At 36.3% G+C, this 72,089-nt stretch overlaps 2 protein-coding genes across 3 annotated transcripts; both read left to right on the top strand.

Moving 5' to 3' along the window:
• The first annotated feature begins 59,002 nt into the window (after positions 1-59,002).
• LOC141724534 (uncharacterized) lies at positions 59,003-63,115 on the top strand. Of its 2 annotated transcripts, XM_074526706.1 has the most exons (6): positions 59,003-59,134; positions 59,303-59,465; positions 61,420-61,572; positions 61,657-61,832; positions 62,019-62,133; positions 62,894-63,115. In XM_074526706.1, the coding sequence occupies exons 2-6, from the start codon at positions 59,328-59,330 to the stop codon at positions 62,948-62,950; spliced, it is 639 nt and encodes a 212-aa protein (XP_074382807.1). In that variant the 5' UTR covers positions 59,003-59,134; positions 59,303-59,327; the 3' UTR covers positions 62,951-63,115. The 2 variants fall into 2 exon arrangements, with proteins under 2 accessions (XP_074382807.1, XP_074382808.1); XM_074526707.1 differs by lacking the exon at positions 62,894-63,115 and having other exon boundaries at positions 61,657-61,836.
• A 551-nt stretch (positions 63,116-63,666) lies between these two features.
• Positions 63,667-64,509, top strand: LOC141724535 (uncharacterized). The gene has a single exon (XM_074526708.1). The coding sequence runs from the start codon at positions 63,709-63,711 to the stop codon at positions 64,342-64,344; it is 636 nt and encodes a 211-aa protein (XP_074382809.1). The 5' UTR covers positions 63,667-63,708; the 3' UTR covers positions 64,345-64,509.
• The last annotated feature ends 7,580 nt before the right edge of the window (positions 64,510-72,089 follow it).

Here is a 72,089-nt window from a genome sequence, read left to right as displayed (position 1 = left end):
TTGCTATTCTGTCCATCATTCTATAAACCCATGCTCTTGCTCTAGCTTATACACAATCACCCTTGAAACTCCCTCGACAACGAAAATTGAATTTTGGATTTCATTCTAGACCTCATCGTTACTAGAATCCATTTATATACCACAACCTTCTTCGTATGGGTAATACTACTCTTTATCGATAAAAAGAATTAAATATATCATAGGTAAATGTTCAGCTTAGTCAGTCTATCATTAATAACTTATACATCACCACGACCCGATTAGTTGTACTCAATCTCAACATCCATTCCAATACAACTCTCACGGTTATAATCGGCTCATTACTCGCAGAATCATTGTTGTATTACTATGGTCCACCACTGACCTACTTTCGTCATTCGTTTTCCATAAAATATTAATAGCTATCCATACGGAGTCCAAACATGTCATATAGAATTCTTCTAAGGAGGTAACATAATCACCATTCATGATTCATGAAGAACATTCCAGATCCTGACGTACATACATGACATTAAGCAGATAAAATTGCAGAAGAGTTTCAATCAAAGCAACGATAGCAGGTTAATACCATTCTTAACCATATGTCTTTATTAGGAAACATGAAGCTCAAAGGTTCATTTAGTCCTCTCGTAACATGGTCTTGGCTTATCTCAAGATAGTACCTTCTAAGATAGGTAGCCCGCTCACAGCGATAACATGAATTAAATCTTTACCAGACTGCTATTATGGTTGAGTATCGCACAATCATCAGAAGGAATGTCATTTAACCATCATTACTGTATTCCTCTAGCACGAGCGCCTATAATTTCTCTTTTACAGTTAGAGTGTCGGCCACCTCATTGGCCTTTCCTGATAGTAATAGTTCCTTGTAATCAATGTCTTTTAAACGATCTCCAACTAAATTTTCTACCTCATTCCCAATCAATGCTTGTGTGAAAATGCTCTTCCTTAAACTTTGGTGAGAAAAAAAAATCACCATTTTTCCATAAATTATTGCCTCGATCTTTAGAGGCTAACATTGTCATGACTGACTCTCGATCATACTTAGGACGTCTCTTATCTTGGGTCCTTCTTGTTTTCACCAATCTCGACCCTCATTGGATCGATCTATACTTTCTTATGGTTCAACACGTGCCCCACCTGGCATTATTATAATTACGTCATATTTCCTTTATCAAAATTTCTATGCTTGAGAACTTTGAATACTACCTTTCTCCTTGTAAAACCTCTAAGGTTATCCTTAAATCCTTCATCAGGTACACCCTAGGCACAGGGCATATCAAGATACCATTTACTACTACCAGAATCATTGTCTTTATACTTCTGAAAATTTCTCCACTGATCCTTAAAGGTTGTTGTTACCTTAATCCTTTCCAATTCATACTGTCAAAACTCATACTGTCCCTATTAAGGGTGAAATGCCAACCTTCATGCATTCCCCTATGGTTCATCTCAAGTTATCGAAGTTATATCCTTAATTCCACCTTTAAAAAGGTACTTGCATCCTTCCATGGATAAATCAAGTCATATATCCTTGATAGATTATCTTATTCAATCATTCCCACCCAGATAGTCTATACCAATTTCACAACAGCATCCTTATTCAAACTGAGGTCAACCCATATGGCCTTCAAAAGATAATAATGGTTACCCCCTTTTCTTTTCTAATTTGGTAATGACAACAAGGATGTTCTGGAAGATATTGGTCGTGTTCAACGTGAACTTCTTCTTAATAATTCCTCATTTACTTTTGTTGTCTATCTTAACAGTCATCTCAATGTTGGGATATCTTTCATACCCGGCGTCTCCCTTTCTGGGTATCATGCCACCGGTCTTACACTTCACATTCTTGAAGGTCACTTCCTTCATCCAATTTTCCTAATTTCTTACTTTCTTGTCTCCTCAGTCTATCCGCGTCTCATTATTTATCCTTCGAACTATCTCAAGGTTTCCTCGAATCCTCCCAACTTACAGGGGATAAAATATATGTATCTCTTATGCCTTCAACCATCAACTTTAACTTATGGTGAATCACCCTCATCCTGACGAATACATACTTTTCTATTTCTATTGCTACGAGTCTTTAGGGTTTCCTCATACCCAACTCCCTTATCATTCCTCAAACTCTATTGTCTTTATTTTCCTTTCCACTTCAGTTTCTTTTTATTTTCTTTTCTATTACAATCATTTCATGAACCCACTACTCATTGACTTCAAACATCACGTCGTTCTGGGATTCTTGTCATCAGAACGAATCTTGACGACTTTTACTACTTAGCTTCATAATTCATCATACTCGTCCACCTTTGTTCTGGCTCTAAAGCTTTTACACAATCTCCATAACCTTGGGAATTACTTTCCCGAAAACAATTGACTGAACTTTAATCAGTTTATTCTAACCTCTGGCTCTGTGCCTTTCTTGGTCTTTCACCAGCGGGTGGCCTCTCTTTTAGGAGGGTAAGTGACAAAAATAGTCTTTTGTGATTCTTCCATCATTTAGAATCTCAAATGATTCCTATATTTCCTTTAGCTAGGCTCTCGCCTCTACTGGGTTCGCTTGTTCCTTGGAATTCTGAGAGCTTAGCGTCTTAAAGGTCTTGAAAGAATTTCCCACCGCACTGTCTCCTCAGGGTGGTGGTTGGGGATAATAGTCTAAGTTCTTTTTAGACAGGTCCATGAATTGCCGTATAGGAGTACCGTCTCGGGTCTCCTTTCCTTACTTGACTTTCTGTTTTCCCAGTATGAAATGTTTCATCCTTCTCCCATAATCGGGGTTATCTTATACGTTAAAATCCTTGTTTTCCACTTCATTATGTTATGGGTTCCTTCTATCTTGATGGCGACCTTCCTGACTATCAAACTCAGGGTTTGCCCTAAAACTTATTCCTCAAACTATGGCTTTCATCTAAGATCTCATGTTTAAGCTCTTGAACGTTTGGAACCCAAATTCTGTAGGAATACCTCATGATTCCCTTATCATCTTTCTCGCTATTAATCTCTTCTCCAGTCATTGGATTTCTGCCTTGATTCATCACTTTTCTTGGCACCATACGATATTTTCCAGTAATTCGGGTTGCATTGCAAATCTCAATAGTTTTTCGGTACCGGCTCCGGTTACCTTCACTTCTATTTCCATTTTCTCAAAATCTTTTATCAACTCTCCCGAAGACATTATCATATTGAGTCTCTCCTTTCTACTAAGGGTGTTAGCCACCATATTGGCTTTCCCTGGATGATAAAGAATCTCATACTCGTAATCCTTGATTAGCTCTAACCACCTCCTCTAGCGCATGTTGAGCTTTTTCTGTGTGGAAATATACTTGAGCTCTTATGGTTTGTGTAAATCTCGCACTTCTCTCCATACAAGTAGTGCCTCCAATCTTTAGGGCAAAACTATTTACGTGAGCTCAAGATCATGGGTGGGGAGATCGAATTTTATATTCCCTTAATTGTCTTGACGCGTACGCGATTACCTTGCTGTGCTGTATAAGAAACACCCTAATTTCTTATGCGAAGCGTCACTACATATCACAAAATCTCCTTTTCCATCCGGCAACACCAACATAGGGGCCGTCACCAATCTTTGCTTCAGTTCTTAAAAGCTGTTCTCGCATTTATCTGTCCATTCGAACTTCTCAGTCTTACGAGTAATCCGCGTTAAAGGGGCTACTATCTTTACAAACTTGAACACACCTCCGGTAGTGACCGGCCAATCCTACCTCTGGTAGTCACCCTAACCATGATCATCAATTCCTCAGTGGTCCTTTATTCATTCTTTTCAGGATCCTCCACGGGATTCTTCTCAGCAACAATCCCTTCTAGGACAACATCCTCAACCGCTACATCCTCAATATGAACATCATCCGGTCCCGCGTTAGGATGCTCTATCCGATCCACAATCTGATCTCCAATAAGTAATAAAACATCATCGCGTTGTTGCTCCTCAACCTCAGGGTTCGGAGTCCCGCTACCATATATGATAATGAACTACGCTTCTATCACGATATTTATAAGGGTTCCCATAAGGGTTTTAACTGTCAGTACTACGTTAGGTAGTCCGACTATGAACTTGGCAAGAGTTCTTATTATCTTAGTGAACTTATTATTTTAACGTCACATCATCTCTGAGGTTTATAACGCTTGGCTCAGATACCATTTCAGTAACACCCCTAAATCCGGGGTCGGGGATCCGGGTTGTTACGAGTTCCAATTCCCTTAATGTTATTCCTAATGAACTAACAATGAGATTTACAGAAGGGGGGTTGAATGTAAATCTCAAAACTTTTTCAAGTTTTGAGCAGTTTCAAAGGCTATGTGTTTAAGATAAACAAGTGTATGAATTGCTTTAAGCTAATACAGACAAATATATATTCAAACACTAATGTAAAGAACACAACAGACCTTAAAAACTTTTCTGGCGGATTGTTGTTCCACCAGAGATGGTATTTCAGAAAATCTGTGATTCAAGAAGTTGATCACAACTGCGTCCTAGTACAAACTAGATAATTTTTCTCTCAAGATTTTTCTAAACAGTTCTGGAAAAATTCATATCTAATTACTAGCTGCTACTTGGTTTATATATCACCAAGTTTACAAGTGAAGACAAAGATAAAAAGTACAATAATAAAATAAGTTCTCCACTTGTTTCTACTCCATTTTACTCCAGTGCATTGTTGACTATTGCCTCTTTATGCTAGAGTAGAACGGCTGCTTTTTCTGATGTTCCTGAATTAGGCTACCACATCTCAATTGTCTCTGTCAACCCATGTGCCTCTGTTTGTAGGTACAACTACCACTTGTCAACTGCTATTTAACAGAACATCCGTTGAAGCCTTCATCCGTTGATGGCTTTATCCGTTGATATGTTAGCAGTTGAAGCTCTATCCGTTGATGCACTCATCCGTTGAAGGATGTTATCCGTTGAAGCTTTAGAGACATCCGTTGAAGCTTTGTTTCTCATCCGTTGAAGGTCTTTAAGTTATCCATTGACACCATTTCATTTATACAAAATTACAAGGCATGAAATATTTACAATTGGCCTTCCTATCTGCATATCCTCTAGTAGTCAACATGACTTATAATTTCCCTCAACATTTAAGAGTTATATCTTAAATTCAGAGACTGAAATGTGCTACAACACTAGACTTATTTCTAAGTAAAGCTACACCATCAACGGATAGCCAAAATGGTCTTATTCGTTGAGGCTACAAACACTAGATTTCTACTTAAGTGTTTTGTTAAACATATCATCAAACTAATGCACATATATTCCTAACAATCTCCCCCTATTTATGTCTATAAGAATTGTAGACATAAATTCAAGGTTAACTTGATGATAACAAAACACTTAACAAATATATGAACTGAAACTAAGTAGAAATTTAAAAGTGCTGCAAAAGTGTATGTACTAGAAGGTAATTGAAGATTTACAGTATTTCCAAGGGTGCTCCTCTAGCCTGAGCAAATCATCTTTTTCTTCTTTGTTCCCTGGTTTTCTTTCCTAGCCCTTTATCATTTTCCTCAATTTGGAGTTGGAGTTGTCTGAAGAATTCAGCTTCATTTTCATCACTGATATCCAACTTAGATTGCATTTCTTTGAGAGTTTCATTGCTGGCAATCTTGAGTTGGTCTTCAAGTCTGAAAAATCTTCTGACTCCTTTATCATCTCTGAATTCCATCAACCAATGAGGTGATTTGTGAATTGTAGTTCCCCTTTCTTGAATGAGTAAGGTTCTGGGCAAAGCATTGGGCTCCCTCCAAGTTTTCCTTATGTTGGCAATCTTGTTGAGAATTTCAGTCTTGGCAGTCCTGGTAAAGCCAGAATCCTTTTGTATGGCTGAAAAGACTCTGATCAAGGTAGAGTAGCCTTCATTCAGAATCCTGTAGAGAGGCCATGTTCTTTCCCCAGCTCCTTTGTATCTGAACACCAATCTCTCTGGTAGCTGTCTATAGGCAGCAATTCCCCTTACATCCTCCAGCTCATCCAGATAGAGTTCAATGTCTGAAATTTCTTTTATGTCACAGATGTGAACATAATCATCTTTAGAAATGGGTGGCTTAGGGTTAGGTTTATGTTTTTGAGTGAATTTCTTAGAGTTTAGGGGAGGTGTAGATTTGGATTTTCTTTTCTGTTTCTTTGGTAGTGGAAGAGTGGTTAAAAAGGTAGGCAAATTGATGGTGTCCCAATCAATAGGTTCCTCTTTTGGGATGATTGGTTCACCATGGATGTTTATAGTGGGATCAGCAACAAAGGGTTCAGGTATGGAAGGTACAGATTTAGTTTCTTCAGTGTTGCCTTCACTCCTTCTATGTGCCTTGGCCTTTCTTCTGTTTCCCTTCTGCCATTCCTCTTTTTCCTCCATACTTTCACCAAATATACTCCCAAAAACCTCATCTAAGTTTGCAATCTTGTCTTCACCCCTGACTTCAATTCCTTTCTCATTTTCAACTAGACTTGACTTTAGCTTTTGTTCAAGCTTTGCTTGTGCTCTTTTGTCAGCCTTGAGTTTTTCAGCTTCTTTCTTTAACCTTTTGGTTTCTTCCCTCTTGGCTATTGAGAATTTGGGATGTCCTTGCATCACACATATGCTCTTTCCCACTCTAAAGATAATAGCCATGTTTCTCCTTACTGCCTCATCCATGGTCTCCTTGTGTTTTATGATGCTAGCACCCAAAACTTTGTCTTCATCAGGCTTTGGAAGAGGAAAGTCCACTTCTTCCATTTGAGCAAAGTCTAGAGGGTTCTTTGTGGAGTCCTTGCTGGATCTAGTGTTGGGCTTGAGAACCATAGGTTTTAGATTCTTGAAAGAAGTCTCTCCAACTTTATTTCTCCTTTCTGGCTTGTGCTCCATATTGATTGGTTCAACCTTTGTGCTATGTTTCACAGATATTGATTTATCTTGTATAGAGCCAAACAACTGTTGCACCCTTTCATCAATTCTCCTCCTTTGCTCTTTCACTTGAATTTCAGCTGCTGCTAGCTTGATTAAATCAATTCCATCAGGCTTTCCTTTGATTTGAATGATTGGAGAAGTAGTGATGGCAGGAACTAGCACTTTAGATATTTGGATTTTTGTAGATGGCTCTCCTTCCCCTTCCCTTTTACTCTCCCCCTTTTTGTTATCATCAAGGAGAGGGGTCAAGCCCTGTGCTTTTGCCAGCTGCATAAGTAGATTTGTTTGAGATTGTTGGTTGTGAAGAATGGTGGCCACAGAATCTTCAATAACTTGAACTCTGTATTCCAATTTGGCCAGCCTCTTTTCAGTATGTGATTCCTTTTTCAATCTCAACAAAATGTCCTGTATTGTACCATAGGGCATGACTGAATCCAATTTTTCAGAATTGTAGGATTTCAAGTTAGCAATATCCTTTCTGAGTTCATCCACACTCAGATTCTGTCTTACTTGCTGCAACTTCATGAGATGCAGTGAGTCCAAGTGAGCTGTAAGGATAGCCTTTGTACCAGCATGAGAAGTTTTCTGAATGGCCTGTTGGATAGTATTAATTTGTTTGACTAAGGAGACATTGAATTGCCCTGTTGTAGACTCCTTTGTTAAGGCCCATTCAGGTAGATTTGGAATAAAACTAGGGCCTTCATCTCCCCCTAAGTTCATGTTTCCATCAGAAGAAACAAAGTCATCATCATTAGAATTTACTCCAAATTCTTCAGATGACTCACCAGCTGTTGAAGGCATCTTGTTAGTAGCAGCTTTGTCCCTTTGAAGAGATGTTGTTGTATGTACTAGATGTAGTGTCTTTTCTGCCTCCACATTGCCCTGTGCAACCAATAATTTATAGGCTGAAACAGGATGAGTAAAAGTGTCAGCATCCAAGGAAATGTTATCAATTACAGCTTTGTAATGTTGCTGAAATTGTCTTTCCTTTTCAGTATCATTCACAATCATTGACTCACTAGCAATGGCTGGATCCATCCTTATATCTGCTATACCTGCCTTTCTCTCATTTTCTCTATGTTCTTGCATCAGGGGCTCCCCCTGGCTCACACAACTCACTCCCTGACCTTCACCTACTAAGGTGGTACTCCTCTCACTTACTTTTGCCATGCTGGAAGAAATAGCATGCATATTTGAGCTCTCAATCTCTCCTTTTGCCTGGGAGCAACCCAGCCTCTCACTCAAATTGTCACTCCCTTCCCTCAGTCCTAGAAGTGATTGTACAGTAATCAAGTCTTCTACACTTGGAATTGTTTCAGTTGTGTGTGTAGAGACTATCAACGGATGCAGAATAGCCGTTGAAGGTGAAACTGATGGTATCAACGGATAACTGCTGTTAAGCTTATCCGTTGAAGAACAACCACTTGTCAACGGATGAGTGATATCCGTTGAAGAAGGAAAAGAAGTTGAAATTGAAAGTGATATAACTGTTGAATCTGTGTAGATTGATATGAGTTTTGGTGACACAGATCCTTCAATTACATCTGAAAGAATTTGCGGGTGATCCAACAAATCATCTAAAAGATGATGATCACCTGTATTTGAGTGGGGCTCCTCCCTGAGTTGTAAAGAGGGAGAATCAGGAATTGATGGGAATAACATATCCACATCTAGAGATGGTGAAGAAGTGTGTGGTGATTGATGTGTGTTAATTGTGAGAGAATGGGGCTGTGACTCCACATTTGTTGGAGCCATATCAAACTGAGTTTGAGAAGGCATAGATACAGATGGATGTATCTGTGCAGTGTGTGCACCCTGTGTAGAAGATTGGGTTCTGGCTCTCTTTCTTCTAATAAAGGCTTTTGTTGGTGAGTGTTTGGCTTTATTGTCCCTCCCTCGTTTGTTCTGTGTTCCTGGTTGGGAACTATTTTCAATAGTTACATCCTTTTGGGAGGATGCAGCTAGGGATATGCTAGTAACCCTTTCAACCACCACAGCTTTTTGAGAAACTGTGGCTTGGCTAGCTTGGGAAGCACTTATCTCTCCTTCCTTATCCTGGGGGTTTCTTTGATGTTCACCCCTCCCCTCACCACTCACACCCTGTTCACTCCCCTCAGGGTTAATGGTAGATGTTACAACTGTTGTCTTTTGAGAAACAACAGAGGTAGTTTTCTTTGTCTTTGATTTTGAAAGTTTAGTTTTGGTGACCTTGGTAGGAATCTGTTGGGGCATTGTCACAGATTCCATGGCCACACTAGAAGATAAAGAAATAGAGGGGTTGGAATAAGTAGGAGTTGTAGAAGCAATTACCTCACTTACCTGAGGTGCATTCATGATTGGTAAATATACCAATGGCACACTGCTGTTGAGATCCATTCTCAATAAATCTACAAGAACTCTTTTCTCTTGTGCCCAGCACTTGAGTTTATTATTCTCATTGGTTATGACCAAACCTTCAGTAACATGGTTAGCCAATAACATAAAGAATCTAGCATAATAGATGTTATTAGATCTATTAGCTTTGTTACCTAATCTAGTACCCAATTCTAGCATAACATAGTTGCTAAAATTAAAATACCTATCAGAAACAAGCATATAGAGCATATTAACAAGAGATGAAGTTATGGCATCAAAATTGCTAATTTTCCCAGAGAAAACCTTGATAAAGGCATCCCCAAGAAAACTCCATTCTTTCCTAAGGCCTTTTCTTTTAATACTCCCTAAACTAGCAGAGTTAAGAGAATAACCTATGGAATCTAACATGCTGGATACATCATTATCAGTGTATGGTGTCATGGCATTGTTCTCAGGTAATTTAAAACATGCTAGTAAATCATCACAGTTAACACAGTGATTTTTACCTTTGAGAGTGAAGGAGATAGTCATATCTATTGAGTTGAACTCAGCAGTAGTCTAAATCTCCTCAACTACTTCACAGTAAATCGTTGGGGCTTCCAGCATTGCATAGCTAAGTTTACAGTTTTTGATGAAGTCCATCATTTTGTGATAATCGGAATGGGCTTCATTCTTTTCTACCAAAGCTATGAAATTGTTCTTCTCATAGATGAATCCGGATTGAGACATAATCTTTACTACTGGTGCCATTGTTGTGAGTAGAATTTGCAGAGAATAACTTGAAGGTTTTGCAGAGAGAAAATGGTAAAAGCTTTGAAATTTCAAGAAAGCGTAAAGTAAAAAATGAAAAATCAGAAGGGCTTATATACTTTCTCAAATTAAAAAGCATAAATAAAAGATTAAACAATAAATATATGTAAGTGAATTTCAGCCGTTTAAGAATAAACTGTAAGTATTCTAAAAACTACCTTTAAAACAAATACATACAGCTGTATGTATGAGTATCAACGGTTAAGACAATACAATCAACGGCTGTGAAACACCTGAATCGACTGATGTGATATTTCAACGGATAAAGTAAACTGTCATCCGTTGAAGAGCACTTCAGTTTTATCCGTTGACGGATAAAAAAAATTCCAGAAATGTATATGTCTTTCAACGGATAATGAACATCCGTTGACAGAACAATTTTCACTTTCAACGGATAGGGAATATCCGTTGATGGAATAATCTGTGTTAAAAATCAAATTTGTTCTAGCAGCTAATACATTTCAGGCTTCAATACAGATTGCAATAAGGACATGAATTTCAAGAGTAATTAAGCATACCTAGCTCACTTACCAATCTTGTGAATTTTGATTCATCAAGTGGCTTGGTAAATATGTCTGCAATTTGTTGTTCACTTGGAACAAAATGAAGTTCCACTGTACCTTTCATCACATGTTCCCTAATGAAGTGGTACTTGATATCAATGTGCTTGGTTCTTGAGTGCTACACTGGATTTTCAGTAATGGCAATGGCACTTGTGTTGTCACAAAATATTGGAATTTTGTCAACAGTCATACCATAGTCAAATAAATGGTTCCTCATCCATAGAATTTGTGCACAACAACTACCAGCTGCAATGTACTCAGCTTCAGCTGTTGATGAGGAAACAGAATTCTGCTTCTTGTTGAACCATGATACAAGCTTGTTCCCTAGAAATTGACAGGTGCCTGTTGTGCTTTTCCTGTCTATTTTGCAACCTGCATAATCTGCATCTGAGTAGTCAATTAGATCAAAACCAGACTCTCTAGGGTACCAAATTCCTAGATTTGGAGTTCCCTTGAGATATCTGAAAATTCTTTTAATAGCCACTAAGTGAGATTCTTTAGGGTCAGCTTGAAATCTAGCACAGAGACATGTAGAAAACATTATATCAGGTCTACTAGCAGTTAAATATAAAAGTGAGCCAACCATGCCTCTATAACTTGTAATATCCACAGACTTTTCAGCCTTGTTTAATTCAAGCTTAGTGGCAGTGGCCATGGGAGTTTTTGCAGGTGAACAATCCATTAAGTCAAACTTCTTTAAAAGATCATAAATATATTTAGTTTGACTAATGAAAATTCCACCACTAACTTGTTTAACTTGTAACCCAAGAAAGTAAGTTAGCTCTCCCATCATGCTCATTTCATATTTACTTTGCATTAATTTAGCAAACTTTTTACAAAGCTTATCATCTGTAGATTCAAATATAATATCATCTACATAAATTTGTACAAGTATCTTAGAGCCATTAACATTTCTAAAGAGGAGAGTTTTGTCAACAGTACCTCTTGTGAAATGATTATCTAGAAGGAATTTTGACAAAGTCTCATACCAGGCTCTAGGTGCTTGCTTTAGTCCATAGAGTGCTTTCAACAGATAATACACATGGTCTGGAAAATTTTGATCTTCAAAACCTGGAGGTTGGCTTACATAAACTTCTTCCTCCAATTCCCCATTTAGAAATGCACTCTTGACATCCATCTGATAGACTTTGAAATTGGCATTAGCTGCATAGGCTAGAAAGATTCTGATGGCTTCAAGTCTTGCAACTGGAGCAAATGTTTCATCAAAATCTATTCCCTCTTGTTGAGAATAGCCTTTAGCAACCAATCTGGCTTTATTCCTTATGACAATGCCGTTTTCATCCATCTTGTTTCTGAATACCCATTTTGTGTCAATGGAACTCTTGTTCTTTGGCTTGGGTACCAGCTTCCAAACTTTGTTTCTCTCAAATTGGTTCAGCTCTTCCTGCATAGCTAATATCCAATCTGGATCCATTAAGGCTTCTTCCACTTTCTTAGGTTCCTCCTGAGATAGAAAACTACTATACAGACATTCATTTTGAGTAGCTTTTCTTGTTTGCACTTTAGATGATGCATCACCAATGATCAGTTCAAAGGGATGATTCTTGGTCCATTTCCTTTGAGGTGGAAGATGTGCTCTAGATGAGGTGGCCTCAGTATTGTCGTGATGTGAGACAGAGTTTTGATCAGTTGAAACTCCCCCTGAGTTGTTGGTCCTTTGCAGGGAACTTGGAGTTCTATCAACTGATGATGTAAATCGATTATCCGTTGATGAACTATGATCAACGGATGCTTTATTATATACTTCAACGGATGATGCACTATGTCTTTCAACGGATACTGCATTGCCTCTATCAACGGATGCAGAATTCTAACTTTCAACGGATGCAGTATTTTGTGCATTATCCAAGGGTATATCTTGAATCCCTTTTGAAGTGTCATTTCCATCAATCTCCTCTTCACTATCATCACAATATATCTCAATGTTGTCAAATTTGAGTCTTTCATGGTGTCCCTCATCTGTTAGTCCATCAATCTTTTTATCATCAAACACAACATGCACAGATTCCATAACAATGTTGGTTCTTAGATTGTAGACCCTATAAGATTTTCCAGCTGAGTAACCAACAAATATCCCTTCGTCAGCCTTTGCATCAAACTTCCCTTTATGGTCAGATTGATTTCTCAGTATAAAGCATTTACATCCAAAGACATGAAGAAAGTTTAGAGTTGGTTTTCTTCTCTTGAACAGCTGATAAGGAGTCATGCCTTTAGCTTGATTGATCAAAGAAATATTCTGAGTGTAGCAGGCACAATTAACAGCTTCAGCCCAGAAATATGTTGGTAACTTTGATTCTTCAAGCATTGTTCTTGCAGCCTCAATTAAAGATCTGTTCTTTCTTTCAACTACCCCATTTTGCTGAGGTGTTCTTGGAGCTGAGAACTCATGCATGATTCCATTTTCTTCACAGAACAGCCTTATTGTCAAATTCTTGAACTCAGTTCCATTGTCACTCCTGATATTCCTAACTTTCAAGTCAGGATGATTATTGACTTGCCTGATGTGATTGATAATGATTTCACTTGCTTCATCCTTTGATCCAAGAAAATAGACCCATGAAAACTTTGAGAAATCATCTACAATCACCAAGCAATATCTTTTTCTTGCAATTGACAATACATTGACTGGTCCAAACAAATCCATATGTAGCAGCTGTAATGGTTCATCAATTGTTGTTTCAAGCTTCTTTTTGAATGATGCTTTCCTTTGTTTGCCTTTCTGACAAGCATCACACAAACCATCCCTTGAGAATTCAACAAGAGGAATTCCTCTAACTAAGTCCTTTTTGACTAGATCATTCATTGTCTTGAAATTCAAATGGGATAGCTTCTTGTGCCATAGCCAACTTTCAACTGAACTTGTTGTGCTGAAGAGACAAGTAATAGATTCTGCATCTGTAGAGTTGAAGTCAGCTAAGTACACATTTCCTTTTCTAACTCCAGTTAGAACCACTTTGTTGTCTTTCTTACTGGTGACAACACAGGCTTCTAAATTGAAGGAAATTGTATTCCCTCTATCACATAGTTGACTGATGCTCAGTAAGTTGTGCTTGAGACCATCAACTAGTGCAACTTCATCAATTATGACATTCCTTGTTGAAATCAAGCCATATCCCATAGTAAACCCTTTGCTGTCATCTCCAAAGGTTATGCTAGGGCCAGCTCTCTCCTTAAACTCTGTGAGCAGGGAGAAATCTCCTGTCATGTGTCTTGAACAGCCACTGTCCAAGTACCATAGATTTCTTCTTTTTCCCTGCACACCATAAAATCAATCAAGTTGATTTTGGTACCCAAGTTTCCTTGGGTCCATTCTTGTTAGCCTTTCTCCTAGACTTCATTCCTCCTGCATCTTTAGACTTAGGTAACTTTGAGTCAACCTTGATCTTAGATGTAGTTGGTTGAGGTGTAGAGTTAGTCACAGAATCGTTTAGCACATTTAGAATTTGATAAGGCATGGATTGTGCAAGCATGTTATTCCATATTGGCATATTGTATGGCATTTGAGGCATACTAAATGCAGCAAGATAAGGATTGTTAAAATATGGCATGTTTGCAAAATGTGCATAAGGATTCTGATGAGACATAACAGGCATAGCATGCAGAGGTGATGCAGACATATTAGGCATGGAAGAGGGCACAGGTATGGGAGTTTTCTTAATAGATTTGCAATTAGCAGATAGATGATTAACACTACTACAATGCACACAGCTTTTTCTAGGAGCATACTTATCAGGTGTGTAATTGTTATGTTTGTTAACCCCTACCTTCCCATTTCTATTAGATTTTCTTTTAGTTTCCTTTTTATTCTCAACCACTTTGAGCCTATTCTTTAACTGTTCTAAGGTCATGTGTCCTATATTCACCTTACTGAAATCTTTGGATGTGCTTGCTTCTTCTTTGACAAAGTTCTTGGAAGTTGAACCAAACTTTTTGTTGAGTTTCTTTAGATTTTCACTTTTAGAAACATCTGCCTGTTTTAATTGAGGAACCTTCAACGGATGCTCCTTTTCATCCTTCAACGGATAACTTTCATCATCCGTTGATTCCACATCCGTTGACAGCCCATCAATTAATTCCAGTTTCTTTTTGTTTTTATTCCAGGCAGTCTCACAGAATGATTCAATTCCTTGGACCTTGGCAATTTGAGCACTAACATCCCTAGATGTCTTCCAGGCTTTAATCACCTCTTGCTCTCTCTCTAATTGATTAGAAAGTATTTCTACTTTCTTAACAGATTCAGCTAGTTCATTTTCAACAGATATACAATGTAGCTTAGTTTTCTCTAGGTCAATCAACTTATCTTCTAACACAGCATTTCTATCACTTAAAAACAAATTGTTCTCTTTAATCCTACTATTTTCTTTAGCAAGAGATTTAAGAGACACACGCAAATGATACAGTTCAGTAGACATGTCATTAAAAGCATCATTGCACTCTTCTTTAGTAAGCTGTGTTAAATCAGTAGTGATTACCTGGTTGCTTGATGAACTAACTTCATTTTCCTCAGAATCAGCCATGAGAGCCAAGTTGACATATTCCACATCTTCATCCTCTTCTTCTCCATCAGCTGCCCAGTCTTTTTCTTGAGTAATGAAAGCCCTCTCCTTTTGCTTGAGCAAATCAAAATATTTCTTTTTGTAATCTACTTGGTCAAATTTCTTCTTTTCAGAAGTTGGCTTTCTGAACTCACTTGCAAAGTGTCCACTTGTACCACAATTGTAACACTTGAACTTGGATTTGTCCACCATGTTCTTATGAGGTTTAGTGGCTCTAGTGTTTTTCCTAAATTTCATCTTTGCAAATCTTCTGGACAGAAATGCAAGATGCTCATCAATACCATCAGAGTCATCTTGGCTGGAGTTGTCTTCATTCTCAGCAACTTGCTCCTTACCTTTGCTTGATTCTGATTTGCTTGTGCCATCTTTGGAGTTTGATGTAGATCTCACAGTTTCTTATCTGCATTCTTTCTCATTTTCAGCTACCAAGGCAACTGAACCTCCTTTCTTTCTTCCCTTCTCCAATACCTCATCCTGTTCCAGCTCTAGTTCATAAGTCTTCAAGATTCCATATAATCTTTCAAGAGTGAAGTCCTTATAATCTTGAGAGTTTCTCAAGGAGACAGTCATGGGTTTCCATTCCTTTGGCAAGGATCTTAAAAATTTAAGATTTGAATCCTTCACCTGGTACACTCTACCATACAGCTTCAGTCCATTCAACAGCTTTTGGAATCTATTGAATGTGTCATTTAAAGATTCATTTTCTTCAAAATGAAAATACTCATACTGTTGAATGAGAAGCTGCATTTTGTTTTCTTTTACTTGTTCAGTACCTTCACACAGTAGCTGAACTGTGTCCCAAACCTCTTTGGCAGTTGTGCATTTTATCACATTATCAAACATATTCTTGTCAAGACCATTAAACAAAATGTTCATAGCCTTCTTATCCTTGTGGACTTCTTCTGTGTCTTCCATTGTCCATTCTGCTCTAGGTTTTGGAATGGATTGACCAACAGCAATTGTGGCTGTAGCAACTGTGGCTACTTTGTGGGGAATGTGAGGACCATTCTCAATGCAGTTTACATAACCTTCATCTTGGGAGAGTAGATGAAGGTGCATTTTCACCTTCCAATGGTGATAACTGTCTTTGTCAAGAACTGGGATTTTTACTCCAATATCCTTCTTACTCATCTTTGTTAGTTTCCAAGATCTTTAAACTCTTTGTGTGTCAAGAGCTTGCTCTGATACCAATTGTTATTCCTAATGAACTAACAATGAGATTTACAGAAGGGGGTTGAATGTAAATCTCAAAACTTTTTCAAGTTTTGAGCAGTTTCAAAGGCTATGTGTTTAAGATAAACAAGTGTATGAATTGCTTTAAGCTAATACAGACAGATATATATTCAAACACTAATGTAAAGAACACAACAGACCTTAAAAACTTTTCTGGTGGATTGTTGTTCCACCAGAGATGGTATTTCATAAAATCTGTGATTCAAGAAGTTGATCACAGCTGCGTCCTAGTACAAACTAGATAATTTTTCTCTCAAGATTTTTCTAAACAGTTCTGGAAAAATTCATATCTAATTACTAGCTGCTACTTGGTTTATATATCACCAAGTTTACAAGTGAAGACAAAGATAAAAAGTATAATAATAAAATAAGTTCTCCACTTGTTTCTACTCCATTTTACTCCAGTGCATTGTTGACTATTGCCTCTTTATGCTAGAGTAGAACGGCTGCTTTTTCTGATGTTCCTGAATTAGGCTACCATATCTCAGTTGTCTCTGTCAACCCATGAGCCTCTGTTTGTAGGTACAACTACCACTTGTCAACTGCTATTTAACAGAACATCCGTTGAAGCCTTCATCCGTTGATGGCTTTATCCGTTGATGTGTTAGCAGTTGAAGCTCTATCCGTTGATGCACTCATCCGTTGAAGGATGTTATCCGTTGAAGCTTTAGAGACATCCGTTGAAGCTTTGTTTCTCATCCGTTGAAGGTCTTTAAGTTATCCGTTGACACCATTTCATTTATACAAAATTACAAGGCATGAAATATTTACAATTGGCCTTCCTATCTGCATATCATCTAGTAGTCAACATGACTTATAATTTCCCTCAACATTTAAGAGTTATATCTCAAATTCAGAGACTGAAATGTGCTACAACACTAGACTTATTTCTAAGTAAAGCTACACCATCAACGGATAGCCAAAATGGTCTTATTCGTTGAGGCTACAAACACTAGATTTCTACTTAAGTGTTTTGTTAAACATATCATCAAACTAATGCACATATATTCCTAACACTTAACAACTCTTAATCTTAATAAACAACCAACCACTGCATACTGTGACCCCACAATATACACACACACACCACAAGTTATAGTCTCAGAGATGAATACCAAAAATAACACAAGTCATTTTATTCCACAATTATAAGTCATTATACCACAAAAGGGTTTCTGAATAAATTTACATTTCCTTGCCATTATTACAATTCATATAGATACATAAGTCTGGTGCATCAATAGTTGAAAGCCTAGCCTATTGGTAATTCCTACCTCAGCCACTACGGCATCAACGCCTCCAGAAAACTGCGGAATGTTTCCTAACCGCTTGCGAATTGGGAGCTTGGTCTTGTTCATCTTTTCTATCCGTTGTTGTGTGATGAAAGAAGAAAGCAAGGGTGGGCAACAAGCCCACCAAAATAATATGTATAATAATTAACAATATATGAGCATTCTCATAGTACTCATGAAAGTCTTGGTCAAGTAAAAATGAACTAAGTTTGATATCTTATCGCGACCAAGTCACAAAATATTCAGTATATATGTATATATACTTTTCAAAATCTTGGAAGTCCTCTTCTATGCATAATATACACAGAGTTCCAGTTTATAACTGTATAAAAATATCGTTGCAAGGTGATCTCATATATCTAACCTTGTCTCAACATTTTTGTGAAAATCTTTGTCATGCATAAGATAATCATTAACCAGATATAAGTTGAAAAGATGGAGTTACAAGATACTCCAACATACTTATATCTTTTCCGAATACTACTTGAACTACCACCGTTCAAGGTATAATCAGTTTCAAAAGTTCATCACATAGATGAGACTACAAGAAAAGACTTGGATAGATTCAATCTTTGAAATATCATTATAAATAATGAAGTTACGAGATACTTCATTAAGTCCCGATATATATATATACACCTATATATATACATTTCATACACTCCTTGAAAACCTCTGTTATGAAAATTATAAACAGAGTTGCAATATCCAATGAATTTGGAAAGGAGAAAACCTTGGCATAAACCTGATATCTTGCTGATCAGGCAAAGATACCAATAGGTAACCTTTTCTACTAGTAGATGGACGAATTCCCCACTGGTCATCACCCTGGCCGCATTAGGACCTATGCTGGACTGCCACTCAGCCACTGACGCATTGATGGACTCCCACTGAGCCACTTACACTTTCATGGACGCCCACTGAGCCCATGTTGCTTATGCCGACTCAAATAGATGGACTTACTTCCCGAACGTTGGGCAAGTAATCAAAATGTTTTTTCAAAACAGCAACCTTGTTGCGAATATAAAATACACCACAGAGCCGGATCCCTTAGGTTTTGAGCGAGCATTTAAATCCCCTTTGAAAGGAAGATCTTAAATATAAAAATGAGTTTTGGGATCCGCTCTAACTTTCAAAATCATTTTGAAGACTCGAAAACATTTTTAAGAATGTTTGGAGTAATGCTGATTTAATAAAATAAATCAGTCCCGATATATTAGAAAATATCTGAATATTATTATTTAAATAATATGTTCATAAAGGATAATCTCTATAAAAATAATTGAAGTAGAAGTTTTAAGACTCATACTTGAAATGAATAATAAATAACCAAAGATATACTTATACGAAATTACGATCTTTATTTGAATAATCGAAAATAAGTTTGATTATCGAAACATTATTCTTTAATAAAATAAAGAATATTATTTAATAAAAGGAGCGGAGTCATAAGCCCTCGAATGAATATTCAAAATAATATTCATTAAATAAAATAAACGGAGTCATAAGTTCTCGAATGAATATTCAAAATAATATTCATTAAATAAAATAAGCGGAGTCATAAGTTCTCGAATGAATATACAAAATAATATTCATTAAATAAAATAAGGGGAGTCATAAGTCCTCGAATGAATATTCAAAATAATATTCAATAAATAAAATAAAGTTATCGACTAAACCTTATTCGATTAATAGTTTTGAAAACTATTTATATATATATACATATACTATACTCGGGAACATCGACTCCCGGTTTAGAAAAATGTTCACCTTCGGGTCCCCTATACTAAGGGTATACGCAGCTACTGCTTATCTCTAGCATAGGTATTATACAGTTTATAAGCATTGAATCAACAATTAGATATCAAGATTACGAAACAGACATGCATATAAACCATATCAGCATGCTCCAATATATCGCAAGGTTTGCTAATAACAATCATGCATCTATCACAAGATAATGCATATACATATATTCACATCACAACAACAGTGTAACGGGTAGAAAACTTGCCTGAGTGTTCCCGGATAGACTTAAGCTTAGAGTGGGTCCGATAACCTATGAACAACAACATAAGTCGGAATTAAACCCCGGTCGCTTAAGAAACTAGACTTTAACCAATTGAACCCTAACGTTCGCTTATGGTCACTTCTACACTTAACGAATCACATAAGTCGTTCGAGTACACTCGGCTCCACCATTTTTAATAAATTAACCATTAAGAATTTTAAGGTGATTCTTTCACGAGTACTCAACCAACTGCATAATCCACTTTACATAATTGTTTCATACTCCAATTAGTCATTTAAAGGCCTTAACCAAGGTTTCAAAGTAAGGCGAGGGGTAATGGTTCGTTCGCAAAATGCCGTTACTTAAAACGGTCATTTCTCCTAAACCGTACATCGGATTCAAGCGAACCACATATCAAAACGAAGCTCGTAACATGAACTATCTAAAAATGGCAATGGTCAGAATCTAACAGTGAGTTCACGGGTCCTGAAGTTAAGAACAAAAACAGTCTAAGGTAAATCGGGCATTACGGCGGCTATGTTTATGCGATTACCAAATCTTAAACTACTCCAATCAATCTACAAATCAACCCACAATCAACATTACAAGCAAACTCCATTCATACCTCACTACAACAGCCCCAACATCTCAAGATTTCCAATTTATACTACTCTCAATTATGAACTAAAAGCTTATACTTAAGTTCATTAATCAATAATCAAGATTTACAACTCCAAACTCATTATAAATCCAACCCAACTCTAAATATACATGGTGTAACACCCCCAGATCCGGGGTCGGGGATCCGGGTCATCACGGTCTTTCTTTCCACAATAACACTTCACTTAATTAATAATAAACAACCTTATGCTGTGACCCCACACTAACACACACCACAACCCGTTATAGTCTCAGAGATGAAATTCAAATAAGTACAAGTCTTTGAATCCACAATTTAAAAGTTATTACAACCCAAAACGATTACTTGATAAATTTACAGTTAATTGCCATTATCTGCCACAAGTTATAATTATACATAATTGATTCTCAAAAGTAGATGGTCTGATCTACAATAGATCTACCTCTGCAGCTATAGCAGCTACGACATCATCGGGAAGACGAGGGACGCTTCCCACGCGCTTGCGCTGGGTCTGCTGGAGTCTGGCCATCCTTCCTAACTGTTGTTGTGTGATGAAGAAATAAAGCAAGAGTGAGCCTTACAGCTCGCAAGATAATACATAGTGATAACAATAATATAAGTATCTAAATGGATACTTACTAGAATCTTTATCGTGAGTAAGGTAATTACTTACTGGATATAAGTTTTAAAACAAGGGATGAAGTTACCAAATACTTCACTATACTTATATCATTTATAAAGCTACTTGAACTACCACTGTTCAAAGTATAATAAAATTCACGAGGTCATCCCATAGATGAGACCACAAATAAAACTTGAAAATATTTGATCTTTGAAATATTTTGAAAAGAGATGAAGTTACGAGATACTTCATTCAATGGATACACCAATAAAAATGTTTGACCCTGTCAATGCTTCGGCAACCACCTATTAGTAGCCTTTCGATCGAAATGCTACGGGTAGTGTTGCAGAATTATCCAAATGGATGATGAACTCATTACGGGAGTTTACCGCGCCAGGAAGACCACTTACGATGATCAGTCGTAGTAGTACAACCCCACCATTTTCTACATGTAGAGGAGAACCTGTCGGATTTACTTGTCAACCGAACACTGAACTCCTAAGGAATGGACCGCCTTAGCGGAACTTCCAGGCCATTTGGGCCAATATAATAAGGCTGGGCCGGCGCTACTCGACCACTTACGCCACTCCTAGTTCAGATGAAATCCATGACTCTGAAACGTAAAGCTCGTTTCCCCCTTTCCCCAAGTAGAAACTTGTTGATACGGCTCCACCAAGAAGTCGTATCTAGTTGGAAAGGAAAACTCACCGATATTTCCCAGGCGATGCCTGTTAATGGATTAACTTGTTCCAAGAATTTTACTTCCCGAATATTGGGTAAGTAATCAAAAACTCTTTTACCAAGACAGCAACCTTGTTGCGAATATAAAACACACCACCGAGCCGGATCCCCCATGTTTTGAGCGAGTATTTAAATCCCCTTTTTAAAAGGAAGATCTTAAATATAAAAATAGTTTTGGGATCCGCTCTAACTTTTGAAAATCATTTTAAAGACTCGAAAACACTTTAAAGAGTGTTTGGAGTAAAACTGATTTAATGAAGTAAATCAGTCCCCAGAATATTTAGAAAATGACTGAATATTAATATTTAAATAATATTCCCATAAAGAATAATCTTTATAAAAATAATTGAAGTAGAAGTATTAAAACTTATACTTGAAACGAGTACTAAATAATCAAAGATATACTTATATGAAAGTATTATCTTTAGTTGAATAATCGGAAATAAGTTTGATTATTGACACCTTATTCTTTAATAAAATAAAGAATATACCTCAGCAAATACTCGGAGTCATAGATCCTCAAATGAATATTCAAATAATATTCAATAAATAAAATAAGCTGAGTAATAAGCCCTCAAATGAATATTCGAAATAATATTCATTAAATAATAAGCCGAGTCATAATACCTCGAATGAATATTATAAATAATATTCATTAAATAAAATAAAGGAGTCATACATCCTCAAATGAATATCCAAGTAATATTCAATAAATAATATAAAGGAGTCATAAGTCCTCGAATGAATATTCAAGATAATATTCATTAATAAAATAAAGTTATCGAATAAACCTTATTCGATTAATAGTTTGGAAACTATAACCATATATATATATATATATATCCATATCCATATATACAAAATTACTCGGGATCCTCGACTCCCGGTTTTAGAAAATATTTTCACCTTTGGGTCCCTATACTAAGGGTATATGCAAGTTACCGCTATCCTCTAGCATAGGTATTATCAACTGAACCAACAGATATATATTCCAAGAATATGAAACAGGCATGCATATATACCATATCACATGCTACAATATATCGCATCATTTTCTAATTATCCAACATGCATCTATCGCAAGATAATGCAAATACATATATTCATCACAACAACAGTATAACGGATAGAATACTTGCCTGAGCGACTTGGGGGTGAGAAAGGCTCGGGACGAGTCTGATAACCTATAAACAACAAGTAAGTTGGAATTAAACCAAAATCACTTGTAAATCTATACTTTAACTAACTTAGACTCTAACGCTTGTTTTGCGCTCACTGATTTGCTTAAGTCACTCGGGTACCCTCGGCTCCACCATTTTTAATAATTTAACCTTTACGAGTTTTAAAGCGATTCCTTCGCGAATGTCTTACCAACTGCCTAACACACTTACCATAAATGTTTCATACATTAATTAACCCTTTTTGGTCTTTAACCTACATTTCAAAGTAAGGCGAGGGAAAAAGTTTCGTTCGCGAAACGCCGTTACTTGAAACGGTCGTTTCTCCTAAACCGTGCATCGGAATCGAACGAACTACATATCAAAACGAAGCTCGTAACATGAGCTATCTAAAAATGGCAGTGGTCATAATCTAGCAGGGGGTTCTCGGGTCCTAATGCTATGCACAAAAACAGTCCAAAGAAAATCGGACGTTACGACGGCTATGTTTACGCGATTTCCCAATTTTAACCATTCAACACCAACCACAAACCAACCTCAAATCCAACATACAACCAACATCCATCCTCATCACATCATAACAACCCCAACCAATTCAATTTAATCATTCATACTTATGCCTAAACTTAACTTTAATCATACTTAAGTTCCTTTAAATCAAAACCACAACAATTACCATTCCATTTCACTACCATTCCAAATCCCAAACTCTAAATCATAACAACAAGCTACAATATCAACCCACTAATCAAAATCATCTTATAATATATAGGAATCTAGGGTTTGGAGATGGTATACCTTCCTTGAAGTGGTGGGTGGAGCTAGGAAGCCTTAAGAAGCTTTGAGAAGTCTTAAGAATGCTTGGATCTTCAAGAAAACAAGAAAAAGTTCAAGTTAAAAACTTGAAAACACTATTCATTGTCTTCTTCTTTGATTAAATGAAGAAGATTGAGAAGGAATTAATGGCTTAAACTCATGATATAGTCCTAACTAAGCATGAAGATGATTAGGGAATTATCTTACCAATTTAGGAAGCTTGGATCTTGGATTTTGAATTTCTCTTGCCTTTTGAATAGTGAAAAGCCGTGAGCAATGAAGAACAAAGCCTTGGTTGCTTTTGATTTTTGATGAAAATGATTTTACTTGGCTTGGTTGATTGGTTTTTGTGCTTGCTTTAGTCAATTACCTTCTTGCCCTTGGATTTGTGTGGTTACAAAGCCACCACACCTCCTTCCTTCCCATGTCATGCTTATGTCATCCTCATGATGTCATCCTCACTTCCTTGTCCTCTTTCTATTGGTTGGATGACATCATTCCCACTAATCCCTTTGATTAACTTCCTAATCGTTTGCCTAATGACCGCTGATCTGTTATACGGTTCGCTTAACTTTCGTTCTCGTTTATCGTTTGAAGGATCATACCCGGGATCTTATTACTTAGGTTCCCTTAACCTTTCTCAATACATTATATTCCTTTTTATGATCCTCTATTATAATCCTTTAATTTAAATCCTTTTTATCCTGTTACCTTATACTCAATTCTCTCCGTATCTTGTGGATTTCCGGGAAAAACCAAAGTGTTCGGAATTGGATTCTGACGATCTTTACATACACTTATATACTTCATAGAGTACTAATAATATCCCATAAGATCAATAACAGAACCCCTACATAGCATGGCATGAAAAGTTTTCTCGTTCAGCAAAAACACTATTCATAAGGGTTTCAAAATTTCTCAAAAATTGGGGTTATTACAGTCTCCCCTCCTTAAAAGGATTCCGTCCCGGAATCAGATAGAAAACAAATGGGGATACTTTCTTAGCATTACACTTTCTAACTCTCGAGTCAATTTTCCCACATTGTGGTTCTACCACCAAACTCTGCCTAGTTTGATAATCCTTCTCCTAAGCACTTGTTCCTTTTTACTATATAACCCTTCCTGGTTGCTCCATATAGGTTATGTCGGGTTGCATATCTATGCGCTCATATGCCTCTATTTATCTGGCATCTGAATTACACTTCCTTAACATTGATACGTGAAACACGTTATGACCTGCTACATGTTCGGGGTTAGGGCTAGCTCATATGCTAACTTCCCAAACGTCTTAATATATCCAAGGGTCCAACGAATTGTAGACTTAGCTTTCCTTTCTTTCCGAACCTCATCAATCCTTTCCAAGGGATACCTATATCATTACTAGGTCCCCTATTTCATACTATTTATCCTTTCATGTCAAATCAACATACTTATCATGTCCATCTTGGGCTACTACCAGTCGTCCTCTGATTAGATCTATCATATCCTTGGTCCTTTGGACTACTGCGGGTCTGAGCATCTTGCGCTCTACAACTTCATCCTAACATAAGGGAGATCGACATTGTCTTCCCTCAAGGATCTCATAATGCGACATCTCGATAATGACATATGATCTATTGTCGTAAGATAACTCAATCCGCGTTATGTGATCATTCCAATTTCTTTCAAGTCTATTGCACAAACTCTCATTATAGCTTCTAGCATTATAGCTTTTGCTTCTTAATACCCATTCTTTTCCAGTTCGTTATCGCTATCACCTTCGGTTCCTAATATTATACTGGTTATACTTTTGCTCGTTAGCGTTCTATAACCTTTTAATAACCACATCAACCTTAGTATCACGAATGTGTTTCCATTCCGCATACTACCACCACTTTATTACTCCTTTTTTAGTTGTTTCTATTTTCCAAAATTTGATCAATCAAATAGAAGTAAAGGAATTTGTTGAGAGATCACTATGATCATGAACACTTGTTATATCGCATAGTTAGTACAGAAGGTGGCCAGCCTTTAGTACTTGACAAGCAACTAAACAATAGATGGTATCCTACTAGGCTTCTATCACAAAGATAGATAGTCATTCGGCAATACCTCCCCTTCTGGAAGGGTTGTTCTTCTCAGCTTACATGAAATGAAAAGAAGAGAAAAGAACGAATTGAAGAGAATTGTATATATGAAAAAATATACAGCCACAAAATATCTGGCTTGGAACCTACCTCTGAACTATAGAGGTTTGTCATAGGAGAACAAAACATATATGTATTTATATCAACATCAAGTATTATAGCATCGCATTTCACGTGCCTAAATATTTTCTCTATCCCGTCCATCATTCTATGGACCCATGCTCTTCCTCGAGCTTATACACAATCACCTTTGAAACTCCCTCGACATCGAAAATCGAATCTGGGATCTCATTCTATATATCACCGTTACTAGGATTCTATGCTCGCATCGCAACCTTCCTCGTATAATAATACGGCTCTCTATTGATAAGAAAGAATAAATATTCAATAGGTAGATACTCTACTTAATTAGTCTATCAATGATAACTTATACACTACCACTACCCGATTAGTGGTATTCAATCTCAACATCCATTCCAATACAACTCTCACGGTTATAATCAGCTCACTACTCGCAGAATCATTGCTGCCTTACTATGGTCCACCACTGACCCACTGTCATCATTCACTTTCCATGAAATCTTAATAGCTAACCATACGGAGTCCATACATCTCGTATCTAATTCTCCTAAGGAGTTAACATAACCACCAATCACAATTCATGAAGAACACTCCAAACTCTGACGTACTTTCATGACATGAAGCAGATAAAATTGCAGAAGAGTTTCAATCAAAGCAACGATAGCAGGTTAATACCATTCTTAATCATATGCCTTAAATAGAAGACTTAACTCAAAGGTTCATCTAGTCCTTTTTGAAACATGGTCCTGGCTTATCTCAAGATAGGACCTTCTAAGATAGATAGCCCGTTCATGGCGATTACACGAATTAAACCTTTACCAACTACTATTACGGTTGGGTATTGCACAGTCATCAGAAGGAATGTCAATCTTCCAAACCATAATTTAACCTTCACATTTTTAACCATCATCACTGTATTCTTTTGGCACACGCGCCTATAATTATCCTCTTACCCTTAAAGTGTCGGCCACCTCTTTGGCCTTTCCTGATAGTAAAATTTCCTTACAGTCAATGTCATTTTAACCACCTCCAAATAAATTTTCTACCTTATTTCCGATCACTGCTTGAGTGAAGATGTTTTCCTTAAAATCAGATGGGAAAAAAATATCACCATTTTTCCATAAGTTATTGCCTCAGTCTTTAGAGGCTAATCACTGTCAAGACCGACTCTCAATCATACTTAGAACATTTTTTTTTATCTTAAGTCCTAATTGCCCTGAACAATTTCGACCATTACTGGTTCGATCCATACTTTCTCGTGGTTTAACACGTGCCCCACTTGGCATCATTATAATTACGTCATATTTCCTTTATCCACATTTCTATTCTTGAGAATTTTGAATATTACCTTTTTCCTTATAAAACCTCTAAGGTTATCCTTCAATCGTTCCTCCTGTATTCCCTAGATACAGGGCATATCACAATACCATTTACTAATAGTAGAACCATTGTCTATATACTTCTGCAAAATTTCTCCACTGATTCTTAAAGGTTGTTGTTACCTTAACCCTTTCCCAATCATACTGTCAAAACTCATACTGTCCCTATTAAGGGTGACATGCCAACCTTTATGCAGTCCCCTAGGATTCATTTTAAGTTACCAATGTTCTATCCTTAATTCCACCTTTAAAAGGTACCTGCATCCTTCCACGAATAAATCAAGTCATATTTCCTTGATAGATTATCATATTCATCATTCCCACCTCGATAGTCTATACCTAACTTCATAATAGCATCCTTATTCAAATTGAGGTCAATCCATATGGCCTCCAAAAGATAACAACGGTTATCCGCTTGTCTTGCCTAATTTGGTAACGATAACAAGGATGTTCTGGAAGATATTGGTCGTGTTCAACGTGAACTTCTTCTTAATAATTCCTTATTTACTTTTGTTGTTTATCTCAACAGTCATCTCAATGTTGGGATATCTTTCATACCTGGCGTCTCCCTTTCTGGGTATCAAGCCACCGGTCTTACATTTCCTTCTTGAAGGTCACTTCCTTCATCCAATTTTTCCTAATTTCTTACTTCCTTATCCCCTTAGTCTATCCGCGTCTCATTATTTATCCTTCGAATTATCTCAAGGTTTCCTCGAATCCTCCCAACTTACAGGGGATAAACTATATGTATCTCTTATGCCCTCAACCATCAATTTTAACTTATGTTGAATCACCCTCATCCTGACGAATGCATACTTTTCTATTTCTATTGCTACGAGTCGTTAGGGTTTCCTCATACCCAACTCCCTTATCATACCTCAAACTCTATTGCCGTTATATTCCTTTCCACTTCAATTTCTTTTTATTTTCCTTTCTCTTATCATTATTTCATGAACCAACACAACATAAGCATTGATTTCAAACATCCCGTCATTCTGGATTCGTGTCCTCAGAACGAATCTTGATAACTTTTACAACTTAGATTCATAATTTATCATACTCGTCTGCCTTTGTTCTGGCTCTAAAGCTTTTACACTATCTCCTTATCTTTGGGAATTACTTTCCCGAAAACAATTGACTGAACTTAAATCAGTTTATTATAATCTCTTGCTCCGTGCCTTCCTTGGCCTTTTACCGGCGGGTGGTCTCTCTCTTAGGAGGGTAAGTGATAAAAACAGTCTTTTGTGATTCGTCAATCATTTAGAATCTCAAATGATTCCTATATTTCCTTTAGCCAGGCTCTTGCCTCGACTGGGTCAGCTTGTTCCTTGGAACTCTGAGAGCTTAGCGATTTAAAGGTCCTGAAAGAATTTCTCACCGCACTGTCTCCTCAGGGTGGTGGTTGGGGATAATAGTCTAAGTTCTTTCTAGATAGGTCCATGAATTGCCGTATAGGAGTACCGTCTCGGTTCTCCTTTCCTTACTCGACTTTCTGTTTCCTTAGTATGAAATGTTTCATCCTACTCCCCATAATTGGGGTCATCTTTTAATTTAAAATCCTCATTTTCCTCTCCATTATGTCATGGGTTCCTTCTATCTTGATGGCGACCTCCCTGACTATCACGTTCAGGGTTTGCTCTAAATCTTATTCCTCAAACTATGGCTCTCATCTAAGTTCTCATCCTTACGCTCTTGAACTTTCGAAACCCAAATTCTATAGGAATACCTCATTATTCCTTTATCCTCTTTCTCGGTATTAATCTCATATTTATTTGTAGGCTCTCTGCCTTCATTCATCACCTTTCTCTGGCACAATATGCTCTTTTCCGATAATTCGGACTGTATTGCAATCTCAAACAGCTTTTCGGTACCGGCTCCGGTTACCTTCATATCTATTTCCATTTGTTTTTTTTTCAAAATCTCTTATCAACTTTCCCAAAGACATTAACCTCTTGAGTCTCTCCTTCTTACTAAGGGCATCAGCCACCACATTGGCTTTCCCCGAATGATAAAGAATCTCCCAATCATAATTCTTGATTAGCTCTAACCGCCTCCTCGGGCATATGTTGAGCTCTCTCTATGGGAAAATGTACTAGAGTACTTATGGTTTGTGAATCTCATACTTCTCTCCATACAAGTAGTGCCTCAAACCTTTAGGGCAAAACTATTGCCACGAGCCTAAGCTCATGGGCGGGGATATCGAATTTCATATTACCTTAATTGTCTTGACATGTACGCGATTACCTTACCGTGCTGCATAAGCACGCACCCTAAGCCCTAGTGCGAAGCGTCACTATACTTCACAAAATCTCCTTTTCCATCCGGCAACGCCAGCATAGGGGCCATCACCAATCTTTGCTTCAGTTCTTGAAAGCTGTTCTCGCATTTCTCTGTCCATTCAAACTTCTCAGTCTTACGAGTAAGCCGCGTTAAAGGGGCTACTATCTTTACAACTTGAACGAACCTCCGGTAGTGACCGGCCAATCCTACCTCTGGTAGTCGACCAAACCATGGTCATCAATTCATCAGTGGTCCTTTATCCAATCCTATCAGGATCCTCCATGGGATCCTCCTCAACAACTATCCCTTCTAGGACAACATTCTCAACCGCTAAATCCTCAATATCAACATCATCCGGTCCTGCATTAGGACACTCTATCGGATCCACAATCCGATCTCCAATTAGTAATAAAATATCATCGCGATGTTGCTCCTCAACATCAGGGTTCGGAGTCCCGCTACCATATACGATAACGAACTACACTCCTATCACGATATTTATAAGGGTTCCCATAAGGGTTTTAACTGTCAGTACTACGTTAGGTAGCCCGACTATGAACTTGGCAAGAGTTCTTATTATCTTTGTGAACTTATTATCTTAACGTCCCATCATCTCTGAGGTTTATAACGCTTAGCTCTGATACCATTTCTGTAACACCCCCAGATCCGGGGTCGGGGATCCGGGTCGTCACGGTCTTTCTTTCCACAATAACACTTCACTTAATTAATAATAAACAACCTTATGCTGTGACCCCACACTAACACACACCACAACCCGTTATAGTCTCAGAGATGAAATTCAAATAAGTACAAGTCTTTGAATCCACAATTTAAAAGTTATTACAACCCAAAACGATTACTTGATAAATTTACAGTTAATTGCCATTATCTGCCACAAGTTATAATTATACATAATTGATTCTCAAAAGTAGATGGTCTGATCTACAATAGATCTACCTCTGCAGCTATAGCAGCTACGACATCATCGGGAAGACGAGGGACGCTTCCCACGCGCTTGCGCTGGGTCTGCTGGAGTCTGGCCATCCTTCCTAACTGTTGTTGTGTGATGAAGAAATAAAGCAAGAGTGAGCCTTACAGCTCGCAAGATAATACATAGTGATAACAATAATATAAGTATCTAAATGGATACTTACTAGAATCTTTATCGTGAGTAAGGTAATTACTTACTGGATATAAGTTTTAAAACAAGGGATGAAGTTACCAAATACTTCACTATACTTATATCATTTATAAAGCTACTTGAACTACCACTGTTCAAAGTATAATAAAATTCACGAGGTCATCCCATAGATGAGACCACAAATAAAACTTGAAAATATTTGATCTTTGAAATATTTTGAAAAGAGATGAAGTTACGAGATACTTCATTCAATGGATACACCAATAAAAATGTTTGACCCTGTCAATGCTTCGGCAACCACCTATTAGTAGCCTTTCGATCGAAATGCTACGGGTAGTGTTGCAGAATTATCCAAATGGATGATGAACTCATTACGGGAGTTTACCGCGCCAGGAAGACCACTTACGATGATCAGTCGTAGTAGTACAACCCCACCATTTTCTACATGTAGAGGAGAACCTGTCGGATTTACTTGTCAACCGAACACTGAACTCCTAAGGAATGGACCGCCTTAGCGGAACTTCCAGGCCATTTGGGCCAATATAATAAGGCTGGGCCGGCGCTACTCGACCACTTACGCCACTCCTAGTTCAGATGAAATCCATGACTCTGAAACGTAAAGCTCGTTTCCCCCTTTCCCCAAGTAGAAACTTGTTGATACGGCTCCACCAAGAAGTCGTATCTAGTTGGAAAGGAAAACTCACCGATATTTCCCAGGCGATGCCTGTTAATGGATTAACTTGTTCCAAGAATTTTACTTCCCGAATATTGGGTAAGTAATCAAAAACTCTTTTACCAAGACAGCAACCTTGTTGCGAATATAAAACACACCACCGAGCCGGATCCCCCATGTTTTGAGCGAGTATTTAAATCCCCTTTTTAAAAGGAAGATCTTAAATATAAAAATAGTTTTGGGATCCGCTCTAACTTTTGAAAATCATTTTAAAGACTCGAAAACACTTTAAAGAGTGTTTGGAGTAAAACTGATTTAATGAAGTAAATCAGTCCCCAGAATATTTAGAAAATGACTGAATATTAATATTTAAATAATATTCCCATAAAGAATAATCTTTATAAAAATAATTGAAGTAGAAGTATTAAAACTTATACTTGAAACGAGTACTAAATAATCAAAGATATACTTATATGAAAGTATTATCTTTAGTTGAATAATCGGAAATAAGTTTGATTATTGACACCTTATTCTTTAATAAAATAAAGAATATACCTCAGCAAATACTCGGAGTCATAGATCCTCAAATGAATATTCAAATAATATTCAATAAATAAAATAAGCTGAGTAATAAGCCCTCAAATGAATATTCGAAATAATATTCATTAAATAATAAGCCGAGTCATAATACCTCGAATGAATATTATAAATAATATTCATTAAATAAAATAAAGGAGTCATACATCCTCAAATGAATATCCAAGTAATATTCAATAAATAATATAAAGGAGTCATAAGTCCTCGAATGAATATTCAAGATAATATTCATTAATAAAATAAAGTTATCAAATAAACCTTATTCGATTAATAGTTTGGAAACTATAACCATATATATATATATATCCATATCCATATATACAAAATTACTCGGGATCCTCGACTCCCGGTTTTAGAAAATATTTTCACCTTTGGGTCCCTATACTAAGGGTATATGCAAGTTACCGCTATCCTCTAGCATAGGTATTATCAACTGAACCAACAGATATATATTCCAAGAATATGAAACAGGCATGCATATATACCATATCACATGCTACAATATATCGCATCATTTGCTAATTATCCAACATGCATCTATCGCAAGATAATGCAAATACATATATTCATCACAACAACAGTATAACGGATAGAATACTTGCCTGAGCGACTTGGGGGTGAGAAAGGCTCGGGACGAGTCTGATAACCTATAAACAACAAGTAAGTTGGAATTAAACCAAAATCACTTGTAAATCTATACTTTAACTAACTTAGACTCTAACGCTTGTTTTGCACTCACTGATTTGCTTAAGTCACTCGGGTACCCTCGGCTCCACCATTTTTAATAATTTAACCTTTACGAGTTTTAAAGCGATTCCTTCGCGAATGTCTTACCAACTGCCTAACACACTTACCATAAATGTTTTATACATTAATTAACCCTTTTTGGTCTTTAACCTACATTTCAAAGTAAGGCGAGGGAAAAAGTTTCGTTCGCGAAACGCCGTTACTTGAAACGGTCGTTTCTCCTAAACCGTGCATCGGAATCGAACGAACTACATATCAAAACGAAGCTCGTAACATGAGCTATCTAAACATGGCAGTGGTCATAATCTAGCAGGGGGTTCTCGGGTCCTAATGCTATGCACAAAAACAGTCCAAAGAAAATCGGACGTTACGACGGCTATGTTTACGCGATTTCCCAATTTTAACCATTCAACACCAACCACAAACCAACCTCAAATCCAACATACAACCAACATCCATCCTCATCACATCATAACAACCCCAACCAATTCAATTTAATCATTCATACTTATACCTAAACTTAACTTTAATCATACTTAAGTTCCTTTAAATCAAAACCACAACAATTACCATTCCATTTCACTACCATTCCAAATCCCAAACTCTAAATCATAACAACAAGCTACAATATCAACCCACTAATCAAAATCATCTTATAATATATAGGAATCTAGGGTTTGGAGATGGTATACCTTCCTTGAAGTGGTGGGTGGAGCTAGGAAGCCTTAAGAAGCTTTGAGAAGTCTTAAGAATGCTTGGATCTTCAAGAAAACAAGAAAAAGTTCAAGTTAAAAACTTGAAAACACTATTCATTGTCTTCTTCTTTGATTAAATGAAGAAGATTGAGAAGGAATTAATGGCTTAAACTCATGATATAGTCCTAACTAAGCATGAAGATGATTAGGGAATTATCTTACCAATTTAGGAAGCTTGGATCTTGGATTTTGAATTTCTCTTGCCTTTTGAATAGTGAAAAGCCGTGAGCAATGAAGAACAAAGCCTTGGTTGCTTTTGATTTTTGATGAAAATGATTTTACTTGGCTTGGTTGATTGGTTTTTGTGCTTGCTTTAGTCAATTACCTTCTTGCCCTTGGATTTGTGTGGTTACAAAGCCACCACACCTCCTTCCTTCCCATGTCATGCTTATGTCATCCTCATGATGTCATCCTCACTTCCTTGTCCTCTTTATATTGGTTGGATGACATCATTCCCACTAATCCCTTTGATTAACTTCCTAATCGTTTGCCTAATGACCGCTGATCTGTTATACGGTTCGCTTAACTTTCGTTCTCGTTTATCGTTTGAAGGATCATACCCGGGATCTTATTACTTAGGTTCCCTTAACCTTTCTCAATACATTATATTCCTTTTTATGATCCTCTATTATAATCCTTTAATTTAAATCCTTTTTATCCTGTTACCTTATACTCAATTCTCTCCGTATCTTGTGGATTTCCGGGAAAAACCAAAGTGTTCAGAATTGGATTCTGACGATCTTTACATACACTTATATACTTCATAGAGTACTAATAATATCCCATAAGATCAATAACAGAACCCCTACATAGCGTGGCATGAAAAGTTTTCTCGTTCAGCAAAAACACTATTCATAAGGGTTTCAAAATTTCTCAAAAATTGGGGTTATTACACATGGATCATACTTCCCAAGAACTAAAACAAGCATAAAAAGCTCTAAATAATCAAAATTAGGGCTAGGGTATGAGATTATACCTTCCTTGGTGAGTAGGAGTAACTAAGGGGCTTGAAACAACCCTTGGAAATCCTTACTAAAGCTTTAACTAAACAAAAACACAAGATCAAAATTTTAAGTTCTTGAAAACACTATTCACTCTCTTCTTCCATGAATTATTGGAAGATTTTGTGAAGGAAATGGAAGCTTAGATTCATAGGATATCTATATCTATGTACAAGGAACCTTGAATAATTACCTCACTAATTATCAAAGCTTGGAACTTGAATTTGGATTTTCTTTTCTTTGAAAAAGAAGAAGGGCCGAGAGCTTTGTTCTTGAGGAACAAAGTGAGATTCTTGATTTTTTTGTGTTATGATAATTGTTGGCTTGGTTGCTTCCTTTTTTGCTTGTTAATTAACATTTTACCATGGTAAAAATTGTGTGGCTCACAATCAACCAACCAACCCTTCCCAATTGGTCATGCTTATGTCATCTACTCATGTCATCTTATTACACTTGTCTTCCTCTTGTTGGTGTCATGACATCATCATCCACTAACCTCTTTGACTAACTCCTAATTACTTGGCTAATGACCGCTGATCTGTTATACGGTTCGCTTAACTTTCGTTCTCGTTTATCGTTTGAGGGATAATACCCGGGATCTTATTACTTGGGTTCCCTTAACCTTTCTCAATACATTATATTCCTTTTATGATCCTCTCTTATAATCCTTGAATTTAAATCCTTTTTATCCTGTTACCTTATACTCAATTCTTTCGTTATCTGGTGGATTTTTGGGAAAAATCAAAGTATTCGAATTTGGATTCTGACAATCTTTACATACACTTATATACCATATAGAGTACTAATAAGATCTCAAAATAATAATAAAAGAACCTCTACAAAGTGTGGCATGAAAAGTTTTCTTATTCAGCATAATCAGTAAAATCACTATTCATAAGGGTTACAGAAAGTTCAAAATTTTTGGGGTTATTACAATTATCGTGCACATGCAGTTTTTCAGGACATACACGTTAACCACTAACCCATAATGATTGTGACTGTTTTTATCTCACCCAAATTTATTCTGATGTAAATATTATTGTTTCAGATTTTACCACAAATAAGTCAAGTAAAGAAAAATGCCGCGTAAACATCAAAGATTCCATCAGGATTTAATATCAGAACTTAACTTATATCAGATTTTAACAGTCATCAGAACATCGCTTCTGTACTCAAAAAGTGAATATCTTTTTCTGTGACATTTCATACAAATATTGACTTGTTTTTTTCAGAGTTTAATCATCAGAACTTCCATCACTTAACTGTTTGTCAAAATCAACTTAATCACCACAGTAATTTTCATCATTCATATGGAGTGAAAGTGTGTGCATTCAGCAAAATATCAGATAAAGATTAAAGTCTAATCAACTTTAGTACATCTTAGAAATAAGGCATAACTAAGAAAAATGCTTAAAATCTGTCATCAGTCATGATGTCTACTATAGAACAAATTTATGCATGAGTCCACCTCAACTGTTTATGCTCATTTTATGCATCTTTTGAAATTCCTTTTTACAGTGGCTTCTCAGTGTAAGTGAGTCACGACTGCTTATCAGAATTTATGTTGTAATCAGAGTATTTCTCCAGTAATCATAGAGTGTGAAAAGTCACCAAGAAATTTTTTGCTTTTCTAATGCATATTACTTAATACCAGCAATGCACTTGGGTCTTCCCTTCCACATTTTTACTCTAGATCTCAAAGGAGTACCTGACTTTTATTCTTTTCTTTTCTTTTCTTTTCTTTTGATAAGTGAGGCTTATCAGCACTTAGTTCATTTTCATGATTTACTGACAACAGGATTTGACAGATAAGAAATAAGAATCTACTTTGTGACTTAGTAATAAGATACACAAAGTAAACTTGACTAAGCTCAATATCAGAATCTGCTTGTGTTAATGAGTTTCCATATAAACAACTAATTCTAACATGGGATTTCTAGTATGTTAAAGACTACTAGGTCAGCACCTAGCACAGTTATCCTCATTGGATTGACAGATAAAAATGCCTTCTGCAGTTTGCTTGACAGGAAGGCCCTGAAAATAGCTGAGTTCTCCCATCATACTCATTTGATATCTTGACTGCATTAGCTTTGCAAACTTTTCACACAATTTGGAATTAGTAGAACCAAATATGATATCATCAACATATATCTGTACCAAAAGTAAGTCTTTTCCATGGTTCAGGTAGAATAAAGTCTTGTCAATTGTGCCTCTGTAAAATCCACTTTCCAGAAGGAATTGAGCTAAAGTCTCATACCATGCTCTTGGAGCTTGCTTAAGGCCATAAAGTGCTTTATCAAGCCTGTAGACATGATTGGGAAATTTAGGATCTACAAAGCCTGGAGGTTGTTCAACATATACCTCTTCATCCAATTCTCCATTGGGAAAACCACTTTTTACATCCATTTGAAAGACTTTAAACTTCTTGTGAGCAGCATAAGTCAAAAAGATCCTTATGGCTTCTAATCTAGCAACTGGTGCAAATGTTTTATCATAATCAATACCCTCCTGTTGAGAGTAGCCTTTAGCAACTAGTCTTGCTTTATTCCTTGTAATTATGCCATTACTGTCAATTTTATTTCTGAACCCCCATTTTGTACCAACTACTGATCTGTTCTTTGGTCTTGGCATTAGGGTCCAGACTTTATTTCTTTCAAATTCATTTAACTCTTCCTGCATTGCTTGCACCCAATCAGCATCTTGAAGAGCTTCTTCCACTTTCTTTGGTTCAGTCTGAGATAGAAAAGAATGATATAGACATTCATTTGAAGTTGCAGTTCTAGTTCTGACACCTGCTTCAGGATCTCCAATGATTAGATCAGGTGTATGTGATTTAGTCCATTTCCTTGCAGATGGAAATTGATCTCTAGAACTAGATCCTCCCCCATGATCCATGCTATCTCCATCGGCATTTTCTGATGCTCCCCCTGTAGTTATGCTCTCTGAGACTTCAGAAATTGAATTTGATTTTTCAGGAGTTGAAGAATCAGAGCTTCCAGAATTATTAGAATATGGCTCATCAGAACTAGATGAATCAGAACTTGAAGAGCCAGTGACAGGTTCTGATGCTTCTCGAGAGTCTTAAGATGTGGTAGGTTCTTCAGCTTGCTCCCCCTGGACAGGTGCATTTTCCTTTGGAGTTATTACCACAGTTTCAACAACATCAGAACTTAATCCATCAGAATTTACAGGATCAGGGTTTAAGTCATCAGAATTTCCAGAATCAAAATTTAAATCTTCATTCTCAAATCTCAGCTGATCATGATCATCGAAATCTTCATGTCCAGTAATCTTCTTATCATCAAAAGAGACGTTGATAGATTCCATGACAATTCTTGTTCTCAAATTGTAGACTCTGAAGGCTTTTGTGGAAAGTGGATATCCAACAAAAATTGCTTCATCAGCTTTTAGATCAAATTTTGACAGCTGTTCAGGATGAGTCTTAAGAACAAAATACTTGCAACCAAATACATGAAAGTATTTCAGATTTGGCTTCTTCTTCTTCACCATCTCATATGGTGTTTTTCCATGCTTGTTTATAAGTGTAGCATTTTGTGTAAAACAAGCAGTCTGCACAGCTTCAGCCCAAAAATAGGTTGGTAGCTTTGCTTCATCAAGCATTGTTCATGCAGCTTCAATGAGAGTCCTGTTCTTTCTTTCTACAACTCCATTTTGCTGTGGAATTCCAGGTGCATAAAATTCCTGTTTGATTCCATGATCTTTGCAGAACTCTTCCATGATTGAATTCTTGAACTCAGTGTCATTATCACTCATTATGATTTTAACAGAATCTTTGATCAATTTATCCAGCTGTCTGACATGATCAGTTAGGATAGATGCAGTTTTCAGTCTTCTTGTGCAAGAAGTACACCCAAGTGTACCTTGTGAACTCATCCACTATAACCATAGCATATTTCTTCTTTGCAATAGACATGACATTGACTGGACCAAATAGATTAACATGCAGTAGGTGATAAGGCTCAAGAATTAATGACTCAGTTTTGCTCTTGAAAGAAGATTTTCTTTATTTTGCCTTCTGACATGAATCACAAAGGCCATCAGGAGAAAATACTGTTTTTGGCAGTCCTCTCACAAGATCTTTCTTTGCAAGCTCATTTATATTATTGAAATTTAAATGAGAGAGTTTCTTGTGCCAATTCCAGCTTTCTTTAATTGATGCTCTACTCAACAGACAGATTGCAGAACCATCAGTACTTGTTGAAAGTCTGGCTTCATAAATGTTACCATGCCTGTATCCTTTTAGAACCACTTTGCCTGTTGAATTACTTATAACTTCACAGTGTTCTTCAAATAAATCCATATGATAACCTCTGTCACGGATTTGACTTATACTCAACAGATTGTGTTTAAGTCCTGAGACAAGAGTTACTTTTTCAATGATGACATTCCCAAGATTGATCTTGCCATATCCCAGAGTTTTTCCAATCTTGCCATCTCCATAAGAAACTTCTGGACCAGCTTTCTCCACAAAATATGATAGCAGGGCTTTATTTTCAGTCATATGTCATGAACATCCACTGTCCAGAACTAGGATGTTTTTCCTGTTACCCTGCAATCACAAAGACCACTAATGGTTAGTTTTAAGGACCCAAACTTGCTTGGATCCTTTGGCCTTTTTAAGTTTGTTAACATTTGCAGCAGATTTAACATCAGAGTTTATGCTAACAATTTTAGTATTAATAGTATCATACTTTGCATTATACTTTACACTAGAAGGAATTAAAGCAACTTTCTTCAAAGAAGGTTTTATCTGATAATAATCATAGTACAAACTATGATATTCCTTACAAGTATAAATGGAATTCCATATACTACCACAATGAAAACAAGGATTTTGTGGCTTAAATCTAACAGACTGACTCTTAACTCCTGACTTAGAAGGTAAGGAGTTTATATTCTTATTCTTCCTGCAAAAAGAAGCCAGATGGTTAGAGTTTCCAGAGTTATAGCATTTCTTTCTAGGAGCATTAGGAACAAGCATATAATTGTTACTTTTATTCACACCTTCCTTTCCATTCCTATTTTTCCTAGCTACCTTTACCTTGTTTACACTGGTAATCTCTTTCAGCTTATGTTTAAGCTGCTTCTTCGTCGTTAAGCCTATGTTAACTTCAGTTGGTTTATCCTGTTCTAATTTGTCAGAAGTTGACTCTGCTATCACTTCTGTCTCAATATCTTTCATCTTCTCAGAATCAGACTTTACAGTTTTAGCTACAAATTTAACAGGATTTACCTTTGGCTTAGTAGTCTGTTTAACAATAATTGGCTTAACTTGTTAAGTTCCTTTTTCACTTTTCTTATCTCCATAACCTAAGCCCTCTTTCCAGTTTCCACTACTTAGTATATCATGAGTTACTCTGCCAGAGTTAGTCCAAGTCCTGATAATCTCTCTCTCTCCTTTTTTAACTCAGTTTTTAGAGATTTATTCATTTTAAGCACTTCATCTCTAATATAGAAAGCATCATCTCTATCCTTCTGAGTTTGATAGAACATAACTAACTCTTTTTCTAAATAATCATTCCTCTTTTTAAAAGCAAGATTTTCAAAAGTTAATCTTTCACATGTTAAAGTTTGATCTCTATAGCTAATAAACATGGTTTTAAGATATAATCTCAACTCAGTAATATCATCATTATGAAAGGCATAAGTTATTTGAGGTACCTTTAACTCAGCAACATCAGAACTGCTATCAACATTTGCCATCAAGGCATAGTTCTCCTCATCTTCAGAATCTGAGGTGTCTGTCCAGATTTTCTTCTTTGTGACAAGAGCCTTGCCTTTATCACTCTTTCCTTTCTTGCAGTCAGGAGATATCTGGCCTTTCTCACCACAGTTGTAGCATTTGACATTTGAGTAATCTCCTTTGTCAGACTTTCCTCCTTTGCCTTCAGATTTTCTGAAGCCCTTCTTATCAGAACTTCTACCTTTCCTGGAAAACTTCTTTCCTCTTCTGAATTTCTTGTAGGCTATCTTTGTGATACCTTTCACCATAAGAGCACACAGCTTTATCATCTCTTTATCAGCATCTACTTCAGGTAGACTTTCAGTTTCTAAATTTTCATCATAACTTGATGATTCTGAATCAGACTTTATGATGAAAGCCTTTCCTTTTCCTTTCTTTGAGACAACCACTTTGTGGGATTCCTCCTCAGCATTCAGAGCAACTGTTCTTGACTTTTTCCCATGTCTCTTTCTTCTTTGATCCATCTCAAGTTCATAAGTCTTGAGCATTCCATAAATTTCATCAAGAGTAGTTTCATCAAGAGCATAGTTATCTCTTATAATAGTAGCTTTCAAATCCCAACTTTCAGGAAGAGCTAAAATGAATTTTAGATTTGAATCTTCAATGTCATATTCCTTGTCCACCAGTGACAGATCATTCAAGAGTTTGACAAATCTGTCATATAAGTCAGTTAATGACTCATCACTTTTCGAGTCAAAGTGCTCATACTCTTGAGTGAGTATAGTCCTCCTGTTCTTCTTAATTGAATCAGTTCCATGACATCTTATTTCCAAGGCATCCCATATCTCCTTTGCAGTCTTGCATTAAATTACCCTATTTGACATGACATTATCAATGACACTATGCAGCAAATGTCTTACCTTTGTATCCTTGGCAATAGATGAGATATCTTCAGGTGTGTATTCACTTTTCTCCTTTGGTATTGTCTTTGCTGGCTGATCTGCAACTACAACAGAGAGCTTGGTTGGCTTATGTGGTCCTTCATAAATTCTGTCAAGGTATTCTGGATCTGTAGCTTCCAGAAACATAGCCATCTTCACTTTCCATATGGGATACTCAGTAGGTCTCAACATCGGAACCCTGATAGTCTCATATCGACTATGGGTTTGAGTCTTTGGAGTTTCTTCAGTTTTGGTGGGCTTGGTTGGATTTTTTGCTTCTTCAGACATGATTATTTTGGATCTTTACTATATGTGTGTTAACAGACCGCTCTGATATCACTTGTTAGGTCACACAACACTGTAGAAGGGGGTTGAATACAGTGTAGAATACAATCAAATCGATTTAAAGCACAAGTAACAAAAAACAGATGTATTCGATATAATAAACTCCGTTACAATGGAACTGTTCTCTCTCAGTGATGAACAAATATCACGAGAGCTGCTAGGTTACAATATATGATCTTCTCGATGATCGTAACTCTTATAGAGTAAACCTATGTATGTGTTTATATAGACACACATTTACAAGATAACTTCTAGTTGATATGGAATATAATTCTGTCTCCTAAAATATATCAACCAGATATCTTATATAATTCTTCTAGTCCTCTAACTCTTTCCATGCATATCTTCTTCTTGTATTAGTCTCGATCTTCTATCTTGTAAATCAGCTTCCTTCCTTAACTGTTAGTCCTCCAGTACTTAAGTTCTGATATCCATCTTCTGATATTATCTTCTGATAATCTAAGTCCTGATATCCTTAAGTCCTGCAGTAAGTCCTGATTCCAGTAAGAACTGATATTTCCTGTTAATTAAGATCTGAAAACTAAACATGAAACATATTAGACATGACATCTCAAATATATCCAACATGATAGAGTCACTTGACAATTTAATGTACAATAACATTATCAATTGTGACACAACCAAACAGATCTGGGAGAAAATAGAGATTCTAAGCGAGGGAACAGAGGAAGTTAGGTCAGATCAAAGGAGGATATTGGTATCCCAATATGAGGGTTTTATGGCTAAACCAAAGGAGAGTATAACTGATGTATTTGAAAGATTCAATAAGCTTATAAATGACTTGCAGCTTCATGCTAAATAATATGAAGCTGAGGAGGTTAACTTGAAATTTTTGTTTACCCTTCCTGACCATCTTGAACAAAAAATCTCAGCTATTAGAGAAGGAAGAGACTTGTGTAGAATGACACTGGAGGTTTTGTATGGTATCTTAAAAACCTATGAACTGGAAATAATTCAAAGAAAATCTTTAAGAGCTAGTCAAGGGCACATTGTTGATGGATCAAGTGCACTGTTTGTTAATGACAGTAATTCATCTGATGATGAACAAGAATCCAGACACCAACTACCTCAAGTGTTGAGCAAAAGAACAAGGATCCATAGAAGCAAGTTATTCTAGAACTTGAAAAAGATGAGTTCTATACGTTGGATGAACTGGATGAGTTAGATCAATCCATGGCTTACCTAGCAAGGAAATTCTCTAATATTAAAGTGAAGAAGCCAAAGTTCTTCAAGAACAAAGGACAAACATTCAACAAGGACAACAGCTGGAAAGGCAAAGCTCAGTACAACTCTGGTGGCAAAAGTGGCTACAAAAATGGATCTGTTGATAGATCAAAAATTAGCTGCTTCAGTTATGATGAATTGGGCCACTTTGCCACATAATGTAGAAAGCCAAAGAAAGTGAAAAAGGATAAAGCCTATCTTGAGTTGGAGGCAAAGTATGAAGCTCTCTTGAAGAAGCAACATGGTAAAGCTTACATTATAGAAGGAAAGAGTTGGGATGATTTTGATAATAATGAAGATGAGGAGGTTGGAAACTATGCACTCATGGCGTTTGAGCAAGGAGAGTCATCCTCATCAAAAACAGAGGTACCAACTCTTAATACTATTGATCTAAACACAAGTCAATATAAAGAGATTGTTAAAATGATGAGCATAGAGAAGTTCCACATCCATACCAGCATGGTGGCAGCTACTGAGGAGTTTAGCAGGTTGCCAAAAGCTAATGAGAAGCTTGAGATTGAGAAATAAAAATTTAGAACTGCAACTTGTTCAGCTTGAAACTGTCAAGCGGGAGAATGAATATCTAAAGAACAAGTTGAAGTGTGCTAGTGACATAGAAGTCGTGTTGAGGGAAAAGATAGAAAAGAATGAAATAAAGTTGAAGTCTTTCAGAAATACTTCTCAGTTAGTTGGTCAGTACCATGAGAAGAACAAGCCATGTGCTAATATAGCCATTTTCCTTGACTATAATGCTTTGAATTACAACAAGAAGAATTAAAGTGATAACAGAAAGGTAACTGTAAATGAAGATGTCCCAGTTATGCTGAGAAAAGTTGATTCACCTTTATTCAAGGCATGTGAAGTTAATTTCAGTGAAGAGGAGTTGGTCATCAAGCAAGAACTTGCAGATGAAGATAAAGAAATGAAAAATAAAGAAACCACTCCTGCTATTGAAAGAAAGAAGAACCCAATGGTTAACCAACTCCCTAAGACACCTGTCAAGGAAATCAAGGCTGAGAATACAGGAAGAAAGAAAAAGAACAGGAATTGCAAGATAGGAGTAAACAAAAGCAACAATTTTGCATTTATTGTAGACGCCCCCAGAAAGCAGTGTCAAAAATGTGGCTCAATAAATCATCTAACTCACCTTTGTAAAAAGGATGTTAGCAAGCTAAAAGTGGGAGCCTGCAAGTACAATGGAGCAAATGTAGAAGACCATTACTGCTTTTGTGACAAATTTGACTGCATACCTTGCAATATGAAAGTGATGACAAGTTTTTATAAACTGGGAGTAGATTTAAAATATGTTAATTTTGAATCTACAGTCAAAAAGGAAAATGCAAAACAATTTGTTCACACTGTTCCTTCTGAGTCAACTCATTCTAATTCTGCAAATTCTGTTAGCAAGAAGAAAGTACCCAATACTGCTTGGGTAGCTAAATATACTTAATCCTTATTGTGTGCAGGGAAAAGAAAAGAAGGTCATATGGATCATATATAGTGGATGCTCAAGATATATGACAGGTGATAAGGCCTTGTTATCACAATTTGAGGAGATGGTTGGCCCATTAGTGACTTTTGGAGACAAGAACAAAGGATTCATAATGGGATATGGAAATTTAGTTTCTGGAAATGTTGTCATTTAAGATGTAGCACTGGTGGCTGGTTTAGAAGTAAATCTCCTGAGAAAAAAAACATGAATGGCAAGATAAGAGTAAACAAAAGCAACAACTTTGCATTTGTTGCAGATGCCCCCAGAAAGCAGTGCCAAAAATATGGCTCAACAAATCATCTAACTCACCTTTGTAAAAAGGATGTTAGCAAGCCAAAAGTGGGAGCCTGGAAGTACAATGAAGCAAATGCAGAAGACCCTTACTCCTTTTATGATAAATTTTAACTGCATACCTTGCAATATGAAAGTGATGACAAGTTTTCATAAACTGAGGGTAGATTTGAAATATGTTAATTTTGAATCTACAGTCAAAACGAAAATGCAAAACAATCTATTCACATTATTCCTTCTGAGCCAACTCATTCTAATTCTGCAAATTCTGTTAGCAAGAAGAAAGTACTCAACACTTCTTGGGTAGATAAACACACTTAATCCTCATTGTGAGTAGGGAAAATAAAAGAAGGCCATGGATCATATACAGTGGATGCTCAAGATATATTACATGTGATAAGGCCCTGCTATCATAATTTGAGGAGATGGTTGACCCATTAGTGACTTTTGGAGACAACAACAAAGGATTCACAATGGTATATGGCAATTTAGTTTCTGGAAATATTGTCATTGAAGATGTAGCACTACTGGCTGGTTTAAAAGTAAATCTCCTGAGTGTTAGTCAATTTAGAGATAGAGGATTCAAAGTTTCATTTGACAAAGGAGAATGCTCAATAATCAGCAAAAAGACTGGTGAAATTGCTTTGAAAGGAGCAATAAATGGAATCTTATTTGTTGCATATTTAAACTCAGCAAATGAGGATGGAATATGTTGCTTCTACAACAAAGCATCTGTTGAGGAAATCAAGCTATATAACAAAAAGCTTTTTCACCTGAATTACAAGGCAATCAATACTCTAGTGAAAAAGGAGTTAGTGAGAGACATGCCAAATCTAGAGTTTGCTCAAAATGAAGTTTGTGAGGCTTGTCAAAAAGGCAAAATGAAGAAGTCAAGTCACAAGAGTAAAACTGTGAATTCCATTAGTGCACCTTTGTAATTTATTCTCATGGACTTATTTGGACCAGTTAAGTCAAGGAAGAAATATACACTTATGATGATGGATGACTACTCAAGGTACACATGGGTAGAATTTATGCATTCTAAGGATAAAACTCCATACATCATAATTGAACACATCAAGAAGATTGAGAATTAGGCTGAAGGTCAGAATTATGCGAAGAGATTGAAGAGTGACAATGACACATAATTCAGAAATGCAACTTTAACTAAATTATGCAAAGACAAAGGCATTGTTCAAGAATTCTCAGCTGCTAGAACACCTCAGCAAAATGGGGTAGTTGAGAGAAAGAATAGAACACTAGTAGAGGCTGCTAAAACAATGCTGTAAGATGCAAATTTGCCAACAAATTTTTGGGAAGAAGCTATCAACACTGCATGCTATACTCAAAATAGATATCTCATTAACAAGAATCTTGACAAATCACCCTACTCAATTCTATCAAAAAGGAAGCCTACTGTGAAGCATCTTCATATGTTTGGAAGCAAGTGTTATGTTCTAAAAGATAACTCTGAATATGTGGGAAAATTTGACTCTAAGGTTTTTGAAGCAATTTTTCTGGGATATTAATTAGAGAGAACTGCCTACAAATTCTATGTGCTTGAACAAAAAAAATTTTGGGAAGCACATATGTGACTTTTGATAATGACTAGTGTCCAGACTTGGAATGCCTTGATGATAATGAAGCCGAGGCCCTTAAATTTAAAATCTCAACATTGATAGTGATTGTGAATATGAAGCTGAAGTCAACACAAGCAACAGAAAGATGAAGAGTCAACTGAACAAGTGAATCATGAGAATAGAAGCTCATCTCAAACACCTGAATTTGATAGCACAAACTTAGGGGGAGAAAGAGGAGAAAGTTCTGCAAGTTATGCCAATGGTGAAGAAATCACAGAAAATTCAAGTCAACAAACTCAAACCAGGAAATGCCGGAGTGAAGACTAGAAGTGAAACTACTAATGACTGTCTACATGCATGCTTTCTTTCACAAATTGAGCCTAAGAAAATTGAGGAGGCTCTACTTGATCCTGATTGAATATCTGTTATACAAGAGGAGCTAAATCAGTTTGAAAGAAACAAAGTTTGGAAGTTGGTTCCTGCACCAAAGCACAGAAGTATAATTGGAACAAAGTGGATGTTCAGTAACAAAATGGATGAAAATGGGAGTGTAACAAGAAACAAATCAAGGTTGGTTGCAAAAGGCTACTCGCAGGAAGAGGGAATTGATTATGATGAAACTTTTTCTCCAGTAGCAAGACTTGAAGAAATTAGAATCTTTCTTGCATTTGCTGCACACTCAAACTTTAAAGTGCATCAAATGAATATAAAGAGTGCATTCCTAAATGGTGAGTTAGAAGAAAAAGTTTATGTGCAACAGCCACCTGGCTTTGAAGATCCTAAATTTCCAGATTTTGTCTACCAACTTCTAAAGGCTCTCTATGGACTAAAGCAAGCACCCAGAGCATGGTGTGACACATTATCAAAAATATTGATTAAACATGGATTCTCTAGAGGAAATATTAATAAGACTCTCTTCTACAAGCAATATGGTGGTGATATAATCCTAGTTCAGATCTATGTGGATGATATCATTATTGCCTCTACTAATGAAAAGCTATATCAAAGATTCTCAAAACTCATGAAGAGTGAATATGAAATGAGTATGATGGGAGAGTTAAGTTACTTTCTTGGACTTCAAGTCAGTCAAAGAAATGATGGAATCTTCATCAGCCAAACCAAGTATGTTAAAGATTTATTGAAGAAGTTTGGTATGGTTTATTGTTCACCTGCATCAACACCTATGTCTACAACTACAAAGTTGGATGAAGATAAGAAAGGAAAAAGTGTAGACATTTCAGGTTATAGAGGAATGATTAGATCTTTGTTGTATTTGACTGCTAGTAGACCAAAAATTATGTTTGCAATATGTCTGTGTGCAAGATTTCAAGCCAATCAAAAAAAATCATATTTGATGGCTATGAAGAGAATTTTGAGATACTTAAAAGGGACTCCAAACTTGGGATTATGGTATCCTAAGGGAACATGATTTGAAGTTGTTGGACACACAAATGCAGATTTTGCTGGATGCAGAGTTGACAGGAAAAGTACTAGCGGAAGCTGTCAATTTCTTGGACAAAGACCTGGTATGGCAAGAAATAACAGTCTGTATCAACTTCCACAGCTTAGGATGAATACATAGTTGCTGGAAGTTGCTTTGCTCAAGTACTTTGGATTAGAAATCGGTTAATGGACTATGGCCTAGTGTTACACAAAATTCCAATTATGTGTGACAATACTAGTGCTATATCTATTGTGGCTAATCCAGTTAATCATTTTAGAACAAAGCACATTGATGTAAGGTATCATTTTATTAGAGAACATGCTGCAAAGGTACCATTGAGCTCAATTTTATTCCAATAGAAAAACAATTAGCTGACATTTTTACTAAACCTTTGGATGAAGCAACTTTCACTAGACTTGTTGGTGAAAGTAAGATGTTAAATATTCTTCATCTTAAAGTCAAGAACGCAGCTAATGTGTTGCAGCATATGGATTTCTAATAAATTAAAATTAATTTGACTTAATTAGAAATTAACTGGAATATGAGTTATAAATATTTCAGAAATCTCTGTATATTTATTTTCCAAATTCAAAAATTTAGCTGGGAATTTTTTAATTCTGAGAAAATTGTCTAAATGATAATTTACATTTTCAATATATGAAATTAGCATAAGACAGAATCAAAAAGAACAAAATTATATAGAGAACTGAGTTCTCGATAAGTCTAACAGACTTCTTGACAAGTCATTTTATGACTTCTCGAGTGAGTTCTCGATAAGTTATTTTTCTGACTTCTCGAAGGACTTCTCGACAAGCATTATTATGACTTCTCGATAAGTCATTGTAGAGATCTAGATAACCGATGATTCACAGAGTTCTCTACAAGTATGAATTTTAGACTTATCAACAACTTAGAACTGAGATAATTTAATTAAAAAAAATATTTTGGTAAAATACTTTTGGTAAAATATTTAATTGAAAAAATTCATTATATTCAGGACAAACTGGGTATTTATTTGACATCTCTATAGGTTATTTTCTAGTTCTCGATAAGAGTTAGAAAAGTGACATATCGATATGTATCTATTATCTCAATATGACTTCTCGATAAGAAAATTCTAAACATTTATTCTGAGTTCTCGATAAGTCATTTACCTTTTTCTATTAATACACAGACATCTCAACAAACACCTCTTTACGCCTTCGAGATCTCTAAGTGACCTAATTTCTTCAAATCCAAACCGTTTTCTCTCATTTCAAACTCTTTCTCTCTAATATTTCTTACCCACTCAAATTCAAACACTTCAAATGGCATCAAATACAGCTACACCTTTTATCCCAAAAGAGGGCACCAACTATCTTGCATTTACAGATGCAAACCAAGCTCTTGATAGCTTCAAGAGCTTTGTGAAGTTCTTTTCTGAGACATGCTTTGGAGGTGCTCTAACTGCAAACCCAATTCTATATATGGATGTACTCAGAGATTTTTAGAACACAGCTGTAGTGAGGACAATTGTAATATCTGGGATATATCGTGTAATTAATTTTGCTAATAAATAAATATTATGCATGTGTAGTATTTATTTTGTGAATTAATTGTTAAGTGATATATGTGTTTGAATGTTTAAAAATAATATCAATTGAGTATTTTAATTTTTATATGTCCAAAATAAAATATAGATAATTGTCATATCTTCCTATTTATTTTTATGTTGATTTATGATTTTATAGGAAATATATGGATTTTATAAATTCTTTTTCCGAAGTATTTATAAACTATTTTATACAATCGGGAACCAACCGACGTCACCCGTTTTTATATTTTTATAACCTGAAACTCTTCCGAGAACTCCTTCCTAACCGAATTGCAATATTCCGAGCATCTTCCATGTTTCGACTTTTTCGATCCGGCGTACGGTTTGTCCTGCGCGGGTCCCGGCGCAATATTTTCGATACATTATTCATTTCGGTAAATCAATAAAACTCGTATTTTCGTTAAACGGGATCTTTTTATTAAACTATTACAATTATCACCTCGTAATACGTGTAACCAGGCGCTGAGACCAAGACCGCAGTACAAATTGTACTGATTTGGATAATTATCCCGAAAACCGGTACCGTTTGGATCTATTTTTATAAATAAACGTACCATTTTATATCCGGAATGATCCAACGAGATACTAATTTTCCGTAATTATAAATAGCCTTTACCATATTTATTTCGTACGAAAAATCATTTGCAAACAGTAACTATAGAATTTTCCAGGGAAAAACCCTAATTTCATAAAACCTACCGAGAATCAAACCTCAATTTCAAGGTGTTACCGGAATCCGTTGGTGAAGCTCGAGTACTCAAATCAAAACTCTTGAAATATACTATTAGAATCTGTGCTTCATATCACTGCAGAATCAAAGGTTTATTTTCTGTAATTTTATATATTTTCGAATTATTTTGATTAAAATTATGAATTTTTGTTCGGATGATTGTTTGAATGATTTGATGCTTGCATGTTGTAGAGCTTGTTTTCTTGATGATTTTCATATGTCATATAACTGATTTGGAGTTCAATAACATGTTCAAAATTGAGTTTAATTTTCGAATTTTAAAATTAGGGTTTATAACCCGTATGAATGTTCTTAATTGAAATTTAGGGCTTTTTGTTCTAGGGATTATTATGTGTTGAATTATAGTGGGTTGTGTTCCTTATGAAATTTGCAATCGATTGGTATATAGCTCGTTAACAGAGGATCCCTAAATCGAAGGGAGTTGTGTTTTGAAGTTTACGTCGGGTCACCGGAAACCGGTGAGTTTCTTGGCCATTTTCCGGCCAACTCAGGGGTTATTAGAATGATTTGATTGCATGGTTGTGTTCCTGGTGTTGTGTAGATTAAATCGGGAGCTTGTGGAGGTGTGAGGATTATGGGAATGCCGTCTCCGGTGAGACAGGACGTTTTCCGGCGACCGGGGGGTGCAAAATTGCACTTTAGTCCTTGTTGTTTTGAAAACGATGAAGTTCAGTCCCTGAACTTTCCAGAACTTGCAAATTTAGGATTCCTGTTTATAAATTATTTAAAAATCATATTTCCTATTTATTTTAATTATAAAAATTCGTTTTTAATTTCTGAAAATTCCAAAAAAAATTATTTTTTTAATTCAAAAATAAATCTGAATTAATTAGTTAATTAATTTTAGTTAATAATTAATTAGTTAATTGGTCAATTAATTCAAAAATTAATTAATTTATATAATTATTAATTGATTTTAATTAATTATTTAATTAGATTTAATTATTTATTAATGATTTAAATATTTTGAAAAATAATTTCAAGCTTTAAAATATTACTTTAAATTGTTTTCAAGGCTCGATAATTATTAGAAAATTATTTTGAAGCGAGATGTGGCCAACCAAACCCTGGTTATTGCTTTAAAATTTATCCAACGACCCGTTTTAATTCCGAAAAATGTTTTAAAAATCATATTAAATACCTGAAAGCTTGTTTATGACCCGAGACTCCTTTATAAATGATATATCATTGATTGTTTAAGGTATTACGTGTTATATGTGACTTGTTGTTTGATTGTTGGTCTATATGTTCGGTGTTTACTTGTTTATAGCGTAACTTTCAATCCGTTAGTCGGATTTGGGTAAAACGAAGGGTTGATAGAAGTGTATACCGACTAGAATCGTATGAGTTGAGTATTGATAAATGCTTAAGATATGTGAGCAGAAGAGGCAAGGCTTAGGAAAGGAAAGCAGATAGTCGAGGAATAAGACGGTTGTGATTGGAAGTTAGTGAAGTATAGCAAGCTAGTACCAGGCAAGTGTTCTGAACTTTCTCGAGATATATTGTAATTGATTGATAGTCCTGTTTTATATTGCAAGTGCTTTGAAGCACTGAACCCTAAACTTTGATTCTAGTTGTTGATCTTTGAGCCGTAAACCTTATTCTTTCTGAACCATTGATTGTTGAATACCCGAGTACCAACCACAGATATATGATACTACTCCACAAATATATACAAACTAAATACTAACCACAGAATCAAATGACTTACATATTCAAACCATTGTACCCTATACTTTGAAGAAAAACCAAATCCTTGTGACCTTGAAATGTTGATTCCTTTGTAATCTAATTCTTTCATTACCTAACAACCATTCTTTGACATTGCCATATTGTTCCATGTGAAGATTGAAACCATCTCGTTATTGAACATCCAATGTTGTTTATGATTTTGTTTATTGTTTTACATTGATTATTCTGTTATTATGTTAGAATTGGATTGTTTTATAAAATTATGGACCAGATTCGTGGTCAGACCAGATTGGTGGTCAAGTTACACCAATGTGTGCCTTGGATCTAGTAATTAGAGCAGAGCTGTGTGCCTTGCTCGGGATTAGTGCGTGACTGATCAGCAGCCTAACCTTGGTTTTTAAAATGAAAATATAATATACAATTCTAAATCATTAATCATTGTTCACTTGATACCTTAATCCTTTTCACTTGATGATCATTATTCTCAGTCTTGTCATTGTGACTTGCTGAGCTAGTTAGCTTATTTGTGCGATGTTGTTTATGTTCTTTTCCAGTTAAGAAGGAACCAGTGGGTAGCGAGGATCCCCAATCCAGTGCGAGAGCTAGGGGTCCAGGTTGATCAAGTTAAGCTAGCGGGCAGTGTTTGAGATATTTTATGTTTGTAAAAGTTTGTAATAATATTTAATATTCAGTTGTAAGTTTGAATAGTTGGGATTTGGGCATTTGTAATATAAAGTGTGTGTGTGTGGCTTGTGTGCATACTTTAACCTGTTGTGGTCCGTTGTAGTTGGTAAGTAGGGTCACTGCATATTTTTATTATCTTTATTATTGTTATAAGCAGGTTATAAATAAGGTGTGTGTGTGTGTGTGGAACCCAAATTTCTGACCCGGGTTTGGAGGGCGCCACAACAATTGTGCATGAGGACCAAGCTATGTCCATTGTGGTTAACTACTTCATTCAAGGCCAACATGTGGAGTTTTTTAAAAATGATTTAAATGTGGCTTTGGGCATCCCTACTGACAAACTGATGGAGGTCCCAACTCAAGATGAGCTAGCTGAATTCACGGACTTCATCAATTACAATGAAAATATCAACTTAGCCCCTGAACAAGAATAATTTAAGGAAGGAATGGTCATTTCTGTTTAACTCCATTGTGAGAGCTTTCACCTGTAGGAAGACAGGATATGATAACATTTCAAGTGTGGTCCAGAAGCTGGTATTCTCCATGGCTCACAATAGACACTTAAATGTGGGGCTTCTGATTCTGCAGGAACCAAGCACAAGGCTCACAATGCCTGTGGCTACAAGAGGTAAGGAAATTTTTTTTCCTAAGTTTAAGACATTCATTTACTTAATGGTATAGATAGAACACAACTAGGCAATTATAAACAGGTGTCCAAAATTTTATTTGGTTCACATACTATAAAAAAATAGGGTAAGTATAAGTCTTAGAATCACTCCATTTATGTTGGAGAGATTCATGACTTACCCTTACCCTATGCTTGAGATGAGGTCTACAATCATAACTAGTACAATAATGGCTCCTGTAATTGTGGAAGAACAAACACGGAAACACCAACAAGGGCCTTCCCAAACTGTGACCTCTCTTTATTTACCAATATCAGCTAGGAAACCAACCACTTCATCCTCGTAAAAGGGTGAAGTGAGTAAAAATAAGAGAAAGAAGGCACCCCTAACTATTATTAATGAGAGTGGTGAGGATCAAACACAAATAGTGTCCACCCTGGTCAGGAAACCAGAGAAGGTAATGTAAACTGAGTTGACCACTCAAGCCACCTCTACATCCTCCCAAAAGGATGTAGTTGAAAAAGAGGGAATCAAACAAGCTCTAGGGGCATCCTCTAAATAGGATATCTCTATTGAAAAGAGCACTCTCCCTAGTGCACCCTGTACAAAGTCTGCACCAGCACTTGAACACAATCAAGTGTATGAAAGAAGGAATAAGGATGACACACATACTGAGAGCACATCTCTTGAAGCTCCCTCATCTATTCACGAGGAGCTGCCAATATTCAATTCTGAAATCTCAAATCTCATTTCTAACTTTCTTCTTCATACAATGAGACACTTGAATCTGATTCTCAAGTGTTGCTAAAATCAAGTGACATGGTTCAAGAAACTATGCTCACCACCCAGGAACCACATTTAGTTGGTGAGAGGCTACACTTTGGGGTAAACCTTGATGACCCCAACACAAACACATGGGTTTCATCAGTTTTTACTGAAGACCCTGTGGTAGTCTCTCAAGCACCTTCATGTGCTAAACAATCTTCATAGATTGATAGGTTTGAGGGTAGTACTCCTGAGGGGGAGCTATCTAAATCCTCTCAAATTCAATTGGAAGTTCCTCATAAAGGGACAACTCCCCTCAAAACCTTAGCTGACATTGCCTTAACAATTGAAGTTAGGAGTCCAATTGCCAATGAGCCTGTTATAGGGGAGGCAAGTCAAGCACATTCAAGTCCTAGCTTTTTGCAAGAACAACAAGGGTTTGAGGCCATGGTACATGACAGTAACCTGGTCAAATCCCCTCCAATTCAATTAAAGATTCCCCCAAGTGGTGAACACCACACTGTCACAACCACAGTTCCAACTGTGAGTCAAACGGTGGCATCTGTCATAGGTAATGTCACTGAACCCGAACCATCTGCCTCAACTCAGAAAGACATACCTTCTACATCAAACCTTTCTCAACAACCCTCACATCTAATCTTACAGTGGCTCCAGGATGCTCAGGCTTAACCAATCACCATGAATGACCTTCTGGTAGATCAACTGTCTGGACTTGCCAACATCACACAACAGCTTCTTACAACAGACATGTCCAATCAGGTCTATCAAGCAATCCTGCTATCTTACAAAACAGATGTTGAAGAACAACAACAGAAAATTGTCAATGAGGCTGAACATGATGGAAATGTGGATGTTTGGTTAGATAAGGACTTTAGTTTGAGCATGGATGAGCCATCTGCTCTTTTGATGGAAGGCATCAGGGAATCAGTTAAGGCTACATTTGGTACTTCTCTCTCTTCAGCATCTCAACAACCAAAGTCAACATCAACAAACTTGCAAATCCAAGCTCTTTAATCTCAAGTCTCCACTTTACAGTCATCAAATGATTCATTAACAACTCAAGTCTCTCAACTCACAGCTCTGGTACAAAGTCAACAGGCTGACATCAAGACTCTGGTGGACTCCCATAAGCATCTTCAAATGCAAAATTCAGTCTCTTTGGGAGCTATCATGGGTGCTCTAAACATTCCATTGCATGCACTTTCAGAAGCTATTAGGCCTAAAATCCCCACACCTCTCATCTTGCCTGCAAACAAGCCTAAGGGGGAGATAGATGTTAGGTTGCTAAAATCATTTATCCAAGCTCAAAAAGACAAATCCAAGGAAACTGAACAGCAAGTTGATGTTGGGATGGAGAGGCTACTAAAAGCAGCTGAGGGACCTAGTCTAAGTAGAGAATTTATGAACTGCTAAAGGCTCTTAGGGCTTCTCTAAATAACAACGTCTTCACATATAAAAAGGCCTTGAACAAGACAGTTTATTTCTTTAGGGTGATCATGGTAACCATGGATGGCTTTCAAGAGAGAAGAATTGTTGTTAACATAAATGACTTTGGTCTGGATAGATGTATGCAGGTGTCCCTTAATTATCTCATAACAAGAAGGGCATCTAAATTGGACATTCTGATCAACAAAGTCAACAGAGTGATTCATAAAGACACTCTCTTACTCAATCAATTGAAGAAAGCTCAAGTAGCTGCTTTTCTAGAAGCATATCTGCAACCAAGCAAGGGAGTGGCATACATCCGTCCAACCACCAAACATTGCAAATATTTTCAAATTCCAAAGCAATGTGTCATGGCCAAGAAGCTGATATTGACTCTGAAAATAGACTTGAAGACAAAGCAGTACAAAACTGTTGAAGAGGAAGACATGATCAAAATATTGGGGAGATATTTGAAAAATGCTGAAACCAAGTTGTCCAAAACTCAAATCAATACTAAGAATGACTTGGATGATGATGAGCGGAATAAAGATGATCATAAACCTTCTGGTTTAAATCTAAGTCAATCTTCTAAAGCAACTGGCAGCAAGGTAGAAGACAAGAAAAAGGATGATAAGAAGAGGGGAGATGAAAGGCGAAGGAAGAAGAGGGAAGATGGTGAAGGCACCAAGAAAATGTCCTATCAATCCAAATCCAACAAACTCAAACCACTAAGCCTGCTAACTCGAACACTCAACTACCTTTAACCTATAAGCCTAAACTTTTGTACAAACCAATTCCAAACACCTTACTCAAAATACCAATCGCTTCTAGGCAAACCACCCTAAAAAAATCTCAAACCTACCTTCATTTAAGCCACCAATCAAAACTCATTACAAGACTGTTGGGAGAAAGCCAAAGAAGCTGCAAGTTGAAGAGAGGGCTATCTGGAATTGCTTTGATAAAACTGATTTTCTACCATTTAATTGGTGCATCACAGATGATGACTACTTTCAACAATTAGCTGAAGAAATAGTCAAAGTTTGGGTTGTATCATTGAGAGAAGTCAGAATCTACTATCAAGATGGCTTCTTCACTCTACTTAGCAAGGGATTAATGGATACATTTTCAACCACAAAAATTAAGAGGGTGATTAGCTTAATGAAGGATAAGGACACAAGCACAAGGGCATGGAGGGTTGTGATGTGTGTATGGTTAATAGTAAGAGAAGAAAGAAAAGAAGAGAAAAAGTAAAAGCTGAAAGAGAGGAAAGGGAAATGAAATATGCAAAAGAAATAGAAATGTTTGAGCAAAGATCTAATTAACTCAAGGCAAAGGGGCTGAGCAGAATATCTAAGGATGAACATTTTCTAAACATATAAGCTGGTAGATTCTCAAGATTCAGAGTAAATTACTTGAATAGTTATTCTTTAGATGATTGACTCAAACTTGTGAAAGCTCTAAGAGGGACATAAATCATAGAGGAACTTCAAGTACTTGTAAATCTAAAGGACCTAATTAGAAAAGAATCAGGCTATGAGAAGTTTGTGTGACGAATGTACTTATTAAACTCATGTAATCACTCAGTGTAAAAAAGCTGTGTATTTTTTAATCTGTCAATTTGCGTGTATTTGTTTGTAACTTGGGGTTAGTCTTGTTACCAGGCATGAATTTATGATAAGCAATCTTCTCACAAATTGGGGGAGATTGTTGTGCAAGACATGTCTGTATTATAACAAGACTAAGTCACATTGACAAACCTAAGATTTAGTTGTATGATAGTCTAAATCTGTATTATGTATAATATTATTCCAGTTTGTAATAATGTTAAAGATCAGACTTGAGTATTTATAAACTCTGGAAAAAGATCAACAAGATCATGCCTCAGAGAAAAGGTGAAGAATTTTGGAGTTGAATAAATCTGTTTTAGGAAAAATGTTCTAAGTCAAGATATCTACAAGTCACAGATCAAGTCATATAGAGAAGTCATTCGAGAACTCCAGAGTGACTTATCGAGAAGTCCAAAATGGCTTATTATCGAAGCCTTAGAGATATCGACAAGTCAAATGAAGATGTGAAGATTGGAGATATCGACAAGTCAAATTTTCATTAGAGATCTCAGAGATATCTAAAAGTCAAAATGTATATAGAGAACTCCGAGATATCGAAAAGTCATTTCTTAATATAGAGAACTCAGAGATATCGACAAGTCAAAATGAAGATATAAAGATTGGAGATATCGACAAGTCAATTTCTCATTAGAGATCTCAGAGATATTAACAAGTCAAAATTCATATAGAGATCTCAGAGATATCGACAAGTCATTTCTACATGTAGAGTTTTGGAGACCTCGACAAGCCAAGTTCACTTATAGAGAACTAAGAGATCTCGATAAGCCATTATACTTATCGAGATGTAAGTTCTGTATACAACAAACTGGATATCTCGATATGAACCTTAATTACAGAATGCAGACAAGTTAAAAATTCAAGATTATCAATCAACAAACGATCTAATCACTTAAATTGCAAATTCTACAAAAACAGCTTGAAGAGTGCAAGATCAAGGGCCAAGATTAACTGACAAAGGAAGGTCATATACCTACAAGATTTGCAAAGATTCACTAAGTCAGAAATGAAAAATTTTAGAGATAACTTAAAGTAGGGTTTAGTTAATCTTATTGCATGCTGTGTAAACTTGTGTTTACTAATCTATAAAGTAAACACTGGTCATTTGTTTTATAGTGTAACAAATAGATCTAAATTTTCTTGTACTCTCTCTAGATAGAAACCGAGTTCTTTACTTACAAAGAACCCAGGATTTGTAGTAAGACATAACTTAATTTTAATACAAAATTAAGTGAGTTTTGAAATATTGTGTTTCCTGTTTTATTTCTGCTAACATAATATAACTGCATCTCTTATATGCTTTAATCATACATCCATAAAAGTTTGAAAAAGGCTAAAAATATCCAAAATACATTCACCCCTTTGTGTTGTATTCAATATCTAACAATACAGTACCAACTAACCGACTATAATTTTTTTTTTATGTTTTGACGTGCAATACACGAATGTTTTATTTTTTATTTAACAAATATTTATTAATTTGAAATAGTTAAACAATCAAATTAAAGTTCCGACAAATAAAAAAAATTGCTGATTTTTTTTGATTTTATTCCAACTCCATCTTGAGTTTTATAAATTAGATTTTAACGATGTTACAACCACACGAAGCTCACGAAGTATTTTTTTAATTCAGTGATGATTTAAAAAATTTGTCCAAAAAATAATTATCCAGAATTTGAAAAAAACAATAATTACGAATTTTGCAGTATTATTCTATTTAGTTTTGGTTATCTACTTCTTCTTTTTAAAATCATTAAAATGGTAGATAATTCTATTCAATTTAGAATATTTACTTATCGTTGGTAATGAAATATTTCTTTATTTTGGATTCAACGACTATGATCAATTTGTTAAAAGATCTAACAGTTTATATTAAATTTGTAGTAGAGAAACCATAAAAATCAAAAATTTGGATAACATCTCATTATGCATATTATGTAATAAGGATGTAATTTATTTCTTTAACTTTCTCAGAATTTTGAAATATTAAATAGAAAAATAATTAAATACCTTAAATTTTCCTAAAAATCATTAATTCAAATTATTATCTCGAAATTATTTGAAACTCTTTTGAAAGTCTTTTTTCTAATTTTCTCAATATAATATATAATTTTATGATATTAGAGCGAGAACAATGGAAGAGCAGAATGTTAAACGAGGGGGTGGTTATTTAAAATTATATATTTATTATGAATTTCAGTTTCACGTCTGAAAATCATAATGTTTTTTTTTAAATTCTTTATTTATTTATAAACATATTTTTTCCTTAAAAATAATATTAAAGCATAAAGAAGAATAGAGGAGAGAGTAGAGCCAAAATCTCCGAGATAAACAAGTCCGCCTCTGGTATATCGCCCCTCTAGTACACCCTTCACCGGCAGGAAACTACTGTTTTAGGGTTCGAATAATTCCATATCCTTCTCTTCTTTACCTTTATAATTGTCTCTGCGTGTACTGTGTTTTTTTTATTTTATATTCTGTTTGGAAATTAAATTTTGGGTTCTTGAATTCTTGATAGCAATGACTTCAAAATTTGGTTAAATGATTTTTATCGAATAATTTGTAGGCTGAGAGTTGGGGTTTTGTTGGAAATGGATTCGGGTCCGAATAATGTAGAAGAAGAAGGCAAGTCTTGGGATGAATTATACACTGTTGATTTAATGCCATCAGAGATGTTTCTTAAGTTCAGAAAGGAGATTCAGGGCTTTCGTTTTGGTGTTAATATGGAGGTAATTTATTTTAACATACAATACAAATGTGTATCTATTAATTCTTATTTAGTTTGATGTAATGTTTACTCATGTACTGTTTTTAGGATTACTTCTTTAGTACTACTTGTTAGTGTAATAAACACTGCAGGTTAGGCATCACCTAACATACTTCTGTAGACTAGCCTATAAGAGCAAGTCCAATAGTGTTCTAATGGGTTCCTTATAAATATTATAAAATATTAGCTCTTAGTGATTTAAGACATGATTTTGAAATTAAACTCCAACAATGATCCTTATCTTCATTCCTTATTAATATTATATTAATAAATTTGAAAATATATGTGGAAGAAAGAGAGAGAGAAAAGTAAAAAGAAGAAAGAGAGATGAATTTTTTATTGCTAAAAGTGTTATAAGGGAGCACTAGAAGTTCCTTAAAGATAAAAAAGGAAGGCCATGTCTTAGTGATTTAAGGAAGCACTAAGACACTGTTGGAGCACCATTTTTTGTCAAAATCCTTATAATTGAATTTAAGAGCTCATATAAGGGAGCTGTTGGACTTGCTCTAAGTGTAGTAAAATGTACACATACCTTATTTGTACTGTGCAAGTAGGGAAGATGCTTCGGTAAAGACCTAGTTCAAATATGCTAATTTTTATAATTTCTGTGAGCAAGTCCAATGCATAACTATATCTGTTTTATACCTAAAATGTAAAATCAAATCTTCAAAATCATATGTCTAACTATAGTTGAATTAAAAAAAAATGCATAAATGGACAATTGGTTTAATGTCTAGAACCATAGATTTAAAGCCATCATAGGTATAGTTGAAGGAAGAATGCATAAATTGTTCTATGTTTAGAACCAACGATAGTTACAGACAGAGTTGCCTCATCTTCTAATAGGAAAAATGGGAAAAAAAATTGGTGATGATTTTTACATAGACATAAAAATAGTCATGTTCATTTTAGCATTAGCATTGAAAAAAGTTCTATCTTAACACCAAGTGTCAATTTTTGGTGTCAAAATACAGCAATCGCTATATCCATTATACCATTAGACATTGGACTTGCTCTTACAGATTCCAGCTACTAAAAATACTACGAAATAGTAGTTGCGTTAAATTATGCTATATTGTGTTACTATTAATTGAGAAAATTTACTTCATTAAATGTTATATGAATATAATATAACTGCAAAGGGATAATTGTGCATGTGAATAACTAAAACTTTCTTAATCTGTCAATGAAGGTCATGTGAAATTATTAAATAATTTTTTTTTCTGTAAGTTACTAAATTATTGGAACCCTTATTAAAAAAATGAACTTTATGTTCTTTTGTGATATTATAAGTTGCATTTGCATTTTACAACTATGTTTACTCCTTTTTTATGATAAATATGTGAAAAAGCTTATATATTTGCATGTAATTTTCAATCATAATTTTGGAAGCTCTGGACTTGGTCAGTGCATGTCCCTTGAGAATTGTGTGAAAAGGATAAGGTATCTTGTCAATCACATTGCAACACACTAATCTGCTGCATATTATCTCATTAGATTTGGGGCATAATTTTGCATTGACATGTCATCATAATTTTTTTAAATATAAACTACGGATGTATCAGACTCATGCTATCAGGAAGTATATATGCAAGGTACCTTGTTCTTAGATATTTTGTTGTGTATTTTATCAGAACAAACGAATGGCGAAACTTGTGTGTCTATAATTTGTATGTGCTTGTTATGTATGCAATTAGCCAATTACTAAATAAGATGAGAATCTAGGCGTGATTCTTATTTGAAATGTACTTTTCTCTTTAAGGTTGACCTTTTCATATTACTACTGCTGGGTCCACCACTTGCCACAATAGAATTACTTGCTGCATAAAAACTTTCGCTATGTAAAAGGCTGCTTGATTAATACGATCATTAGATTCTATCAAATTTTATATTCTCTTATTGTTCTCATGGTTTAGTTCTATAATGCTCCAATTAACGAGTTTGAGTCAAAGCTCGTTTTAAAACCCATGGCCAATGATCGACGATGGAAATTTATGTATGCACCTTTACACCATGACGTGCGTTTGATGTCCAAGAAGATTCCAGTAACAAACTTTTTGAATCTCCAGGTCTAGTTCTTCCGTCCTCTGTAATCTCTTTTTCTCCCCTTTAACCTCTTGTTGTTGATCATAATAGGTTTTAAACTATTGCAGGTAGGCGTGGGCCACAGTTTTGGATTAAAGTCAACTGGTTTGAACTGGAAGCTTAGTACTTGTTTGGGTGGAGATGGCCTATCCCGGATCCGGAATAAAACATCACTTGGTGTTTGCCCTGGAGTGGATTTACGTTTTGCATGGAAAGCAGACTATGTTCTTCCAGAATTTAATGGGCAAGTTCAGTTCAGCTTTCACATTGACTATAGATGAAAACTGATAGAATACTTGTGTGAATCATTTAGTGTTAAGAATCACACAAATTGCATATGCTTGGATGTAGATGATTATTTATTATAAATAAATTGACTACACTTGTAAGCTTTCTTTCTTATCCTTCTATTGAAAAATTGCTTTTACAGGGCCGTTGGCACTGGTCAACCATTGTTCAACATGAACTCAGGAAGCCTACATGCATCGCTTGATAGAGTTGAGCTGATCTTAACCCATACAACAGAAGATGTGCCTGAGAACCAGGTACTTCCCATGTACTGAATCTCTAGTGATCCCTAAGATGGATAAATTAGGACGTTGTAGTTATCTTGAGTTCTTAATTGCACTCTCTAACTAGGTGAATTATGTTAGAAAATCCATCTCTTTCTAGGTACTGTTATCTTTGCTAGCAAGTTTTTGGATTTATGTTTTTCATATTTTTATGTTGAAGAATTTATAGTGTTTCTTCTCCTTTTCAAGGGTCTTTCCATCACCCCTCATGCTATGATCTTCCCTTCTCCCTCATAAATTCTTGAGTAATTATTTGTTGGTCACCGTTTGCTTAACTATGTTTGTGTAATGTCTCACAGTAAGCACATATGAACCAAAGATCTCAGTCTCTATATACAAATTTATCTCCATATATTAACATAAAATTTGATATCGTAAGCATGGTAAGCAATATATGGAAGTTTTTGTCCAGAGGTTTTCGGACTTATTATTCTAACCGCATTAATTGTTCTTTTATTCTCGAGAACACAACTATTCATGAACAAATATGAGCCAAAAATTTCACCTCTACTTGTCAAATGATATAACAGTACTCTTTTGATCTATATATATGTATTCATCAAACGCTTAATCTCGTAGTGTTGCTATGTTAGCATGATACTGGAATTGAAGTGGTAGACATTCATAACAAAATTTGTTGTTATACAGTGCTTTTTGAAATATTGTGTCTACTAGAAGGATGTTAAATATATGTACTCCATGCGCTCTGAAAATTTTCTTTGGCATAACCCAGGTCCCGGAAAGTGGCAAAAGTCAACCATTGGCTAGCTCGGATGTACAGATATCATGAGAGTTTGGTGATTTCATCGTTTAATGGTAGGATTGTTTAATTTATTTTCAGTTTTATTGGCTCCTATGTGCTGAAAAATATAGCTATGAGCAGCATATGCACAGCAGAAGTACAGTTAGTCGTGATGTAAATACTATCATGAATGGATTTTGTAAAGTTTTTTTCTCTGTTTTTTTCACAGTTTCAGATACGAAAGAAAAAGGGTCAAATGTGCGATACTGAACCTTGTCACTAAACAAATATATTTTGTTAATAACAGTCTCATCCTTGCATATATGAATTCTTCCCTTGGATTCAAATTTAATAAGCATCATTCTGCATATTCAAAGAAATAAAATACCGTGCTTGTTCAAATCTATATCCCTAAAAAAGAAATGTCAAATTGAGGTTAGAAATGACTCTCAAACTCATCTGACAGCCTACATAAGCATATTTTAAACAGAATAGTAATGCCAAATATGAAGTCCCATCACAAAGTTATTATTCACAAAAAAATAAACGGCAGCATTCAAAATTTGAAAACTAAAAGCCCGTGAAACAAAACACTCATTAGTACTAATGAAGCTCTACTCACTAAAAACAATGCAGTTGTTTCAAACACTTATGGAGGGATTCTGCACCCTTGAAGAAGAAGCCAACAAATGGGGTCCTCCAACATAGCCGTTGTCTATTTCTCCTTTTAACGGTCCCTAATCCAAAACCCCCTCCATATAAATTTCCATTCCCATTGCAAGAACTAAATGTAAGACTTCCAAGAAATGGCTTCAAGTAATAATAACAACCTTAGAAGTTCATGTTCTTTTCCATACATTCTTCTCTCAGTCTTGAATTTCATTCTCTTCGTTCTCTCCACGACATCTTTAGTTCCTACCGTAGCCCTTAAAATGCCACCAAGCTCATTGGGTTTGGCCTTCCTCATGGTTTCTTCCATCTCACTTTTGTCATCTTTTGTTGGTTTTTACTCTCACCTTGCTCATTTTTGCTTCCTGACACATGTTTCCCTTCTCCTCGCCTCATCCATCGGGCAGTTGCTTGGTATTCTGGCTTTGTTTACGAAAGAAAGATCAAGTATTTCGATGCTAAAGTCAGATAGGGGTCCGAAAGAGGCTAAATTGTTGGTGAGGTTAGAATGTGGGATTTTTATGGCAACGTTTGTTATGCAGTTGGCTGTGGTAGTAATTACTTGTGCTGTGCATAGCTGTTGGGTAAGAGAGTATGAGGATATCGAGGCTGAGAAGGAGGCATTAGCCCGAAAGAGGAGCAGGAGAATTGCGAGAGTGCAAGAAGAATCTATTGCAAATGCTGCAAAGATTTGTGAGATCAAAGATAAAGAGTTTGATGAGAAGATGAAGGTTAAGTATGGTCTTTGGGTGAAAAATAATTTTGAAGGTTAAAATTGACAAGTGTTCACCTTCTTGTGGAAATTGTATGTTTTTTGTTGTTACTTTTTTGGTAACTATAGAGGTGCCAATGGTACTTGTAATATAAAGTTTGCATATTGTGTGTTCTCTTCTTCCTTTTCCAAATATCAAAAATGTAATATTGATCTTTTCTTTTCTTGCCAAGAGGCCCAAGACCCTTTGTTATTTTCAAATGTTGCAGATATGACCACTACAAATTATTTTAGCAAGAATTCCAAAAGAAACAAGAATTTAGCAAGGTTTCTTTTGTACAAAATCCTAATATAAATAATTTCATAATAGCAGGCCAGTGAAGAGCACATTTCTGACATGAAGAATCATTAAAACTTGATGCCTATTGAATAAGATTCGCAGAAACCCTCTTGTTAGGCAGTACTGATAGCTTGATATAATCTTCCATTAAAACTGAGTGTTTGCCATAGTTTTATTAATGAAGCTTTCCCACAAGTCCATGTTTATGCTATGAGTTTGTTCTGTATATGTGAAACAACATAATTTTTTTAATGCAACTTAAATAATAGTAACAGAGAACAGAACTTGGAAGGCTTCCTTTATATATGATTTGCAACGTGATTAACAGTGCGCAGCCTAAGATTCTGTCTTATAACGTGAGGATGAAAAGAGTTCCAATTAATATTGTCTGACACGGTTTACTCTATTTGTTTTAGATTAAGCTAGTATGGTATGGGTACACACAACAGACAACACTAACCATATTTTGCAGAACAGAAAATAACTCGCATCTATTATGTGTTTTTAACTAATCTCAAGTTCATTCTGGAAGCAAGACAATAGAAATTTAAAGTAACAAACCATGATGTTAACGGACAAATTTGGTTAACAAAGATTTGAGGTTTGCGGCCGGAATAAAGATCTGCTGCGATGGTCGGGGACTGGGGAAGTTATTGGAGTGTGTTGATTTGTGTTTAAGAAACGACTGAGATTGCTAGGATTTATGTTTGCCTTCTCAAAGCTCTCAAACACGTGCACTCACAATGTGCCTACGTACCTCTTTTTATATAGGATCAAACCGGACGTAGTTTTTGGGATACGAGAAATCTAGATGGACTTGACTTTTCATTCCGTGGCCGAATAGGAGTTGTTGAACCAACTTCCTATTATAACTCGAACATTGATTTGCTTTAGAAGTGTCCGACGATGCGGCCTAATCACAAAGGCTCAAGGCTCGGTTAAGACTTCGGGACTTCCCGGACAAGGAAACTTCCCGGCCGAAGGATATCCTCTTCCGCCACCGCTACTTCCGTCGATTGTAACCGCAGATATAGCCATGACTTACCCCAAATTCCAAAGCGGATCCTTGCCCCCGATGAGGATAACCCACCAGACTACAGGATAAGTGATCCCAAGCATAGAAGTGTAAAGTGCGAGATAACCCCAAAGTCTCCCATCAAGGACAACCCGCCGATTACGGAAACATGGCTCCCAAAGTATACACTAGATGTTTACGATCGTTCCCCTACGAGGATAACCTGAAAGACTACATAACGACGCCTTTGACATGTTTTCCGGGACAAAGGGCTCCCAGAGGGCTCTTTCCTTCACGGGGCGCGCCTTGTGAAGGGTTGGAGCTCTCCGGAGTCCTCTTCCATGCCTAGGGCGCGCCCTAAGCATGAAGAGGTCCTCTTGGGGCTCCTCTTCCTTCCATGTAAGATTCTTATGCTTTGTTCACTTCCAAATTTAGTTGTGGGAGCAACCCTCCTCGCTAATTCTTTCTTGTCACCTTACTTGTTTTGCAGAGCGGCCATCCTGTGCCGCCATATAGTACGGGGACACTTCCACGGAGCCCGGGTCGTTCTTCATTTTTTGATCGTTTCACTCCTTCTCCCTTGACTTGAGATCATCTTTTGTAGGTTTTTTATCAATATTTGTTCATCGTCGTCGTCTTCTATTATAGCGACCGTCGTGGTACCGTCATCGTAGCGGTCGTCGCTCACTTCCTCCACCATGATCGTCGTAATCCTCGTCGTAATCTTTCGTCGTAATGATCATTGTAAACCTTCATATACAATTTCACCAATCATCGTCACAACTTTTCATCGTCAATAGTCGTCGTAACCGACTCCCATATAGGGAGCGCCCTAGGCTCTGGAGACGCGTTCTCCGAACTCGGCGATGATCCGACCCATTTTCTTGAAGATCCGATAAAATGCCCATGACGATTTTATGGTATAACAACTACCCCGATTTTCTAGTTTGTTAAAAATAAAGTGAAAAATCTTCTTCTACTTCCTTCGTCCTTCCATGATCTTTGTCGCACAATGTCTTCACTTCATCTTTTGCTAATAAACTCCCTTCCATACGTGTGAATTCTTTCTTCCGTAAAGGAATATTTTAGTTGTTAATCTTCGTCGTAAAAATCTTTTTTTAGTCTTCATGACAAGTGCTTCCGCAAAATCTCTGACCAATTTTTTTCGCAAATATCCTCGCAAACGTCCTCCGTAAATATTTTCCGAAAAATATCCTCCACAAACATCCTCCGTAAATATTTTCCACAAAATATCCTCCGCAAACATCCTCTGTAAATATTATCCATAAAATTTTCTTCGTTCCCCCTTCCGAAGGCATACGAGGCGCACCCTACCCCCGAGAATCTATTCCGGGGGTTCAAATTTCAAAAAATTTAAACTTTGATTCCTTTTAATCCTTCTTTCTCCTTCATTTTATTTTTAGCTCCCATCTTTCAAAGTACCCAATCCAAAAAACATAAACCTATCTCCTCCAAAAACTTCAAGAACCTTGGATATAGCTTGTTCTTGGCTCCATCTTTGTTTTAGCTTCAACCCCCTCATCCTCCATCTTCCAAGATACTCTTCCATGTCTCTCTTTTTAATTCCTTCCATGTACGATACTAGATGTAAGGATTTTGAGCTTCTTGAACTTCCATGTGTATGCCATGTTTTGTGTATATATATGTATAGGTTGTATACATAGCTTCTTGATTCTTGCCGATACACCAATTTGACTTCCAATTGTGTTAGTAGCTTGAATCTTGAAATTTGGGTTTAAAAAATTTATACCCACATACATGGGGGCGCGACATGGGGGCTCTCGGGTCGCGATCCCCCTCTTCCCCGTACGGGAGGTGCACGAAGCGCGTTAGAAGCCGCAGGCCGCGGCCTCCGTATTATGCGGAGCGTGCCTGAAGCTTTTAACGTCATCGAGTAATGACCCCCATTCCGTTCACGGGGCACGCCCGAGGCATGAAGCCATCTCAGGTCGCGACCTCTGCATAGTGCGGGGCGCGCCCAGGGCTTTGCGGCTCTCGGGTTGCAGCCCCTCACGTAATGCAGGGGGCGCCCGAGGTTCTTTAAAATGCCAGTTTGCGTATTTCATCCTTTTCGTTGGGGCCTGTATTAGCTCCTCCAAAACATACTTTTATTTTTATTGGTGTCGTGACGCGTCCTAACATTTTTCCTTGCTCTTATCGTAGCTGGACGATGATTCTCCTACATATTTCTATCCATTCGTGGATTTTAATCGTAAGTTGGGGCTTTCCACCACTCCACTTCGGTCACCGTCTCCTTTGTCAGCTTCTTTTCTGTTTCATCTTTCTGAGACTTTGGTAGACAGGATTCGGCGATGAGAGACTTCTATGGCTATTGAGTATGAGGCGTATACTTTTGATGTTCTTTATGGATCGCATGTTCCGAGTCGTCGTTCCATTTTGGAAGTAAATGGAAAGAGATTAGGTAAGATCATTGTTTCTAATTAGGAGAGCAAATCTCCTGTGCATGAGCCTACTACGCAGGATGTGTTTAGAGATGAGGCAGAGTTTTTTTCGTCGACTACCGAGTATGTTGTTACTCCTTCGTAGTCTCCAATAGCTTATCTTCACCGGAAGTTAAAGGAGTGTGAGTTGGACTTGGATTGGACGAGTGATCAAGAGGAGAAGCTTACTCCGAAATAGATGGATAATCTTCGAAAGATTCATGATAGATGGGCTTTTGTTGGTACGACATTGCGAGCATCAGATGCCTAGATTGGATTCATCCTGGAATATTATATGATGGAGGATATATGGGCTCGTTCGTTATATTTCATGAGATGCCATCTTTTTAACTATGGAAAGAACTTCAGAATACCTCGGATGGTCACTTCCTTGAGTTTGGTTGAGCTTGGTATCAGGGCACCTCTTTATCCTTTCTTCCGCTCTATCTTAGAGTGGTATGACATAGCTCCTCTTCACTTATCTCCCAATAGTTGGAAGTTGGCATTGGCTTTCTTTGTGTTGTATGCTCGTCATGACTTTGGCGCTCCTACCGCGAGGGAGGTAGCTTAATTATTTAGTCTCCGCCGAGGTGTTAAGGGTTTCTACTATTTGGTTGTCCGTCCGTGCCATAACTTTCTCAGATTCCGGAAGGAGGAGGAAAAGCAACTGCAAAAGGGCTACGGACACCTTCTTCTACTTGATTGATATTGGGAGAGTTCGCACGAGTTTCAATGGAGATGCTTGTGAGTCTTTTTATCTTATGCTTTACGCACTTATTACATTTATGTTCTTGCACCTTTTTTTATTTTGTGACGCCATTCCTCACTCCCTCAACTAGGTGATACGAATGCGATGAGGTTGAAAGGTGCAGCTGTGGAGAGAGTTTGCGCAATACTTTGTCTCCCCAATATAGATTTTAACGTTGAGGCTCTTGTTATAGAGTATAACTTGAGGATGATTGGAGTGTTTCACCCTGAGGTAGATTCTGAGTATAGGAAGAGAGGTGATGTGGAGACTACGACGAGCGTTCCTCCTCCCCATGGTATGTTCCGGGCGCCCATTGCCCTAGATAATATAGCTTGGGGGTGTGACCTAAGTTGTAGTGGTAGTAGTTCTCAATTTTTGCCTTAGCATATTTTTTACATCTTGGATATCACTTTTTGCATGCACTCATTTATTTGCACAGGTATCTCTATACTTGCCCCCTTAACGTCCTTTATGCACGTGTCCTCGTCTTTTCGGATCTTCCTACATGTCATACTTCGTCTATATGCATCGTACTAAGCTGTTTCATGTTTAACTTTCAGGTATGGTGTTAGGGCGAAAACCTGCGCTAATAATTCATGCAAGTATACGCGTTCGCAAGTAATATAGAATACTTTCTAGTTCGTTCCCACAGAGACTCAGACTAGTTATGTTCAATTAACACTTACTCACCAATGTATGATTACTTCTCAATGTCAAGAAAATAACACTTAGATTGATTAACTAATTATTAACTATAATTAACTACGAGAATTAAACACTTAATTGATACTTGAATTAATCAATATTAAACACACATGAGATCATAACTTCATTACTACTTCCTTCAATAGTTATTGTTATTACCCTTAGCATGTAACAGTGATGATATTAATCGAACAACACGAAACTGATAAAAGCCAACTTTTGTTGTACTAATACCATTCTAAGAAATATCCACAATTAAGATAGAAGTTGAATAGGCATCAATTATGTTGAGACCCTATATGTCTACAGAATTTGACAACATAACGATTTAAGCACAAGTTATTCCTTTTGATTACACAGGGCAAGTAAAACGGTTAGAGTTACCCACTAATCATGAATACACATACATAAACCTATGCTAGCATGGCAAGTTCTAAACCTCAAGATCCACCGTCGCTTCACAAGAGATTAACACCCTATCTTATATGTTCGCGACGCACATAAGACGAATAAGCGCAACCTATACTAGATATCATACAATCATCACACACTAAGGTATTAAACAACTAACTAAAGAATTCCATAGTAAATCCGTTACGACCCCATGATCATGATTAGCCCATGATATAACTCATCGTCACCATTGGTTCATATGAAAACATGATAATAACACACAAGATAAACTAAATAAAATACTTATTAAAATCAGAGTACGTCACAAGAGTAATAAGGTTCAAAGTAAAGAAAACTAGCATCGACTGATACAACGAATAAAAGAATCACAAGAAAACGTATGCTTCATCTTCTTCGTTGCGATGTGCTAAAATGGTCTTCTTCCTTCTCTCCTTGCTCTTTGATTGATACCACGATTCATCACATGTGAAACGTCTCTGAAAACTACTTATGTAGAAGCCCCACAAGACCCAGCTATCTCAGAAGTCAGAAGTCCAACAGAAATAGAACTATAAAAATCATTATTTAATTTTACGACCCTGAGCGGCCGCCCAGCAATCCTGAGCGGGCGCCCGGCTTCCTGAGCGGGCGCCCAACACCTTTCTGGAAAAATGCTTATTTTGCTCCCGATTTCTGCTGCGTTCTGCTCCTAACTTCCCACTTGCAATGCCAAGCACATACCTAGGCTTATTCCTAATGAAATCTCTCCATAAATGCAAGTAATACCCTGAAATGCACAAACACTAGAAAAACGCATCAAATACACAAAATACTTGATTTCAATGCATCAATTCAAGCCATTATAAGACGTTCTAAGTGGTATAAAATGCCACTTATCACACCCCCAAACTTAAATCGATGCTTGTCCTCAAGCGTCACAGACTCAAAAACAAAACAAAAACATGCATGAATGCAATCTATATGAAATACAATGATCCCCCTCACAATGACTAAACCAACCAATTCACGACATCTCAACAAATGCAATTAGGCGAATAAAGATCAATTAAATCATGCAAACTAACATACAACCAGAAACGTGGTGTGTGCGGATGCTTAACATATATGCTTCAAAACTAGATCAATTATCATAACTCGACTATCCTCAAGGCAATCACATGATTATATAAAGAATAAATTCTAGGCACAAAATGACTTATAACACTTCAAGATCACTGGAGCTTATTACGGAATCATACTTTTTATTCAACACAACAACAAATGCTTATTTGACCGTGAAATGAGTGAGGTCCACAAAAGACTTATGCAATGGCATCCATTTAGCGAGCGTTAGGTTAGCGGATCCCAGACTATAAAAGCCTTAGGTCACTAGGCATAAAGTCCCCTAAGAACTTAATAACTCGAATACCAAAGAGCCCACTCGTGATCAATTATGCATTAACTCTTTATTTTTTTCTTTCTTTCTTTTTTTTCTCTTTTTTTTTCTCTTTTTTTTCTTTTTTTTTCTAATTTCTGAGCAAGTGCGTTTCGCTCCATCTTGCTCAACCCTAGACTATTCGCATAAAAATACGAGCCGGCTACTAGCCATTTGACGCCTAGCCACAATTAGCAATGAATTCCAATTTTTACTCCAATTTTTTTCTTTTCATGCCTTTTATCATTAAGAGCCTATCATAAATTCTAAGCATAATCAATAGATTAACCTCAAAAACCATCAAACCATGACAACAATCTAGTCCTTAAGCATACTCTAAGACTTAGTGAAATTACAAGTATTTCTAGCATGCATGTCAACCTACAAGACTCAACATCACTCTAACGCTATCACTACACTTACATCAATATCACAATCAATCGGTAAAGCAACGCAAAAATGATCATGGTATATGCATAAGCTAAATGACATGATAAATAAAGCTATAAAATAAAAAAAAACTATATGGCAAAAATATGCAATTATATGAAATAAACTATTATGAATATGCAACTACATGACACACACACAAAAATATTCCTTAACTACCACCCCCAAACTTAAAATCTTCACTGTCCCCAGTGAAGGTAGTAGAAAGGAACACAGGGTATACCTACTCGGAGAAATCATCATCATCACCCTTAGAGG

Source organism: Apium graveolens, chromosome 5 (genome assembly GCF_009905375.1).
Source record: "Apium graveolens cultivar Ventura chromosome 5, ASM990537v1, whole genome shotgun sequence".
Taxonomy (NCBI): Eukaryota; Viridiplantae; Streptophyta; class Magnoliopsida; order Apiales; family Apiaceae; genus Apium; species Apium graveolens.
This window is presented reverse-complemented; position numbering and strand designations above follow the sequence as displayed.

Bases quoted from the DNA above. Each gene is read 5' to 3' on its own strand.
- LOC141724534 (XM_074526706.1), top strand. From the start codon at position 59,328: ATGGATTCGGGTCCGAATAATGTAGAAGAAGAAGGCAAGTCTTGGGAT. The intron at 61,573-61,656 runs GTCTAGTTCTTC...AAACTATTGCAG, and splicing joins CAAACTTTTTGAATCTCCAG to GTAGGCGTGGGCCACAGTTT. The intron at 62,134-62,893 runs GTACTTCCCATG...GGCATAACCCAG, and splicing joins AAGATGTGCCTGAGAACCAG to GTCCCGGAAAGTGGCAAAAG.
- LOC141724535 (XM_074526708.1), top strand. From the start codon at position 63,709: ATGGCTTCAAGTAATAATAACAACCTTAGAAGTTCATGTTCTTTTCCA.